This window comes from Aplidium turbinatum, chromosome 8 (assembly GCF_918807975.1).
Source record: "Aplidium turbinatum chromosome 8, kaAplTurb1.1, whole genome shotgun sequence".
Taxonomy (NCBI): Eukaryota; Metazoa; Chordata; class Ascidiacea; order Aplousobranchia; family Polyclinidae; genus Aplidium; species Aplidium turbinatum.
In genome coordinates this window covers 9016439-9068514 of record NC_137479.1, presented here as the reverse complement: position 1 = coordinate 9068514, position 52076 = coordinate 9016439, and the positions used below count along the sequence as shown (strand labels likewise).

The following is a 52076-nucleotide window of genomic DNA, read 5'->3' as shown; positions in this document are numbered from 1 at the left end:
AATGACATCAGCCTCTTGATATCAGGGTTCCAGTTTGGATAGGAGCAATTTTAAGTCTCCCCGGTCTAACTTTGTCAAGACGGTTTCTTTTGTTCTCCAGAAGCATTTTCATGGCACTGCAAGCACTCTCCACCAAGTATAGGCTGAGAAAGGCTATGATAAAAAGTTTGACCCGATTCCACACTTGAGGGTATTTCTCTTTGATTTAGTTCTGCAGCCATAACGATTGATGCGAGATATTGAACTTCGGTTTGAGTGTAAAATCGCTTTGCAATGTTATCAGTTCCTTCTCAAGAATTCCATGCTCGGAAATATCACAGAATAGGTCGATGATCCAGTCAGAGATTTCTAACTGGAATACATTCTGGAATCGAACTCCCATGTCTTTGTGTACTTCTTGAAGATGATTGCTTTACGTCTCTACATCAACATCAGGTATGGCCTTTGTCACTGGTATCAAGTTGATGCAAGCTTGAGATTTGAAAAAAGTCTCATCTATCTAAATTTCGCTGATACAACACGAGCTAATTACTGAAACCAGACAGTGCAGATTTCACTTTGATTAGATTTACTTTGTTACCCTACTTTTGTTACTTTGTTACCCGGATACATTTAATTCATTAAATTTGGAAAATATGTGGCACGAAACAGCTTAATCCGCTTTCAGGATTTTGCTCTACAGTCGTGGCCAAAAGTTTAAGACCAAACCGCAAATTTCGAGAAAATCAGTTCTCCCTCCCATTTCTTGTCGTTTTTTCACTTATTTCTTGCTAACTGTATAATGTATATAATGACAAAGTAATAAGCATTTATATTGTATTTTGCATCAAAATCTCAAATTTTTAATATTTGGTGTGTCTTCCTTTCACTTTGATGACAGCCTTGATTCGTCTGGGCATAGTTTCGATTAAATTTTTGCAAAGTTCTTCAGGAATTTTACGGATCCAAACTAATTTGATTACTTCAAGTAGGGAAGAATACTGGAGGGATGTTTTTCAGCAACATTATTTTTGAGAAAAGTCCAAAAGTTTTCGATAGGGTTAAGATTGGGAATGTTCCCCGGCCACTGCAGAAGAGTGATTTTCTTAGCCCTAAAAAACTCTGTTGCTGTCTTTAAACGATGACATAGGGCTCCATCTTGCACCAAAATTGTACACTCGTGCACCGACATGTGCATTACTGTGCAGTTGTAGCTTCTCTTTCATTAAGTTCAAGTATTTCTGGCCGTTCATCGTGGTTCCTGGTTTTAGAAAAAAGAGGCCGGCTGTACCTTTGGTCGAAATGGCTCCCCATATCATCACACCTGGTGGATGTTTCACCGTTTGCCGTGTATACTTTTCATCAAATTGTGTACCTGAGAGTCGACGGACATTTCTTTTTCTTACACCAAACTGTTGGACACTTGATTCGTCCGAAAATGAAACTTTAAACCATTGGGCAGAAGTCCAGTCTTTGTGCTGCAATGCACACAGGAGACCCTTCTTCTTCATCACTAGTGTAAGCCTCAATTTTCTTGCTAGTTTTCGTGATTTTAGACCAAATTCTACAACTAAACGGCGGCTAACAGTCCTCCTGCTGACTGGAATACCAGCTTCATTCAAATCGGCCCTGATTTGTTTGGCTGAACATGTTGGAGACTTCACCACTTGCCTTTTCATGAAGATGTCAGACTAGGAGTTGTTTTTCAAGGACAACCACTGCGTTTTGCATCAACATAAGTTGCTGATTTCTTAAATTTCACAATTGCCTGATGCACAAAAGTTTTTCTAAATCCAAGCTGCTCACCAATTTGATGTTCTGTGTAGCCTTCCCTGCGGAGAACAACAATTTGACATCGCTGAACCTCCAAAAGGGAGCACATTTTGCCCATTTTGGGCAGATAAGAAATACAGAAAAGTGATCTCTACTGGCTGATGTTCAATTGATATTTGCTAAATAATGACTGATTACATCAGATTTCGACCCAGAATAAAGATGATGCAACTTAAACAATATCTGATGCAGTATTATGGCGTAATACAAAAAACGTCATAAATCAAGCCTGGTCTTAAACTTTTGGCCACGACTGTATTTCGGTACCACAAACCTAAGTTGTTTCTGGTAGAACACAAGGGTCGACTTGCCTTCGCTCAGCAACCAAACATCTGGAGCTCCTACTCTCGCAACGTCGACAAGGGTGTGAGCCTGTGAGGACTAGTCACCCTACCCCGCACTGGCAACCCCCGATGTTCAGAACAACGCAAGGCACTCTACCTTTGCGTTTCTCGAGCAAACCCAGCCCTCAGACACTAATGAGGTGTTATGTGGCATGAAACAGCTTAATCCGCTTTCGGGATTTAGCTCTATTTCGGTACCACAAACCTAAGTCGTTTCTGGTAGAACACAAGGGTCGGCTTGCCTTCGCTGAGAAACCCAACATAGGGAGCTCCCATTCTCGCATGTAAGGCAACGTCGACTAAACGGCGTGAGGACTGGTCACCCTCCCCCGGAAATATGTCTGACAAGCAGGCGATATCATTTCTCACAACCAGAAGGTCATTAGCAAGATCAGGGTGGCAACTCTGTAGAAATTCCACAACAGTTTCAAACAGCGAATAAAGTCGTGCAAGGCAATTTCCCTTGAAAAGCCATCGTACTTCGGTGTGGCGTAGTAAGCACTCAAAAGATTGGATTTGCGTAATCACAGTGCTTCAAAGCAAGTCATGCGTTACGACCTCAACAAACTTGTAAGGTACTGCAAAGCGACGTTGCCAACATAATTGCATGATAACCAAATGCTTTGCAATCCTCTTGTAAATGTCCAGATTTACTCTCAGCGCCCCCCAATCGCCCACTTTATAGCCAGCGCCCCCTTCATAGTTGCAAACGCACCCAGGGGGGTGCTGGCGCCCACTTTGGGAACCACTGGATTAGGAGGATTGCCGAAAAAAACTTCTGTCGGAATAAGGGTGGTAGGTCCATTACTGGTGCATGGCCTATTACAGGCCAACCAACGGGCAGTGAAAAACTGGAGGCGTGTGTTTTATATCACGTATAACATGTAATTGAATACCTGAAAATGAGAATGGCCCAAGTCCAAGTGATACTAATTCGAGAAAATCAAAAAAAAACTTCACAATTTTTTTTTTGTTAAAGATATCAAAGCCTGGTTAATGTGGGTAGTTACTCATGGGAATAGACAATAAAAAAGTTGTATATTGTGTAGCAGTGCGTTATAGTTTATGCGGTGCGGATCGTCAAACTCACTGGATTTGGACCCTTCTTATATTCAGGACCTCACAAATTTGTAATGCACTGCGCTTTGCTTGGATATATTGATAGATAGCACCTTGCCCACTGGCGTAGTAATCCCCCTGCAATACCTGCAGTCGCAGAGGGCCCACACCTAAAGAGCCCCACGTTTAAGGGCCCCCTCCCGAGGTTGAAGACCTTTTTTGTTTTGTAAAACAACTTTTTTGGTACAAAAAAAACGGAGCGTTTCTAAGCTGAAGATGCAGTGACAAAAGCCACGCAGGGGGAGGGGAGCGCTCTCGCTAGGTACGCCACTGACCTTGCCCCATTGTCATATCAAAATACATTCATCATAAAAGAAATCTGAGACTTTTGTTATGTACAGTAAAAGCAGTTTTTCAGTTCATTGCCTAAGATAAAAGCAGTTTGTGTAAAAAGTAACTCTTTAGTTTTCATAGTCTGAGTTTTGTGCATCAAAGAATGCATCTTCCGTTGTAACGAGTTGGTCTATCATGTCTCTTGTTTCTTGGCGCAAATACTTTTTCAGTTTGATAACATCTTGCTTCTTCGCAGCCTTAATCGGTACTTGGCTAGTATAGCACTGACTAGCTTATGAGGTAGGAAGAGCGTTAGACTCAAGGATCCGAAATTTAGTTCGAACGAGTCCCATCATATTCTTTGAAACGTCAATTTATGAAAGAATGGCCTAAGAATAAGAATGTATATGGCCCAAGAATGTAAGATATAAAAAATTATTATGAAAGAATGGCCGAAGTCCTGGACTTGGGCCATTCTGCTAATCATACAAATTTATTTGCCTTCGATAACACGTTTCAAAGCGTGGATTTGGATCTTTCATTTGCTCATAAGGTAGCGCTAGGAGTTAGTATTACGATGGTGGATATAACTCATTTTGCCAAAAATGTGGACTTGGGCCCTTCTCATTTTCGGGTATTCAATTGGTAAAATCCATAGTTTTACCGTTTCACAATCATTTTTAGATTTCCACAGTCAAACTTGCTACTTCTACTGTTAATAAATGTTGCTAGATATTGAAATAACGTACAATAACTGATTTTGATAAAGGTTGTGTAATGCTCAGAAAGCAATTTTCACCCAGCTAGCACAATCAAAACAATAAAACATACGAGACCAACTGATGATGGAACATCTTTCGGCTCGGCCAATCACACGTTTTCTGACATTGAAACGTCACATTTCAAGCAAAAGTGACCACCAGCATTAGTATTTTTTACCAGGCTTGTGTCTGTGTTATAAGAAGAAGTTTGGTTTTGTAAATATCAACTTTTTCAAGCATTTGCTGTGCAGTAAAATATGCGCTATCTTGCCAATGGTAATAAAGTATTGTGCTAATTTGTCGACGCTAGGCTAATGTAGAATTTAATTATATGATGATGAAATTCGATGGTCGTAGCATATCACTGCATATCTATTTATGAATATTTTCATGTAGATAAACTAGTTCCTTTCATTGACATTGGTTCGGTTAAAAATCGCAATTTTGCATACTTTCTGAGCATTACACAACGTATGCCAAAATCAGCTATTTTACTGTTATTCAATATCTAGCAACATTTATTCAGTGTAGACATGTTAAGTTTGACTGTCAGAAATCTAAACATGGTTATAAATCGGAAAAGCGATTGATCTTTACCAATTACACTGTCACAATCAATGTGCAAAGCCTCGCGATGGCTTGCTTTGTATCTTCAACGAGCGTGTTGTTTTGGTTGTAGAATTCTGGTGCGATGTGTTTTTATCGGTTATGACCTGAAGTAACCTTTGAATGAGAAATCTGTATTATGTAACGTATTTCTAGAATCGTCTGTAAGTATGCAAATCTGGAAGGTTCTGTTGTTTTTCATGATTTCTGAGCGTTGTTTGTCATGACGTCATAAGGTTGTTTTATCAGTAGATGTCCGAATGCGAAATATTTATTATGTAAGAATCTTCTACACCACGTGATATTCTTTAAACTTCTTTGAGCTTCTGCTTGTTTACATTTAATTCAACTTGACAGAACAATGAGTGGTGTGACATTACGTAACCTTCTCGAAGTTACTATACCGAGAAACCTTCTATAAATAGTGGTGTAATTTGCGTAATGATGATTATGATGAAATTATTATGAGTTAATTATGAGAGTTGTGTTATGAGTTGTGGATTGGTAGTTGGTGCAGAAATTATTGTTGATTGAGAGTTGAAGTAATCGAATACAAGTAGATGAGAATTGGTGCTGATATAAATTGTGTTCGAAATTAGAGTTATTTGAGAAGCCGTTCGTTAAAGTCCTTCAAGAAGTCAGATTATCATTTCACTAGTAGAACCATTCGACATTTAATTGACTGCTTTTCGGTTTGACCCATTAAACTACGTCATTGAACCTTTCCAAGTCTTTTTCCTGGTAAGAGATAGAAAGAAATCGTGACATACACGTTAAGCGTGATTTGAAAACACTCACCTCCAGTTGTCAAGCGGCACTGCGAGCCTGGTAAGCTTGTAATTTGATTGATAAGCCATGCTGGTACATAACAACATGACACCATAATAGCCAATGTCTATCACTAGCAGGCCTCTGGGAGAAATTTTTACTAGGGGTACGAAGAGTCATTCCGGGCCCCCTTTGTCTTGGGCAAAATGTGTGATGTTTGCTTAGGCGTATTGCACACCATACAACATTTTACTGCAGAATTGGACATTTGTGCGCAATAATAGTATCAAGCTGAAATAAAACTATTCTTTAATTTAGGCTGTATGCACAATAATACTGAATATAAAAGAGGATAAATATGTCATTTCCCTCATATGATATAGGCCTACCCCGTAGCCGGTCGTTTGGTCGACAGGACATTTGGGTTAGGTTAGGGTTAAGGTTAGTTAACTAACCCTAAAATGAATCGTTCTGTCGACCTAACGTCCTGTCGACCAAATGTCTTGTCGAACAAACGTCCTGTTGACCAAATGACTGGGTACCGGCCTACCCTGCCCTGCTGCCAGATAAGATAAGACTGAGCATCATAAAATACAAGTTTATAACAACAGAGAATGGCATTGGCGGCCTACCCTAGATTAAATTCTATCACATGCATCTGAATAATGACATAATGTAAGGTTTAAGTCGCCCCGATAGCTCAGTTCGTTAGCGCGTGACTTCGTGAACGAAGAAGCTTCAAGATCAAGCGGTGCTGGTTCGACTTTCGGGGTGTGCGCTTGAGCAACGCATTCTAAGGACTGCTCTCCATTCAGTGGCACCTAATGGATGTAATAATTCCCAGGTAACAAGACTTCAACAATCGGAAATTTCACGCTGCCAATCTCCGTAACCGGCCCTGCTTCAAGAGCCTCTACAAATATGCCAAACAACCAGGAATAGCCTATCAAGGCTTTGTCAGTCCGAGGATGAAGATTCAAAACCAAGTTTTCCCTCTTTTTCAAATAGTTTTTAAAAAACACAAAAAATCCCAAAAACACCCGGGCATTAAAAAAAACTAGCGGTTTGGGATTTAAAAAAAAAAATCCTGGGTTTTTCTCAACCCTGCTTTTGCTACACTATGCCCCTCCTCCCCAGGACAGGAGAATAACCAACTTTTGTGATTTAACTTAGGGTGCTTTTAACAGAACATGTTTGCACGTAAGGCATTAAGTCACCACTTTAGACACCTAATTTCTTTCCGGGCCCTTTTGCTACATTACTGACCCCCCAAGGACTAACGAATAACAACATTTATGCTTGAATTTAGTCGTTTAGGATGGTTTTAACCAAACATTTTTGCGCGTAAACTATAAAATCACAATTTCGGGCACCCAACAACCAAAGGCCTGGGCCCTCAAGGGTACGCCGTACCCTCCGTACCCCCTCTCGTAGGCCCTGATCACCAGGGCCCACAAGAGGGGGGACAACCGGTGCATTGCACCGGGGCCCGGTGAGTTCAGGGGGGCCCGACAAAATGTTTAAATTCATGCGTTAAAAAGGTTGATTTCTACAATTTTGCATAAAACATTGTTGTGATATTAGTTCCGTGTTTTGATTGGGCCCCCTCATGGGTATGCCCTTTTTTAAAACAACAGAATTTTCAATTTTTTGAGTTCAGGAGGGCCCGACAAATGTTTAAATTTGCGTACTAAGGTCGATTTTTCATAAAATATTGTTTTTTATATTAGTTTCATATTTCGATTGGCCAATCATGGATATCCCTTTGTTTAAAACTACAGAATTTTCAATTTTTTGACTTCAGGGGGCCCGACAAAATGTTTAAATTTGCGTGCTAAGGTCGATGTTTTTTATATTAGTTTCGTATTTCGATTGGGCCATCATGGGCATTCCTTTTTTAGAAACTACAGAATTTTCAATTTTTGTAGTTCAGGGGGGCCCGACAAAATGTTTAAATTTAAGTGCTAAGGTCATGTTGATTTGGCCAGGCTGAGCATCGAATCAAAACTAGCCAAAACGATTGATTTTGACACAACCATCAGAAATTTTGCTGGTAGAAAGGCAAAAAAAGCTCCTCTAAAACGTATAGGCTTTATGTGAATCTTAGGCGTGTTTCAGAGTGTAGGTTTATGTCATATTTCATTGTGTGCAGGCTGCCTTGGATTTGCAGTTTTTGTGGTGATTAAACGTGTCCAACTGAACTTCCTCCTTTGGCTTGTTAAAAATGCAACACCGGGTCAAATTAAATCATTTGCAAATTTTTGTTGTCTATTGTAAACACTTCAGGGCTACTACTGGTAAACATGCAGTGTTAACGAGCAGGTCAGCACCATCTGCCAGAGAAACATCCAGAGACAACTTAAAAAATGGGTAATTGTGTATCTGTACTACTGTAGCCTACATTCTTACAGTACAATTACCAGTACAGTACTACTTAGATGTGCACTGTGCAGTCACTGGTTTGTAATCCTGTTGGAAGTCTAAGTTTAATCATGACAGAGACCAGCAAACAAGTCTTCCGGCAAGGCCTGCATAGCTGAATGTAGTGGAAATGTCTGCCAGGTATTTGGAGGGCTGTATGTTTGTTTTGTTGTGAATATTTCATTTGTTTTGTCATTGTTTATGTTTAACACAAATATTGCAGTGTGAGTGAATATTTCAGTTTATTTCACTGTTTTAATTTCAGTCTTAAGCCTGGTTTCTTTAATGTGAATATTTGGATGTGTAAGTTTTAATAACCAATTGATTGATCAGGTTAGGTCAGGGGTGTGCAACCTTTATTACAGGAGGGCCATAACTGGGTGAAACCGCGGGCCGCACGTTTATTTAACATATGCTTACTAGTAGTTGCAGGCACAAAAAAGTATTTTTTTGTTATTCATGTTATTCTTATGACATTATTAGAGGTTATCTCCTTGCAGAAATAATAAGTTAAGACGCATAAATTTTTGAAGAAAACTGCTATTCAAATTTATTGTCACACCGACTACGAGTTCAGTGAGAAATTTGCAGCTGGTTTCTTTTCCCGACGACTTTTTCCAAATTTACTTTAATGGCAGTGCTCGCAATTCGAAGTCCATGTTCCAAGTGTTCGTCAGTCAGAACCGATCGATAGGGAAATTTCCCTTCGCATATTTTAGGAAAAAATTGTTAGCACAAATACGTTGAGCCAAAAAGAGCTATTTTTACAGCCGTGAATTTTTTCAAATGTGGAAAGTCATCTTGGTTGAGATGTTTTCGGTAAAAATCAAAAAATTCACAACTTCTTTCCGCAGTTCGCAGAATTGTTGCAATATGCAGCCCTTGCTGAACCAACGCACCTCGGAAAAGTAAAGTAGATCTTTATGTGTCGTGTTGGGATCATCCAGAAACTTTTGAAACTGACGATGGTTGAGCCCTTAATGCTTAATGCTTTAATAACCGCGGGCTCAAGATGTGTTTGAACTTCAAGGACTTTGCGCACATGTTTGCTGGTGAATAATACAATGAAAAATTGCTATGTCATCATCGATTTTTCTCTCCCTCAAGGCAGACTTCAAGAGACCTATGAATCCAATGCTAGTTCCGGAGATGGATCGAGCACCATCAGTTGCGATTCCGCATAAGCTGGACAAGTCCAGTTCGAACTTGTCAAAAGCATCAATTACTTCACTGAAGATGTCAGCACCAGTTGTCGTGCCCTTCATTGACTGTAGTGACAGAAGCTCTGCCGTTTCGTTCAAGTCTTTGTCCACTTCTTTTACAAATATGGCCAACTGTGCTGTGTCCTTCTGGTCCGTAATTTCATCGAACGCAAAACTCCATAAAACAAAGTTCTTCACCTTATCCCTGAGTTTTTTTTTGTTTGTCGTATCCAGGCTTACACCCGGTGGTTGAAGATTTAGATTAAGTGGACGGGAAGGTAAGGAAGCCAATTTTCGTGTCCACCTTCAGGCATGCCTTTAAGTGTCCTGCCACAGACACAGTCGCATGCTCTTGAGCGGTGTCGAACCGGCGCCCTTTCGATTGCCGTTCCAGTGTTCTCACCACTCGGCTATGCAGCCGGGTTACTGAGTGTGTCACTAATATCACAAGCAAGATCATCGATACGCCTCGCTATCGTCCACCGTGACAGACCTATTTTTTTGCTCACTCTTCATTTTAGGACACATTTCTTGTGCGACATCGATAAGACACTGCTTCACAAAATTACCGTAAGAATACGGTTTCATAGTTCAGCTATTCTCTGTGCAATTCTGTGCCTCTGATCTACTGACGTTCCAAATAATTAGATACAATCGGATTAGCGGTGGCCGGTGGGAGATTTCTAAAATGGTTAACAGAAGGTGCGAAATCTATAATAATCCACTCCACAATGAATTGTTCACACGTACCAGACTAAATTAAATTATAAACACGTTTCGCGGGCCGCACACAATTCAAAATTGGCACATCTTCGCGGGCCGCACAATTTTTCTTCGCGGGCCGCATTTGGCCCGCGGGCCGCACGTTGCACACCCCTGGGTTAGGTTACAGTCATGGAACAGAAGGTATTCCATGCCTTTTTCTGACATCTTGTCAATTTATGACACTTAAGCAAGCAGTGACAGTTATGTGTTATCATATTGAACTGGTACTATTGTTTAGTGTGATATTTTATGAGTTCAGAAAATAGTAAAAAGTATTGAAATATTGTTAGAATTGCTGAGTAAGAGGTCATTAATTGTCACTTTTTCAGTACAAAAGTGTTCAAGTGTTTTTTTTTTGGAGTATCAGTATCGTGAAACTTCTCTGATATACAGTAGGGGAAGGGAAGGTAATTTGATACGGAAGGTAATTTGATACACCCCCCTACAGAAATGTACAAAAAATATTCGTCAAAAATATTGTCATTAGGTGGAAGATCTGTGAAAATAGTGCCTACAAAAATTGCACCATGCAGCTAACTCGTGTTTTTGTGGCATAAAATTGTAAAAGTGTGTATTTTGAGTATTTTCGTAATTTTTTTAACTCATGATTATTTCCGTCTGGAAAATTAAAAAAAAGTTCCTGAAAGGTGAAACCAAACTCATTTGACAGTTCATTGATAAGGCTTCAAGAGCATGTCACGTTTTTTCTGCAATGTGCATCCAAGCACACAAAAATCAGAATTTTATAACTTTTTTTGAAATAGGTAAATTGATACATGTGGAGAAGGTAAATTGATACAGTATTTTAAATTCTTTTTGTGACTGTAACAAATGTTGTCATTGATCTAGTTGATTTAAATAAGTTGTTCTTTTATTAACTAGACCTGCTACTTTGGGAAACAACTATTATATTGGCTTTCGTAGGCCTACACGCTATCTGCTGTCAAAAAATGAGAACAGCGCAAAGCAACCCCTTGAATAAGAACTCCAGCCAATCATCCTTCCCATGTCCATCCCGCCGCAGAAGCTTCACCACACACATAGGTCTCAACAGTCATCCTTGCACCCAAGCACGCCAACCACATATTAAATTTTCATTTATTGCTTTGCTGTCAAAGGGGATTTCTGTGTTAGTTTTACTGTATCAAATTACCTTCCGGGTGTATCAATTTACCTTCCACAGATTGATACATTTGATACATTTGAGTGACGTTTTTAAAATTTCTATTAAAAAAAAAGTAACTAAAATAGAAAAGTGAGAATGTTTTTAAAAAGTGTGTAAGGGATCAGACTTTCATTTCAGCTTAAAATCAATAGTTTGTGTCACGTAATTTCCAGTTAACAGGCAAAAATGTTAAAAGTGTATCAAATTACCTTCCCTTCCCCTACAGTATTTTTGAGTTTTTAGGATTTGTTGAATCATTTTGCTATACTGTACATATTGGGATGCAAGCAGGTTTCATGAAGGCAGTGCTGGAAAATAATTTTTGACCTTGTAGCAGGGCTAAATATCATAACAGACTAACAGAAATCGAAAAAAAGTGAAAAGATTAGTGAAAGTGTGATGTTTGAGTAAAAATTCATAGTTTTTTTTGTTGTTGAAGTACAGTTACTTTTAACTCTAGACAGAGTCAAAGTGTCCTAATTGCAGTGCAACTTACTTTTTCCAGCACTGCAGAAAGGTGCTGATTTTCAAAAATATGCTTAGTATATCAACAAATATTTTTTTTTATTTCTTAAGTTTTCGTTTGTTTTCGCTATTTATTTCTTCGCTATTCATAAAGGTAAAAACCCTACATCTTCTCTGGCCAGGCCATTCCAATTTTATTCTTGAATTTCAGGAACAGTGTCAATATTGACTCGAAACAGGCATTCTGTATGTATGCACTAAGCAGGATGTCTGTAAAGTCTTGATACATAATATAGCCTAGTGATAGATGTAGGTACATTCTGTAGGTAACATCTGGGTACTGATCACTTGCTGTGGAAATGAAGAGAAAGTGACTCTCAATCCTGCTTAAATGCTGTTTCACTCAGACAAGCAAAGAAAACCAAAGGAGTGAAAATAAGAAGCAACAGCCTATTGATCTTGAAAAGAACTTAGTATATATTTCTTAATGTCATGATAGTGTCATCATTTCTACTATTCATCCTAAGTTTTCTCCCCTAGTGTCTGCAGATTTCAAGGTCAGAAACAGTATTGTATATTAATGTAAAACTGTATGCACATTGCACACACAGGGGCACCGGAACGATTTTTGACTGGAGGGGGAAAGATTATGTAAAAGGGCACTTTTGTGGCTGAAAGGCCAATTTTTTTTTCAAGTTTTAAGATAAGATATAGCAATAATGTTCATCTATCTGCTCATTATCAAGTAAGTTAATAATACAAGAGTCCGGTATACAAAGAACAATCACATGGAAGGGCATCATGCTATGTTATAATGATGTAACCTACTGTGATACAGAATCTTGTGTCGTGGATATTATTTTGAGGCAAAAATGAAAGATTATAATTAGGCTAAAAGCGAATAGCAGAAATTGTTATATTGCAAAATGTGCAGTAGCTTACATGACCTTCAAAGGGCACCATTGCCTCCTATCCACAGAAAAATTGAGGGCAAGGGGGCATCCTTCCCCCACTTCTGGCGCCCCTGTGCACACATATGCAATGCTATGTCAGCCATGCCGGATAGTATTGCCATTTCTATCTCTGTGTGTAACTGGTAGGCTATAGCCTATATCTGTGAATTTAAAGTTGTAAACACCACTATAATACTGCATTCTTTGTGAATTAATGGAGTGTTAAACCTAATTATTCTTTGTATTATATTTTAAACAGATCTGATTTAAAAATAGAAACAATGTCCAGAACACCATGTGTGCATTGGCCTTGTGGATTAACGCGCACTGCAAATTTTGCTTGTGATTTGTGAGATATCATGCGACATATCGTTCTGGGGGGGCCCGGCAACAACATCTGCACCGGAGCCCGGCAGGGCTCTTGGAGGCACTGCTGATCACTAGTTGGAAAGCTACGCTATTTTCCAATCTGACTTGATCTCTCCTAAGAGTTTTAAACATCGATTGATAATGGTTTTTGTCCATCCCAGTTAAACTGATTCGATAGAGCTACTTTAGAGAGAAAAGTAACATTTTTTTATTGACACAGTTTCAGCAGCATGGCTGCATAGCCGAGTGGTGAAAGCATTGGTACGGCACTCGAAAGGGCACCGGTTCGACACCACTCAAGAGCATGCGGTTGTGTCTTTGGCAGCATGCCTGAAGACTTTAAGCAAGCTTGAAGGTGGATACAAAGATTGGCTTCCTTGCCTTCCTGTTCACTTAATCTAAATCTTCACCCACCAAACGAAAGCCTGGATACGACAAAATAGTAGCATCTGATAAACTCTCTCTGCTCTCAATAGCAACTCGATTTTAAACTAGCAAATGTTTTAAAAACTCCACAGTTCGGCTATTTTCCACGATCTCTACTGATGGTGAACCCACTCTGTCAGTGGCGTAGGAGTATATAGTGCCGCCCCTGGCTTTGGTTGAAAATGCCGCCCTAAGTAGACTGCAGCAAATTTTGAAATAGTTTCATGTTCAAGCAATCTTTCAATAAAAATAATTACAAATAATGTGCCGCGTCTCAGAAGTTCTATATTGCTTGAGAAAGAAGCCTTGAGAAAGAAAGAAGCCTGTCTCAGCGTTAAGGACAAAAATAAAAGACAAAACATGTACAACAAATGTAGCTTATTAGACAAATAAAAGATCAATAGCCGCCTTAAAATTTAACTTTTCGAGCTTTCGCCGAAGCAAAATCAGCGATAATATCTTTAAAATCAAGTTTTTGAACGTAGTCTCTTTCTATAGAAAGAATCGATAGAGCTGATAGCCGATCGTCATTCATGGTAGAACGTAAATACGACTTTATCATTTTGAGCTTTGAGAAACTCCTTTCACAGCTCGCAATTGAAACACCAATGGCAAGATAAAGTTTCAGACACAAGCATAAATATGGTGTCGAATCAAGTAGGTGTGATTTAGCTAACCACTGTAAAACATCAAACGCTTTGCATTACGATCGAACGTGGTTTCACTGCTTCGCACCAGCCTCTTAAATCTGTCAATTTCCACAGCTAACTCCAAAAAGTCCTCCTCGTCGTCTTTATTTTTTTTTGTATTATTTCATTTCTCATGCTGTGTGCACTGTGCAGCCTCATTTTGCCGCCTCCTTGCAGCCTGCTGCCCCTGGCGCAGAGCCAGAACCACCAAGTGGCTGCTACGCCACTGCACTCTGTTACTGAAGACATCCAGTTTTAGAGCAGCAAAATATCTTGTTCATTACCAACAGCCACTAAAACTATTTTTAAGATTTTTTTTTTCAAGATACTTTTTGAACGTTTTATCTTGGCAGTTATAAGAAGGGATCTGTTGGCATATCACAACTTACTCGTGGACCTTAAAAATAAGGCCTCATCTGTCAACATTCTTGTCAGCCGGCACCAGACTCCTACAATACGCAAGTTCATTGTCCTGTGGTTGCGACTCTTCTGCGATGGGCAGTTGCTCTTTCTCAATTACCACACAATGATATTTCAAAGAGCTTGACAAATCAGCGAGCTCAGCACTTGTCAAAGATACTTGCTGAGGATCTCAAAGTCAGCTGATATAATCTTAACCACGAGTCCATCAACACGAGACTAAAGAAAATTCGATCATCACTCGAGAACGTGACAGCCCTACGATCGGAAACTAATGAGCTTTCAGATAGGAGTAGTCAGACCCACTAATAGTACGCAATTTTGGTAAAGAGGTCACTTTCTTCAACCACAGACATATACAAACAAGAAACCACACGGCATTTAACATAATCCATTAAAATTGAACATAAACTATAAACTACAAACGTTTTTGGCCATACATACGTTAGCCCTTATCAAGTAACAAAAAATAACTGCGTATCATATCTACAATGAAAATGAATAACTGATCTAAACACTGAATTGAAAAACGAAATGCAAAATGAAACGGCAGAGCATAGGAGAAAGGCACATAACATGGCGTTTAAATTACACGAGGCAAAGACGCATCAAGAAAAGACGTTGAGTAAATAAGAAGCGCCTGAGGCAAATAACTGTGTATTGAGGCGAGGATTGCATGATTTTATTAGCAAAGCCTCGTGGATTTTAGTGTCGAATTCGGTGGAACATTTACGTATAATTCTAAACGACACTAATAGTATGTATTCGTAAAAGGGGTGATTGGTCACCAAAAAAAGATCCAAACCAGCGTATGTCAGTAGTTGAATATTGAGCCTCAAGTAAACGCAGCCTGATTGTTAAGGATGTACGTACTTACGCGATTGTGTACTACTTAAAAGTCAACGCACGAATTTAATAATAAATACAGGTATTTAATCCACGAAGCAAAGTTAACACTAGCACTGCGGTATACACTGCACGTCTCACATATCGGAGAAATTAAAAGAATAAAGATAGCCTACACTACACAGTATAAGAATAGTGCAACTATTCTAAGCATAGGAAAATGGTAATACAATTTGCTAAACATGATTCCACTGCAGACGTGAAAGCTTTAAAAATAATAACACCATTAGCCTACATGAAATACGATACAAATTCTATCTTTTAAGTTCACTCCTAAAAACACGTGTGCCCTACGCAAGCGATTGGATTAATGATACGCAACTGAGCGCGCAAAGCAAGCTAGGACTTTCTTCAAAAACAGAACCAAACTCCACGTTTTTTCGGTTTTAGCGAAAACAAAAGCTTGAAATACACTAGCTAGGCTATATCTTGCTTAAAAACATTTCTTAAAGGCATACTAAATGGAATTTTCAAACGGGAATTAAGCATTAACACTTTGAATGCCATCGTTTGGAGCAATTTGGAGAAATTTTCCTCTTTCTCTTGTTGCCATGGTAATGAAAAAACTTTTTTCCAAAGCGAATCCTAATGTTGCTAAGGGGGTTATAAAGTCAGCATATAACGAATTGATTAAGTGTGTTTGTGATTGTTGCTACAACGTGTTGAAGGGCAACGTCCCCATCTCTTCAAAGCAAAAGGCAAATCTGCTTAAATACAAGAAATTTTTGCGTGAGCTGGCAACAAAGAAGACCAGTCTTACTAAAAAACGACAGATTCTTCACCACGAAGGCTTTCTGGGAGCTCTCCTAGCCGCCGTTGCTATGTGTTGATCGGCACTCTGGCTTCGAAATAACAAGATGGAGAGTGTCAAAAAGATGAGCCTTGTGGAACCACGCTTTCTAGAATCGATGCGAGAAAAGAACATGCAAAAACCTCCTTTGCTGAACTCGATGAGTGAGTTGGACTCCAAAATGAATGACATTTTTTTTCGTTCTGATCTGACCACGAGTGAAAAAGTGAAACTCTACGATCAAATCTTGCAGCAGTACATTGCTTATCGTGAAAAATATGTCGATACTCCAATTTCTCCAACAAAGATTGTTCTTGAAGAGAAACGACATTTTACTGAGGATGACATATTGGTAGGAGTTGCAAAAACCTACCTCGGAAAAAGTCATGGTCTTGTGGACTTCGTCAAAAACAATCCTTCTCTCGGTTGGAACAAATCAGGCGAACTCACGATTCACGATCAGGCGATTCCTAACTCCAATATAAAACGTTTGATTTCGGCTGTCGTTCATAAATCGAAAAACTCTCAACCGATCGGTTTGAAAGAGTTTCAACAAAAGTTGGGTGAAACTCGCTCTTTTCCTAGTCTCAAAAAGAAGATAACATGGCGCCAACACGATTGATTTACTATGACGCCGGAAATCCTGGAAGTTTCGGTGGAGAGGAAAGACTACGTAGGGTGATCAAGAAACCTGTGAAACCATGGCTTAGCTCTCAAGACGCTTACACACTCTATAAACCAATTCACATACACTTTCCACGTCGTCGTGTGGTGGTCGGTGGCATCGCAGAGCAATTTCAAGCTGATTTAATCGACTTGATCGCTTTGAAAAAAGAAAATCGCAACTACAAATATCTCTTGACTTGTAGGGGAGATGCGGGAGAGTTGAACCAATTTTTGCTTTTGAGCCCATATTTCCGATTGTGTGGTTGCTGGTCCAAATGTTGTGTGCTGATGTTGAAGTAGAACCAATTGGCTTCCAATCACTCTGATTAAATGTTAGTCAATATCAAACGTATTTTCAGAATTTAACTTTAAAAAAGTTTTGCCAAATGGCTCAACTCTCCTGCACCTAAAGGAGAGTTGATCATAGTGTTAAGGAGAGTTGAACCGGATAAGGATAGTTGATCCATGTAATGTAGAAGTTCAAAGTTAGAGTAACAATGTTCTGCAAAAGCCTCATAAACCTTGTGAGTCATAATTTTTGCTTTCAACAAACAATCAGAGCAGTTAAAAATGACTTTTTCTGTTAAAAAGTAAGCTATCTGTAAGCCTAAAATACTGTACATTTATGCACCACAGAATTTTATGAGTTTAGACTTTTTTAAAAGAAAACATCAAGCTTGTAAGCAGTATGCCACAAAATGCACCCGGATTTCTACTCGTAGTAGCTCTGAATAAGATCTCCAGCGTGCTGCTGAAGCAAATGAACGTGGCACCTGGATTCGATCAGCTGCAAACGAATTTGGGGTCAACAACAGGTTCACTTTAGAGCGATATATTAAGAAGCGCAAAGAAAAACGTTATGACAATTTTGGATACAAGAAATGTAAAACAGCTAATATGATATTTACAATGGAAATGGAAACCGAGCTAGCCAATCACGTGAAAGACTTGGCTTCTACCTATTATGGCTGGTCAAAAGACAAATGTCACATGCTTTCCTACGAATTTGCTGTGAGAAGTAACGTTGTTATTCCCGATAGCTGGAAAGAGGACAAGAAAGCAGGACAAAGCTTCTGGTTGGGATTCAAAGATCGCCAAAAGTTGTCGATACATAGGCTACTCCTGAAGCGACATGATTAGCAAGGGCAACAGCATTTAATAGATACACTGTTGGTACCTTCTTCGATAAACTTGCAACTGTAATGGATCGCTATCATTTCCAGCCACAAGACATATAGACTACTGTATTTAGGAAAAACAAGTTTTACTCAATGTGTCCGCCATTTGCGTCGATAACAAGTCGGAGACGCTTCGAAAAGGACCTGCAAAAGTCACAAATAACTCTTTGAGGTATTTAGGTCCATTATTTTTTCAGATTAGCCTTCAGCGCTTCCAAACTTTGGTGGTGTTTAGTCGAAACCTTGTTCTCCGGGTAAGACCAGATACCAAAGTCTAGGGGGTTCAGGTCTGGGGATGAAGGAGGCCATTCTTCCGTGGAAATGAAGAACGGCACATTATAGCTGAAAGCCAGTTTTGCGTTCTCTTAGCTCCATGTGAAGGGACAGAATCTTGTTGGAATGACCAGTTACGTTGTTTTGAAGTGTTTCTTTGCCCAAGGCAACAATGAACCCTCAAGAGTATCATTTCGGTAGTTTTCTTGGTTCAATTTCACTCCTTAGTTCACAAAAATCAATGGACTCCTTCCTGCTGATTCTTTGACTGCGGCCCACACCATCAACTGCTGATGCCGCCCCTTGTCTCCGAGTGACTACCCGGGGTTCCATGTAACCATTTCTTGACCAAACACGATCATTTTGACTGTTAAAATGATGCTAGACATCAAATTTCTTCTCATCGCTGAACACAAGGTTTGGCAGCGTGCCTCCTTCAATGCGTGAGAGCAGAATTCTGACTCTTGGAGAGACGTTTCTCAATAGTATTGACATTTAGCAACTGTTTCTTCATGTATTTAAATGGGCTCATCTTCAAATCTTTCTTGAGAACTGTGAACATGGTTCCATAGGCCACGTTCGCCTTCTTTGCCAGTTTTTGAATTGGATCTCTTGTAACGTTAATTATTGATGACCCATGTAATAGATACGCCGTTAGGTTAGCTATTCAATCACAGTATAACAAATAATTCAGCAAAGATAGCTTGGGCTCTTTTATAGAACTCACCACAAAGCCTGAAACATTTGCATGATTGGCTAGACTGTTTTAACAAATAGATTGAAGCAAAAGTCCAGTTGCTTTGATATTTTTGCTTCAATAATTAACTGTTGCAAGCAAGTAGGCCTATAGGCCTATCGTTTTTAAGCATAAAACAACAATTTAAACGCTAGAATTGTAGATTTGAGAAAACAAAATTTTTCATTAAATAGAAGGGAGAGTTGAGCCATGTGGTTCAACTCTCCTTGACGTGATGGTTCAACTCTCCTAATCGTAGCCATTTTGAATTTAGCGTGGATTTTTTCAAAATGCTTTTAAGAAGCTGCGTGGTAATTGCTGCATACAATCACCTTTTCCAAAGGTACCCTGCACTATATTTGTAACTTAAATATCTTTTATAGATCTAGAGTTATTTAAGCAAATGCTGAAATTTGTCAAATCTACTTTTTGATACATTTTTTGCATTTTCAAAGATAACTTTCCGTGGCTATATCGTGAAGCCTTCTTGACAACAGTGAAGCTGTAACAATGTTTTTTCATACCACTAGTGACAGTAGAGTGCAATTATGTTAAACAGAATTTCTGCTAGAGGTGGTGGTTCAACTCTCCCTGTGCCTCAACTCTCCTGCATCTCCCCTATTGATGTTTTTTCAAAATTTGCTTGGGTTGAACCTTTGAAAGACAAAAGTGGAAAAAGCTTAGTTCAGGCCTTCTCAAAGATTGTTCAAAACTCTTCTCCTCGGACATTGCAAATGGATAAAGGTCGGCTACAGACTTTACAAATAAAACTTTTCAAAAATGGTTGAAAAACCACAGGATTCATTTCTTCACCACACACAACCAAGAAAGAAAAGCCAGCGTTGTGGAGCGGTTTAATCGCACTCTTAAAAATCGCATGTGGCGCTATTTCACCTGAAAGAATACCAGACGTTATATTGATGTTCTAACCGAGTTGGTGCATTCCTAAAATCATTCCTACCACAGAAGCATCAAGCGCACACCGGCCTCCGTTAACATTGAAAATCAGGAGATTGTTTGGCAAACTCTTTACGGTGACATCTCCTTGCCTAAACAACGGAAGCTTGAATTTGGTTCACTTGTTCGAGTCAGCAAAAGCAGGCGAAGCTTTCACAAAGGTTATTTGCCTAACTGGACAGAGGAATTGTTTCTCGTGGACAAGGTTTTGACCGGTGATCCTCCTGTTTATGTTTTAAAAGACTTAGACGGGGAAGCACTGCACGGTACGTTTTACGAACAAGAAATTCAAAAAGTTTCTAAAGAAAACGACATCTACAAGGTAGAAGCGATTCTAGGGAGGAGAAAAAAGAATCGAAAGAAACAGATCCTTGTAAAGTGGCTCGGTTACCCGGACAAGTTCAATTGCTGGATTGACGAAGCGAGTGTTGTACGTTATGGCTGTAAGAAACGATTTTTGCGATCCCTTTTTAATTTTTATGTATTGGTTTAATTGTCACGCTTCATTGACCTTCAGCCGCACGAGTTTTAATCTCTGTTGGTCATTTATCGGAATCGTCCTTTTTTGCGTTTTGACTCGAGCGGTGGACGGTCACATTTTCTAAATTTTCATACTGATGACGGTTGACTATTTGTTCGTGGATTGCAAGTAACTGTCTTCGTGTGTAAGCTACTTGAATAAACTTTTAGTCAGCTTGAATCAGTTTGTGATAATTAGAGGCCTATCCTTGGAGCCGTTCTTGTCAGGCGAGAAGCACAGTTGTTGGATGCAAGGTCAGTTTATGATCTTGCAGAATTCGACTGTTACAATGGCTGAGTGGAAAATGTGTGGAAAAAATGTTTCTAAAAGTGAAATAGTCTATTTTTTTTAAATGGTTGTCATTTTGATTGTTATATCGTTCAGTCTCGACAATCTGAGTTTAGAAGAGGACCCGCACAAACTTTGGATCGTGTTGTTTTCCAATTGTTTAGGTTTGGTTATGCCCCAATCCAAAATAAAATATCCAAAGAAAAATGTTTTACCTAACCCTGACGAGTAACAGTTCCATGAAATTTTTTCCTTCCAACACCTTGACAGATTATGTGGTCAGACTACCGAATGAGATCAACTTGGAAGGAGATTGGGAGGTTGGTATCGCCGAAATCCAATATTTACACTCCTGGAGGAACATCACCAACTTGGTCAATCATGATTGGTTGAGCTATGTAGACCAGGGGTGTGCAACCTTTATTACAGGAGGGCCATAACTGGGTGAAACCGCGGGCCGCACGTTTATTTAACATATGGTTTCTAGTAGTTGCAGGAACAAAAATGTATTTTTTTTGTTGTTCATGTTATTCTTATGGCATTATTAGGGGTTATCTCTTTGCAGATATAATAAGTCAAGACGCATAATTTTGTAAAGAAAACTGCTATTCAAATTTATTGTCACACCGACTTTATTTTCAGTTCAGTGAGAAATTTGCAGCTGGTTTTTTTTTCCGACTGCTTTTTCCCAATTTACTTTAATGGAAATGCTCGCAATTCGAAGTCCATTTTCCAAATGTTCGTCTGTCAGAACCGATCGATAGGGAAATTTTGTGACAACCATTTTAGAAAAAAATTGTTAGCACAAATACGTTGAGCCAAAAAGAGCCATTTTTGAAGCCATGAGTTTTTTCAAATGTGGAAAGTCACCTTGTTTAAGATGTTTTCGGTAAAAATCGCCAAGATTCATTGATGAATACTTTGCAGTCAAGTTGGATATCAGCTGGTGCTTTGTGAATGTCTGTCTTGAATGGCGAAGAGAATATACCAAACAAATGTTCATGAGGTTTGAAGTCCTTGAAACGAGCCAAAAATTCATACAACAATTTTTCAAGTTGGTCTGCAAATTCAGTTTTCTTCTCAGGATGCATTCCATAGTCTCTCAAAGTAGGCTAAGTTGGAAAATTTTTCAGTCTGTATGTGAGTTTTCCAAAGTCGTAATTTGTTCATAAAGCCTTTTATGTGACCATACATTTTTACGTTCCTAATGATTGAATACAATGGATTTGCGGTCACCGGTGGGACATTTCTAAAATGATTAACAGAAGGTGCAAAATCTACAGTAGGCTACAATAATCCACTCCACAATGAATTGTTCAAACGTAGGCCTATCAGACTAAACTAAATTATAAACACGTTTCGCGGGCCGCGCACAATTCAAAATTGGTACATCTTCGCGGGCCGCACAATTTTTCTTCGCGGGCCGCATTTGGCCCGCGGGCCGCACGTTGCACACCCCTGATGTAGACGTGTAACATGTACCATGTTTTTAAATAACAAATTTATATTTTAACATTTAACCGAAAATTATCAGTATTGCAAAATGCATTTCAATGCTGCAAATTCAAAACCTAACGTTCTCATAGAACATAAGTCAAGCTTCCTGTTAACAAACGCCACTCACACAGAATCTAGCTCAACACATCTGTATTTCTAAAGCGACATAACTATGAAACCGGTATAGCTTTTCCCTTGATTCTTACGATAGCTGTTATTGATGAAAAGGCTCTACCGGTATATTATGAAGTAGCCTAAGCGGGGAATTGAAAAAGACAGGCATTTCGAAATGTGACTAGCAAAACGAACGGACTGATTTTAGAACAAGAAGGTTAAATTCACGCCGGGAGAATGTCACTCATCCGACACCCGTCTCAATAAACAAGATTAGTTAGTCAATTTTCTCAACTCCCCGAATACTAAAACTTGTAATATTGATAAACAATAAAATGTATGATTCTATTTAATTCGTTTGCTTTTTGTAGGAAGTCATACCCCTAGACTAGACAGCCAGAAGCCTAAATTATCCTTTTTATTATCCTTTTTATTTTTATAAACAAATTACGACAGTAAGTTAGGCAAAACCTTACACTAAGGGGCTTCAGACACGTAAAAACCCTACAGACGTTGTAATTGACACTGTCGTGGCCTTGGATTCTGGTCACTACCCTAATCCTCAAGTCATCCTTCAATACTTGGAAATGAAATTAAAGCGTACAATTGGAACGCAATTGTCATTACACTTGTATTACAATCCTTTTACACAAGGCTTATCAATTTGTTGGTCAAAAGCGGCGCCCACATCACGATGGGTGAAGGACTTGCTGAATTGTTGGGGTTTCATAGAAAGCGTTTTAAAAGCGGTGAGTATGAAGCAAGACGTCACGTAGATTTACATCAAGGTTTTTATGCCATCTACTTGTATTGCGATGTGGTAGAACCCAGGGTGGTTGGCGACACCTTAGCTCCTTTGTTGGCTATAGTCTCTGTGGAAGGAAAAGATGGCGATTACAATTACCGAAGAAGTGAGAAAGTGCATTATCACCCCGTTCAACTGAAAAAATTCGAAACAGTACATATATTGCTGCGAGACGATCAGGGCAAGCCAGTTCGATTTGAGACGGGAAAAGTAGTGGTCACGCTTCACTTTCGGAAAAGACGTCTTCATCAATTATAATGCCTCACAAGCCTGCGTTCTGTTGCAACGCAAGAGCTTATGAAAACTACTACGTCTCCCAGGTTGGTCATGGTAGGCCTACACCAGGTTGTTTTTCAGGTGCCCAATATCAAAATGGTTATGGTTTGGAGAGTATATTTTCTATAGCCTCGGAAAAGCGATCTTGCCTTTGATCAAATCAGGAGCAAAGACGGTTGGAAAAGAAGTTTTCAGGTCAGGTGCACATTTTGCTTCGGATGTGTTATCTGGAAAAAAATACGAAAGAAGTGGCTTTACAAAGATCGAAGCAGGCTGGTGTCAATTTATTGAAACGTATCGCGGCCTCGGTCCATCGAACCCCACCACGCGAGACCTTTTTCTCATCTTCGCCTGTCAAAAGGCGACAGAAAATCAAAAAATCCAACAGTTTGAAAAAACGTAGACGGAAAGCAGTCGTATCAGAAGACATTTTCGATGGCTAGCTTGATTAATGAAAAGTCTTGTGAAGGGTTGAAAACCGAGCTGGATTTGTTTGCTGTTCCGCCTATACAAACCAGTTTGGAAAGTGGACATTATATGGAACATCGTCCGCAATCTTCTCTTACCGACAGCGGTCCTGTCGAGTTTTTGATTGTCAAAGAAGGTGACTACTAAGTACTAGGCTACATCGATTTGGCCAACACCTAAAGTGGTCAAAAACGACAGCACAAATTTAGCAGAAGACGATGCCGTTGCTCCGGTTTGCAGTTGGTTGCACAGTGTTCATCTAAAATCGGCTTTAACTTTGTTGTTTGCAGTCACCATTTCTCGTTTTTTTGTAATTATTGTTTGAAATTGGAAATGGTTTAGCCAGTGTTTTATTGGAAGTTTATATCCGAATGAGTTTAAAAGCATACTAAATGAAATTGTCAAACTAGAACTAAGCATTAAAATGCGTAAACTGAGCATTCAAGAATAGGCCTACATTTAAAAAAAATTGTTTTCAATGTCACTGGCAAGGTCCAAAGTCCAATGTTTCATTTATTTTTAATTTTTTCAAAATGACCAAAAAGTGGAAACAGTGCTCGAGAATACGTCACTATCGACAGCAATAACAAAAGCCACATCTGATGATTTAACATCAGATTTGATGTTTTGAGCAAACTGCCTGATGTTTGATGTTGAAATCTCATGTTTTGATGTACATAGGCTACATACATAGCCTACAGTTAAATCGACGGCAGTAACAACTATTGCTCGATCAGCTGATTGTTAGTTTATAGTGACGTAGACTGCACAATCGCACGCTTCGCTGCTCACGCCCATCCCGTTTTGAAAGCTCTGACAAAAGCACGCGCGGAATGCTGATCAGACCGCAATGGGGCAAAATTTTATTGAAAATCGTTTTATGGTAGCATGTTAAACACAAAGAACGTGTACAATCACCAAGTCAGGTTTTTCCTTTAGTATCCCTTTAAGCAACTGACAAAGCCAACGGAAACGATTAGATATATTCAAATATAGTACAAAAGATTGCAAGTTATACAAAATTGATTTCACTTATATAAAATGTCATTAGCAATGCTGGCCCCTTTAAATTACTCAGGTGATGTTTTCAGCATTACAAAAGTTAGGTTTATAATAAAGCACTAAAATGAAGCAGGTAATAATTTAATTGAAGACCTGACTTGTAGAACTATCCTAGTTAATGTCGCTATAACACACGCTGGTGCTTGCATAGAAATAATAGATTATAAGTTACAACGTTTAGAAAAACTTTAACTTAGGCTACTTTATCTTAACAGTCGTATTTTGGACTGATGTAGTTCTTCAACTAAGATCTCAACTGGCATTTGATCGACTTTTGATTTCTATACTTAAAGCCAAGCATCGGGGAAAAAGATAAATTTTTCAGTACAGGCCCACTAAGCCTTGATTCGTAACGACAGAAAAATATAATCAGATCTTATTTTTTAATTGATAGCATTAACTCTTTCGCGACCAGCGTCTTTTCGCAGTTTCAATTGAGCAAGCAATTGATAGATTGAAATTGTCCAATTGAAAAACCAAAGCGGTTTTGCAGTGCTTGATTTCTGATACAATTTATTAGAACAGGGGTATCTTATTTTTGGCCAGCAAACACACAGAAATCATACAAATTCAACTTGCATTTTTTTTTACTTAATGAAGAGAGTGTTTTCTTATGAGTAGTCTATTATGTCAAATACAAGTTGTAAATGTAGTGACGCTAACTAGTGACGCTAGATTGTGAGCACATTTTTCTGCCGATTTGCTAAGCATTGAGGGTTAACGCTATATCATCGTATTTTTCGGCCGATTTGAGCAGGCGGTTAATTTCAACCAGGAAGTTGCCTTGAATGTCGTGACGCTAGATTGTGAGCACATTTTCCGGCTGGTGATGCTATAACGCTATATCAAAGTGAGCGCATTTTTCTGCCGATTTGAGCAGGCAATAACGTTGATTTGAACCAGGAAGTTGCAATAAGCAAAAGGAAGCTTTACTAAATTGCACTTCAGATGATGCTCTGGTTAGACAAAAGTGTGAACGGCGTGACGTCACACCAACGCGTACGCTGTCAAGGAAGTAATTTATTTCAGGTTTACGTTCATTACATAGCCTACATAAGATTCACAGGTATCATCTTGCAGGTATTTCTTTGAAGGGATTTTTTTTTGTGTTATTAAAATATCAATACTGTTGGATCTTGACTATCACTCTGCCTTTTTTTTACTCTGATGTTTGCATATAAACGCGAAAGGAGTACTAATGTTCTAAATTATAAAACAAAAATGTCTTATCACGAGCTTAAAAGAATGTCTTATGAAGAGATTCAGCATGTGATGAGAGGGAATGATGATCTACAAAAGGGGTTCTTCCTTCAACACTTCAAACCGATGGATAGTGATGATGAGGATAGTGGATATGAATCCGACCGCCGAAGATGTGTTATCCCTGAGTCCCTCTAAATAGCTCAACCTCTAAAGGTGTTTTTGAAAGCTTCGACCTATCTGATCGCGAAGGATACATTCCGCCTCTACACACACTTTGTGATCCCCTCTTCGCCCTTTCTCCAATATTTGATGTGGAGGAAAGCGATGAAGAAGTGGATTCAATTCCGCCTCAAGGAGAAAAAAGCATCGAAACCTCCCCCTTCAAACTACTGATGAATGGGATCTTAGGAGATTTGAGCATCGAGGATGTGACACCCAATGCCTCTGCGAGATTTTTGACTCATTTGAGGAGGTTGAAACACCATCTCAATCCTCACCCGATTTGTTTCGTGATGAATTTTGGAGCGTTAATAAATCGTGTAAATAAATATTATACCGTCGGTGTTGTTTTTCTGTATTATCGAAATATACCACACACAAATTGTAAACAGTTTGTTTTATTGGACTGCACGAGCGAAGAAATTGTAAGCGGAGTTACACAGCAATTAAATCACAGCAAATTAGGCTATCAAAATTAATGCACAGCAATATCCTTCATATTTGATTTTCGTTTGGTAAGTAGGTATCATCTTGCAGGTATTTCTTTTGAAGAGATTTTTTTTTGTTAGGTTTTTAAAATATCAATACTGTTGGATCTTGACTTTTCTTGTTCAACCAACATAAAAATATCAATCTCACAAAATAACCAATGTAGTGTTGTTGAGTTAAACTGCAGATCTTTTGGTTCTAGGCATATGGAACATCACGATTTGAAATACCAACGCAAAATATATCAAAATCATGGACACAGTAATATTGCCAACATTAACACACAGAGCAGAAACATGGTCATTCACAAAACAACAAACAAGAAAACTGGCAGCACGCAAAGGAACATGGAAAGAATAATATTAAACATAAATAGAAAAGACAAGATTAGAAATGAAGTCATCAGAAACAAAACTTGTATCAAAGATGTTATAGAAACAGCAACAAACCTAAAGTGGCAATGGGCGGGACAGGTAGCAAGAATGACAGACAACAGATGAACCAAGATAACCACAGAATGGACACCAAGATACTGTATGCGTATGGACCTAAAAATTATAGCTCGGTTAATATGTAGGATTTAATTAAGATAATTTCATTAAAGTTTTGCTAACTTTTTATCATTTTCTCATGATGTTAGCGAGGGTTAGACGGCACGAAACACATTTCCTCTTTATTGAAATCTTAAGATAATTTCATAAAAGTTTTGTTAACTTTTTATCGATTTGGTTGTAGCCATGTTTTTTTTTTCGTAAAGCTGTTTATTGTAAGGCAAATGATCAAAGGGCTGGTTATAATTATTATAATATATGACTTGTCCAAAAAGCTTAATAAATATTGCATTTAATCATCTTGAACAGTAATAAATACTGCATTTTATCATCTCTTCGGTTAATCTTCGTTTCGGTTTAATTTGGTTTCGGTAAACCTTTATAGTAACGTTTGATAAATGTATCTATTCTGAAATAGTGACGTAGGCCTAAGTATAGGCTTATCATGTAGGAATAACATTTACGATTTTGTTTTATGATTCTTATTACAACTAAACCATTCTATGATAATAATAACATGACGATACAACTCAACACACAACCACTAAATTAAGACAAAGAACCTCCTGCTTTGGTATTGTTCAGTTTAGATCTGTGTAGCTTGTCAGGTTCATAATTTAGCTAAGCATTTGTTTGATAAAGATCATTGAAACAGTGGTTTTAGGTAATCATTGATAGTAATTTTGATGAATATAACTTACCTGGAAATTAAATTTTGGTTGTATGATGTCATTTAAAGCTTATAAGAATAATAAATTTTTCAAAACAACGTTACTCTATCATGCATAAAGGGAATGAAATTAACCGCCTGCATTCTTGGTTGAAATTAACCGCCTGCTCAAATCGGCCGAAAAATACGATGATATAGCGTTAACCCTCAATGCTTAGCAAATCGGCAGAAAAATGTGCTCACAATCTAGCGTCACTAGTTAGCGTCACTACATTTACAACTTGTATTTGACATAATAGACTACTCTTATGAACAACAGCCATGCGAGAAAAGTTAGAATCATCGTTGCATACAAGTAAACAACAAAATACTTAAATCTGCATATTGCTTGAAAATGACTGTAAATAATAGCCTACAATGTTGCTATACAGTATATGCCCATATGCATATTTTTTTAAGCAAAACAAGATTGTCAGAGACTGTTTCCCCGCGGGGACTTCAGCATTAGAAAAAGTTTGGACACCCCTACTCTAGAACATGAAAATTTTAGAATTCCAAATATTTATTCCCCAACAACTTTGATATCTCCTAGCCAGCAACACGTATGTAAAAACTAAAAAGGAATACATAAATTTATAGATATTTTGCTACAAGCAAAGCTTTTTGAAGAGCATCATTTTAAAATGGTGCTGGGCGTTTCGCTTGAAATCGCAAATCATTTATAAGTGATGCTATCGGCGAGCAGGCCCGGATTTAGGGGGGGGCAGAGGGGGCAGTTGCCCCGGGCCCCCCGACTTTTGAAGGGCCCCCCTATGTGGAAAAAATGTGATTTTGTGTTATTTTTTTCCTTTTGGCCTTTAAAGTTTCTTCAAAATGCTGTGCAGTACTGGACTGATGCTACTGTAGACGTAGAGATGGTTTTTCGCGAAAAATGTTTTTGCACGGGGGCCCCCCGATCTAAAAGTGCCCCGGGCCCCCCATCAGCTAAATCCGGCCCTGTCGGCGAGAGAGAGTTAAACATTGTAAATGTGTTACACTTTTACGATTGTGGTTCGTCAAGATCTAAACACATCAATTTACAAGAAGTATGTGGTAATGGAGGGTTTTTGAAAGGCATCTTTCCAGTAACTTTATCGACGTAGTCTTTGTACTTGACTTCTTTGAGTTCTTTGCACCCAAGCTTGAAGTTTATGCGTTGCGTATAGTTTGACGAAGCAAAGGTTATGATATACCGAATATTGGTCTCTTTTGTAATCAATGCAAGTCTGAAAGCATCATGGCTATTTTGTAAAATTCGAGACAACACATAACAGAGTAGCCTACCATACAGTACAGCATATCGTTCAATCACACAGTCAAAATAAAGGTCCTGTTGAAATAAATTATATTTTTAAAAACATGGAGTCAAAACAAATTATTATCTATAATCGGCATGGTTGGAGTAGACCATTGAAAACATTTTTGCCTGGTATTTTTGGTTATACACTGCTTCTGTGTCGTGTTCAAAGAAAGTAGGCTATTGCCCAAGTTACTAAAACGATGATTCTCTTTTGGCAACACTTGCCATTTGTGTTACGTATTCATCTTCCGACGGTTGCATTTTTAAACGAAAAGTGTTTCTAGATTTGTATAGCAATCTGCGTGCATGGTGATTAGCATCATGTTCCAACAGATTTACCTTCAAGTTTTACTGATTAAATTGGATAGCATCTTTAGTGAGCTATGTTACCCATAATCTAGCTTACCTGCTCAATCAAGGGAACAGGTCAAAGCGGTCAGTTTGTGGCCACAACAATACGCGAACATCGGCTTTAGTTGTCTTGCACGCAACAATAAGCATGCACTTTCACTTTATATTTAAATACGACAGCAGCTTTTTTACCTTTCTAATAAACGAGACATGATTCCCCTGTTAAGATAGCCATCCTCCACTACTACCATTTCGATCATTAGGCAGTCAGCTCCGCCAATGTGCCTGCACAGATCTTCGTCAAATATTTTTAGATACTGAAAAAAAAAAGATGAAATATTTATATTTATTTTTTCTACAATACAATTAAAACAAAAACAATATCGTGGTACCAGTGGCGTATTCTCCATGCATGCAAGGCACGCACTGCATGCCTTACTATTCTGATGAAATCAGAAATCTTTCAGAAGCAACGAATTTATGCGTAGAAGTTGAAGATGTTAATAGCAGAACTACCTCGCTCTTTTAATTTCAATATTCGAAACAATTGTTCGTTTTCTAAATTTGGAAACTTTGCTGACCCTGGCAACTCTGCATGCCGAAAAGAGCTCAGCATGCGTTGATGATACAATTTGCCTATTCGCCGCTCTTTTACAACAGCGTGGCGCAAATGGAACCAAGGCATGCAGATTTCAAATTGCATGCAAACCAAAAATCACGATCTCGAGACAGAGTTGCCAGATTGGTCTTTTTAAGGCCAAATCTCAGAAATTCGGGGTTTTTAGTGTTTGGCCGGACTATTTTTGTTTGGACGCTTAGTCTTTTTTTGTTTTCCGATTGGCATTTGTTTGGCCTTTTTTCTTTTGGTCCTCATAAGTCCTTGCGGTTTTCTACTGTAGATAGTATGATATACTTGAGACCTAAGCACAAAGATCATTAAGAAAACGGGTCGGGTGTATGCTGAAGGCCATACACCGCTGCATAGCGCTTCAAGTCCGCTTTCCTGTAGTGCAGGATACAGATATAAAATTAAGACATGGATTCATGGTGTGTTCCAAACCTCAGTTTTTGCAAAACAGCTCAAACAATTATCAGCTAAGTAAGGCTCAGATTGCAAGAAAAGCTATAAAACCTAAGGCAAATTTGCAAAATTTTCCTGGGGAGAGGGCATGCCCCCAGACCCCCCTACACTGGCTATGACCCTCCTTCCATTGCATGCCTACGAAAATCAACCAGAATACGCCACTGCGTGGTGCCCTGAAATCATTTTTGCCACAAAAATATTAAGTACAATTCCACAGTTGGTCCTGTCGTTTAACGAGAAACATACGTCACTATACAAAACGTATTGAGTTCGAATATTGTGATACAGAGATTGAAAATGTTTTGTTAAAATGTTGAAAATTTTTGTTTGAATGTAAGTTTTCAATCTTCATAAACAATAAAAATGATGTTTTAGCTGAACACAAAGAAGCAGGATTTTTGGCTATAGTGTTTTTCTAGCCATTTTACTTTTATGTTAGTGTAGGCTATAGAGGCCTGTAATAGCCTACTTTGGATAGATGCATGAAGGTAGGCATATAATTTCATATCTGTCGTTACAAACATTAGTAACCTAATATGAAGATGTAGGCTGTAAATCATAAACGAACATTCGCCTACTTTATCCGATCCCAGACAGCAAAATCCGTCATTTTTACATTGATTCACCGTCTGCAGGCAATAAATCAATGTAAAAATGACGGATTTTGCTGTCTGGGATTGGATTCATTTCATAACTGTATATCAGAACTCCTGTTGCCAGGTGGCCTAAAACAAAAAACGATAAATTGGCCTAATTTTATATACTCTGTCGACTGCTAGCAAGTTATACGGACGTTGTTTTTGTGCAAACGCTTAATTTTATTTTCCTGTGATGTCAGTGAAATGCTGGACCACAAATTAAGCATTTTGCATTATTTGTCCTAAAATGTCCAAATTTCAAACTAAAACTGTCCGAATTCCGCCAGGATTACCTAACAACTCTGATCAGTACAGGATCTAAAGTTGTATATGTGCAATGTTCTGCAAAATATGCGACGTACAATGGATAGATTAAATTGAAATAATTTATTACTTTTTGATTACCCAGAAGCCTAAATCAGGGATTTCCAATCCCGTAGTTATAGATATCCCTGGCCTAAATTGGCGACCTATCTTACATACCGAAGGGAAATTGCCTCCTCCCAATTCCTGACTCGTACGCCTATGCTAAGAACCGCGGCATAAAATTCTTATGCATAAAAGTTCTGTTGAGTATCACAAGAACTTTTATATTCATCTATATACCAGTGATTTTCAACCGGTGTTCAACGGAACACTATAATGTTCCGTGAAAGATCGCTAGGTGTTTCGCAAGAAATTTATTAGTTTTAACTAGTGCTGTATAGAACACTGGTCGAAAATCAAAACCACAAGAGCTTTGAGTTTGCAATTCCGGTCTGAATATAAACTTTGTCCTTATCCAAATAGCCCCAGATGTTGCACTGAGCAAAACTGAAAGATTGATTGATTAGATTTTCATTCCCCGACTAAGACAGCTTATTTGTAACCTTAGTCTTGGAAGTTTCGCATACTTGTAGAGGCTTTGAACCACTGACGCAAGCCCGGTCACTGAGATTGACAGAGTGAAGTTTTCGATTGTGTTGTAGTGTTGCTGTCGAGGAATAGTTCCACCCACTAGGTGCCGCTGAATGGAGAACAGTCCTAAAATGCCTTGCTCAAGCGCACACCCAGAGAGCCGAACTAGCGCCGCTTGATCTTGAGTAGGGCGTATAACCACTGAGCTAACGGGAAAGTAAATCAATTGTTGTTGTTCTGTTTATTTTATTCCATCATTTTTAAGCATAAAGTATTACGTGGCTCATACAATTTTAAAAATCATTGCTCTCTACCACACTTAAGTGTAACGTACCCGATACAATTGAGCAATAGCTGAGCCACCAACAGTTTTTCCCTCTTCTATGAACGTCGCATAATCGTGGGTTTCAGTTGAAGGCTGATGATGAGATACGATTACATATGCGCAAAGCTTGTCCTTGTGTTTAGCATCATATGCTCCGATGGAATAGTTTTGTTTCAATAAGGTCTGTACATCAATAGAATAGTTAGAAGGAAGTAACACATTAAATTGTAGTAGCTGTAGACTTTGTCGTTTAGGGCCTTATAGTCACAGATGAACTTGGAAAACAAGAATAGCGTACTGTTGTTGTCAAAATGTAGCAGGAGAACATCTTATGGACGGAAAGATTAAATGTCGAATAGCTCACAGCATAGTAACTTTTAAGTTTTAAGAATATTTGATTGTGACCACCATTGTGAAGCACTTCATACGCAAGCCTACTCCTTTTGCAGTTAGTGATCCTTTCTGCGCCATTACATACTCCTGCATTTTTTTTTCAAGCGCATAATGAAACCAAATTTCTGTGATTTGGAGATGAAAGAAGACAAATGAATTGACTCTCAAATCAACGAGGATAAAAAGATTCATTAAAATAACTTTTTGTTTAAATTAGTGACGTCTGCACTTCGCAAAACAGTAAATCTCAACTCCACTGATTTTGAACTTATTAGCTTCGCCTGATCATTACAGTAAAAGACAAAACTTTGATGTGACCGAAAGACGATAATGATTCATAAATGAGTTTGTAAATATTTCATGGGAAACAATGTTTAAAAAAAAATCAATTGTGACGTATTCTTGAAATGGCGCTGCTTTTTAATTAACTTGCATTCGAGTTTCCAAATTAAAAACGTTTAAAGGTCATAAATTGTGCAACTTAGGTGATCCGGATCCCCTAATCCCTACCCATCGCTAATAATACTATAAAGTGCAGAAAAAATTCAAGCCAATTGAAATATGAAAGACAATATTAAAACATTTTTCTTCAAATAACAAAGAAAGTTTTTACTACAACTTTAAAATTATTGGGGTCACGTTCCCCCGTCCAGTGGTGGCCTTAAGGTTTTGTGGACCCTGGCCAAGAAGTAATATGTGGGCTCCTACAGCTCGGTATCGACAAATTAAAGTACGCAAACTCAAATAACCATAAATCACAATAACACAAAAAGGAATTAACATGATACAACAACAACAAACAGCGATGGTAAGCGAGAAAGGTGTATTTCATGCTGTGACATCTTCACATCACTCTGATGCTGTTGTACCACCACACCCAGTGCCCTCCAAGCAGGGCCTCCGAGAGAAATCAGGACTGGTCGGGAAACAACACGAAAAATGGGCCCCAGAAAAACAATTTTCAGCAAAAATAAAAGCAACCAATTATTTGTATCATGCGTTGTGTCATATGCTTTAAGCTGAACTTGGCTTATTTTTCTCAGCGTACACAATTGAATTCCTCTGAAGTTTAAATATTTTAACTACGCATCGTTAAGAAAAAAAAATTCAATGTGAAAATCAACAAAAATCACTCGACTACACTTGCAGCAAAATTGCTATTGTTGCTCACCATTTTGTCTAGAAAAAGTTGTAGTAGGCTTAGCTTAGGGTCGCATGGTGTGCACCTCTCATTTACGGTGCCTTTGGCGCTTCAACCAGTGTTTAAAAATATTGTATGTGCTGCCACTCATTTGGTGGTTGAGCACTCCATCCAGTCCATCCCTGACCAAGTGATCGATTTCCTGAATGTTGGATTCGCAGTGTGAACATCTAGAGCCGCTGAGAGTACCCCACCTACAGTATCATATGTTTTGGCAGTGCGAGCGTGTTTGCTGATGACCTCGTTAGCTGTGACACATTCTTGTTTGTTGTGGGGAACCCTGGTAGAGCCGTTTTTGGGTCGGTGATAACGGCCTCCTCCTTTTGACAAGTACACGTGACAGGCCAGCATTGATTTAAGAGCAGCAGATTTTACGCCTTAAAGCAATTTAGCATAGCCTACCTCAATATGAAAACGATTTTTTCTTGATTGAAGCATCTACTGTACAATTGATCGAAAAATGCTTGAAACATTTCACTCAAAAATTTATTCATTTTTAAGCTGATACATTTTTATTTTAAGAGCAAAAATGGGCCCCCCTCAAAAGTGAAAAAAAAACGAAAAAGTATTTCTTTTTCCTTTACAATGTTATGCTAGGGGGGGAGTTGCCCGACTTCCCCCCCCTCTCGGAACCCCTGCCTCCGAGTACTACACCACCCGTCTGCAGCACTTACACAAAATGCACCTTTCTAGCTTTTATTGCGGCAAACTCTTTAATAAAAGAATCTTTGTCCAATGCTTTGCTAGTGCTTAATGTAAATTTTATTTGTGCATATTTTGGATAAGCGCAGGCCCCATAAATTTGCGGGACCTGGGCGCTCGCCCAGTTTTCCCACCCCAAAGGCCACCACTGCCCCCGTCCCCTTAGTTAGATTCTATGCTGCTGATTATATTTATTTATATATCAACCTATGACTTCAACATAATTATGCGACAAAGTATTTTGCAAACCCACTTCAAAAAATAGTTTTCTATGCGACCCTTTGGTGGGCAGTTTCAGGGGCGCCGGAACGATTATGACAAAAAAGGGCCCTTTGGTGGCTGAAAGGCCCTTTTTTTTAAGTTTTAAGATAAGATATAGCGATAATGTTCATCTATAAGCTCATGATCGAATAATGTTACAAGTGTCCGGTATACAAAAAAAAAAGGCACGCAAGGGCATCATGCTATGTTATAATGATGTAACGTACTGTGATACAGAATTTTGTGTCGTGAATATTATTCTGAGGCAAAAATGAAAGATTAGAATTAGCCTAAAAGCGAATAGCAGAAATTGTTATATTGTAAAACGTGCAGTAGCTTACATGACCTCAAAAGGGCACCATTGCCCCCTGCCCTCATCGACAGAAAAATTGAGAGCAGGGAGGCATCGTCCCCCCTGCCCCCCGCTTCCGGCACCCTTGTTCAGTTTCCAGTGTAAGCTATCCACTGTATTAGACCCATTTTTAATTTGTTTGGTCACCCTAAATTTAAGAATTGCGACCCCGATTAGCGTCGGGACCCATACTTTAGGAATGCCTGGTTTAGATCAGCAGATCTGCTGTAAATTAGGCCTACAACACCAACCAGAACCAGAGAACAATCAGATTTGATAATATCTTCTGCAGCAGTGTATGTCTTTGACAGCATTTGGCAAAGAGGTTCTCTCTTGAAATAGCATTCTTTATACAGCCTTTCAACTTCGTCTTGGTCAGAGTTAGACAGCTTTCTCCAATAAATACTTTCATCATTTCTTTCAAATATGGCTTCATCTGTTAAACCCATTGTGAATTTTCAAATTTGCAAAATATGTGACTTAATCTAAATGAAGCACAACAAAATATTGAAATAAGTTTGCAGCCCACGCTTCCGAAAAGTTGTGTGAGGATTTTTCTCTAGTTTCTCTTAGTCAAAGCACCCAGAAGCACTGCTGTGCGTAGGTCTAATAGTCTACTGCAGTACTTAAAAAACTTTTTCAGTTTTGTTCACCCCTACAGTTACCTGCTACAGCTTATTCACCAGAAAGCAATATCATTGTGACCTTACATTGGGGTGAGCCGTTTTCGACTTTTTTTCGAAATTCAAAAACGGCTAGTCATAAAAAGTGGCACATGCATACAAAAATTACGGGTGCAAAATTTCATCAGTTTGGGGGTACATCTTCTGCCCCTGCAGGGTGGTCAAACTTTTAATTTTTCAGAAAAAAAAGGGAAATTTCACTTTCCGTTTTAACATAATCTTTTTTTATAATTTTTCTTATTGCTAGTTATAAATTATAAGTGGGATGTACCCAGAACTTTCCTATGTAAGGCATGTTCGAAGCTTAAGGTTTAGGGGAAAGTAACCATAGTTGAGCCAAATTTTACATTTTTGGCGATAAATTCTAACCGGTAATGTTTTCACTCAAAACAAACTGAATACCGTAAACGAAACTCTTTAAACTAGCAATTTGTGTTTTTACATACCTCGTAAGTAACTTAGTTGTAGTATTTTTTTCACGTATAAGTAGGCTATTCATTTGGCTCAACTATAGAATCGCAGCGCCATAGTTGATCCACCCAGTGTCTTTAGTTGAGCCACTGTATTGTAGAAAAGGGAATTGATAAACTGATGAACCTGTGCGTTTTATAGCTTAAAACACACATTGAGAGTATAAGTGGTTTCATCAGTGGCGTACCTATGCAAAATGGCGCCCATGGCAAAGTTTAAATGTGCGCCCTTTTTAATAAAGTTAAATAGAAAATCACGAGGAAAATAAATATGTTACCGCCGTTTTATTATTTTCAAAGGCAGTCACGTGAGATTGTTTCGTCGTGCAAATTTTGTTCTCTCTGCGGAGCTAATCAATTTGATAGAATGCTGCGGTTTGTGCCTTCTTTCCAAGTTATTTCCCACATAAAAACTAGCTAACGCGGCTTCCCCTTTCTTTTTCATCTGACGCTATGTATAGTGTAGCCTACCACCAAGTGGACATAGATTATTGGACATAATCGGACCATGACCTACTAGAACACGGCCAAATATTTTGCTATTTGAGGAAATTTCTAAGAGTCTGAATAGTTACAATCATAGCTATGACAAACCTGTCATCTTCCCATTTCCAGAAGTAAGTAAAATAAGCAGTATTTGCACCTAGACATATGTTTAGCTAGTTTAACCGGAGATTAGGCATGTAGCTTGAGCACAGTTTACACAATAATAATGTAATATGTAAGACTTTTCAACTGCACCCTGGAGGTAGTATCGTTTGGTGCAATTGCATGTTCTATTTAAAATATCAAGATTTTTTTTGTGGTTTCTATGTTGTAAGCTGTTCATTTGATGTGTCAATTTAAATTTTGGTTTGTTTTGTTTTTCGCCAAGTTTAATTTTGCAAGTAAAATATGTCTTTTGGCGAAAGATCCTGCTATACAAAAAACCTAACGACTGTATGATGTGACTACCTCCAGGATGCAGTTGGAAAGTCTTACATATTTTACATTTTTATTGCATAAATTGTGCTTAACATACATATCTAATATCCGGCAAAACAAGCCAAAAATGTGTCTACATGCAAATATTGCTTATTTTACATACTTCTGTAAGTGGGAAAATGGCAGGTTTGTCATGGCTATGATTGTAACAATTAAGACTCTTAGAAATTTTCTTAAATAGCAACATATTTGGCCGTGTTCTAATAGGCCGTGATCGGACATAGGTTTGTTATGACCTTCTAGTTACTACTGTTTGCTGATATCGTTGGTTTGTCGTATCTAGGCCTATAGTTAATGTCAATTGTTTGCAATAGTGTCTCATTCTGGTCTTGTTTTAAATACAGATTAGCCCCTACCGCTACAAACTAACTAAAGCGCGTCAATCTACTTGTCCCCAAACGAAGGGTCGAAGCCTATTGTGCTTTAACCCTCGATTGACCGTGGCCGCAATAAAATGTATTCCTCCTAAACAACAATATAAGCAAAACTTCTCAGCAAATGAAATCATTGTATAAAACATTCATAAAGACCATAACATCTACAAATAGGTTAATAGGCACATTACCATACGGTAGTATTGGCTAACCAAATTGACAATCTTACAACAACAACAAAAAATCATATAGCATATTGAACCGGCAAACGACAATATTCTTTGTAAATGAAACACATTTAGTTTGGAAGGTATGTTACATTAAGTTATTTGTTGCATGTGGTATATTACGATAGTTACTGGCGCTCGAAAAACACTATTCCATTGAATTTTGTAAACATCATTAAATCCAGCCATTGTTTAAAAGACACAACATGCATGCTAATTAATTAATTTAATGCTTTCGCCCTTCAGCCCCACTTTCCTTTTTTTCTTTGTATTGGTTTGTTTCATGGACTGCTTTTATAATTATTTGGAATTAAAAAGGGCAAGTAAAAGTTAAATCAAAAAAATAGGCTTTGTCTATAATTATAATACAGTAACTTATATAGACCTACATGGACAAAATGTTTTCATAGTCTTTTACGCATAGGTCTACTTAAAATTCATCTCAATAGAGCTGTGTTGATGAAACTAGCGGTGACCGACCTATAGATAGGCCTACGGGTATTTTTGTCGGATAACTGTGGTAGATAAAAATAAAACGCCCTAAGTCCGGCAGATTTTTTCAAAAACTAATATTGATTAATTTGATTTGTCGCCGACATTTGTTGGCATGTCGGCGGGTTTTGTGACCGTTGGTTTGTATGCTAGAGATTGAAGAAACTGTTAGCGAATCATTCCCAATCCCAGCATTGGTGTGTTCTACTACGAATTGCGTTCATTTTATCAGTTTGATAACTTGAGGCATGGCTACCTAAAGATACGGCCTGATTTGTCACATTTTGCAGAAATTTCCAGATTTGTCTAACTTTGGGCAAATGTTTAAACAAATTTTTCTAAAAATTATATTTTCACGCTTTCCTTACTGTTTTCTCCAGATGACACAAGAGGTTTTAATATCCTCAGATGTTGAAAAACGAAGAAATTTTGATTTCGAAGATTTAGTTAGACTGTTAATTTTTAAATAACAGTCTGATCGGGCGTTTTTCAACTTTTTTTTCTCATTTTTTACTGCTTCCCCAAGGCAACAAAAAGCTTTTATATTATTAGGAGACAGCAAAAAGACCAGCAGTAGCTGTAATCAAAATCTGCAAAATGTGACAAATCAGGCCGCATCTCGAGGTGGCCATGCTTGAGGAAATTAGCTAAATGTACGGTAGAGTATATTCATAAAGCACAGCTTGTGAAGTTGTAGGAGATGCACAATGTTGCTATTGTAACGCCACAATTCCATTGTTTAACAATGGCTACAGTAAAAGAGAGACTCCTTCTTGATCTTTGTATTGTAATGGGCGCAAATTAGATTTTGAAGAAAGTGTAAGTCACAAATTTTAACTTTCAACAACCGATTTTTGCGCCCCTATCAATGTGGCGCCCATGGCTCGAGCCATGGCTGCCATACCCTAGGTACGCTACTGGGTTTCATTAAAGGTGTATTGACAATGAGCAATATGAAAGAAAGAACGAATACAAATAGTCAGAGAGTGTCATTAAAACTTATTTCAGTTATTCAAAAAAAAGCAGTTTTTCAAATGCTTTAGTCAGTTATTGGCAATACTGGCATATGAAAATAGCTGTAGGCCTATCCTCAGTACAAGCTTCATGTGCCCAGCTCTTACATGGACCATGGAGCTAATGGATTGCAATGAACACAGCTCAACGCCTAACAGCACAGAAACTCAACAGCCGGCAGCCTCAAGCTAAACCAAAGAGCCACTTTAAAAAATCACTCACTGACTTCAACACCATTCGTCATAGCACATGACTAGGGAACAGTGTTCCGAAAGCTAGTGTAATTTGATATTGCCAAAAAGAACCCGCAGTATCAGGCTATAACAGATCGTTTGAATCTACACTGTGAAGTAAGCAACGATCATGCTGCTAAAAGCGAAACTCATTCAACTATATTTTTTAGTTGACGGAAGTGATAGCGCCGTCAACTATTTTGCCGATTTTAAGCGTCAAGCGCTATGCGTCATTTTTCGTTTTCATGGAAAATCTCGTTTCACTATGAGAGTTAAAGTTTGTTTGACGTTTTGACTTTCAGATTGTTAGCAATGAACAATCTTTTTTTGGCAGCTGTTCGTCTATCCAATTATGCAGTTTCAAGTTTGTTTATCGTATCCTGGGTTAATCTGAGGCGAGAAAAGACGAAATCGTCTTTCGCAGCTCGAAACAATCTCAAAAACCAAATTCGTTTGAAGTCGAATACTTCCGTTTTGTGAAACCCTGGCTAAAATAGCGCTGACGCTGACGCCGTCAATTTCTTTAAGAGCTTACGCAGTACTTTACGCCGTAAAGTTTTTGGGCAATTCTTGCTGACGCTGACGCCGTCAATTTATTTCATTGACGCGTGCAACACTGCTGAGGGATCAGCACAATGTATAGTTTCTTCAATGAGCTGCTGTTCTGTAGCAGCACGGTTGGGTCTATCAGTAAGATCTGATGGCAAGAAATCGTCGTCTGTGTAGATATTTCTGTTAAGTGGAAAAACTCCAGTTGCTTTGAAAGCAGATTCAATGTTGTTTTTGCTAAATGAAACGTTGTATGCTTCCTTAGCAATGCAAGCAACATCGTAAATGGTACAAGGGATTCCAGGGTGCGATTTCATCCAGCTATCCAGAAACTTGTTGTAATATTGTTTCAAGGGTCCAAAAACGGCTTTATCTAGCGGTTGAAGTTTATGCGAAGTGTGTGGATGAAGCGTGAGCATAACAATCCCATGCTCTCTGGCTCTTTCTACGGCTGTTAAGGAGACATGTGATACATGATTGTCAAGAATAAGCAGCACGGGGTTTTTCATCGAACATTTAGTATGTTTTATACAATGATCTAAGTAATGGACAAATAATTCTGTGGTCATGCATCCGGATGGGTTTGCGACACCCAAGGAACCGACTGGAGCATTTTTGAGCATGTACGGTTTGTATCGTTTACGAGGAAAGACAAACATCGGTGGAATATCGTTATTCAGTAGGTAAAGTGGCTCAACTATGGGTCGGTGAAGTGGCTCAACTATGGAGCAGCGCTCAGTTTGAACACAACACGAAAATTTTGCCAGTTTCTTTTGATCCAGCAGTTTAAATTCTACGCAAATTAAAACTTTAAGCTTTGGTATACACAGTATACATACAAAAACTTTCGCCTTTCCAAGTGCTATACTTCCTGAATGAGCTAAGCTGACTTTTTCTCAAGAAAAAACGGTTTTGATTCATGGTTTACAAAACATTCGTTACAAATTTGAGTGTGCTAAAACCACGTTTTCAACACGCAACCGTTGGAGATACCGGCTTAAAGTGCCTCTGACAGGTAAATAAATTCGCTAAATTTACCTAAGATACCAAAAAGATGACACTAACAAACTTCCCTGACCAGCAAATCGTAAAAAATATCAACAAGCTACTAAGTTACACGCTTGCAAACTTTGGTTGACATCGGCGAGTCTGGCAATCATTCAATTGAGAAAATAAAAACGGCAACAACGCTGTGACGTCACAGTAAGTGGGAAGGATACATTCTTTCTCTGTGATGACTTGGTAAAGTATGGTACGGCTACTGCAAAACGTGAATGTGTGGGGCTCTGTTGGTCTAAAGCATGTGCAAATTAAGAATTACTGAAATGAAAAAGTGAACTTATTATTACTATCAGGTTTCGATCAAATAGGTTGAGTTTACGTTTATCAAACAGCATCTCAATTCGATTGAAATTGCAGTTTCATAGGGCTACAATTTTCATACTTTTTTATTTGTCCTAATCTGGCTATAGCCATTTGCAGTGTAACAACAGTATCTCACAAGCAGTACCTTTAATTTATGGTTGAGGCAATGCCTACAAATTGCTGTTCATGTGACATTGTCAGTGACAAAGACCGTGTGCTTTCTTTTCCCACTTTCCCACAAAACAAGGTAGGCTACTGAGAAGAAAATGATCAAAGCTTTCTTCAAGTGTTCGAAAGTGGGATGGGCCATACAAAACTAGTCGTATATGTTCACTTCACTGAAGATGATTTTGTTAATAGCCTACCACTAAAGTAAAAATGCCTACAGGCATGTGTAGGAGTGTATAGCCTACTACAAGGTGATGCTCTCGGAAGCAACAATCGGATTGTGATGCCGTCATGCATTGTTTGGCGAATCCGAAACAATTTTCCAGATCCAGATGGCCATTACACAAGATTTCAATGGCCAACTGAAGGCACATTATGAGAGAGAGAGAGAACTTTTATTTATTTTTGAATAGTGATAATGAATTAAATATGAATGATGATTCGTACGATTTATTCATTTTTCACTTAAAGTATATTTTAGGTTTTGTAGGAACGTATCCAGTACAGTTTTATTAAACTGCAAAAAACAATAAATCTTCGAAAAAAGCAACCGCTTGTACCAACTCCGACCAAACTGTGATCCACCTATTACATCTAAGAAGAGTTTGTTTCATCCGTTGCTAACGACGTCCACTTAGGATGACGTAATACCACCAAAGTCGTCCCAGAGCAGTGAAATATGGAGTTTCGCCTGTGGTGGCGCTGCGGAGCAGTCGTTTGATTAAATTACGCCCTAACCAGTAGGGTGGGCCGTTTTTGACTTTTTTTTGAAATTCAAAAACGGCTAGTCATAAAAAGTGGCACATGCATGAAAAAATTACGTGTGCAAAATTTTGTCAGTTTGGGGGTGCATCTTCTGCCCCCGCATGGGGGTCAAACTTTCAATTTTTTGAAAAAAAAAGGGAAATTTTACTTTCCGTTTTAACATAATTTTTTTTATAATTTTTCTACTGGCTAGTTATAAATTGTAAGTGGGATGTACCCAGAACTTTCCTATGTAAAGGCATGCTCGAAGCTTAAGGTTTACTGCCCCCGCATCGACGACCAAAATGCTGAATTTTCACCAATTTGAAGTGCTATTTTTGTCATTGCTCAATAAACAAACTTGTCGCAAAAGGGCGAGATGGTGTTAACGCTGTGCGCTCATTTATGTTCTGTTCATTAACTTTGCAGGATGATACGAACTGACAAACTCTAAGACGCAGTCTTGCTTAAACTAAAAGCAATAGTAGCCTACGTTTGATGAGTTGCAGCTATAAAACGCAACCTATAATTTAGGCTACTTCAGAATAAAAGCAATATGATCTGCAGATTCCGTAAATGGAATGTACTGTACAGTTCCACTTGAATTGTTATCATGATTTTGTTTACACAAATTTGTCATTTACAAATGTTTTCAGGATGGGCATAAAACGCATTGCTCTATATTACTTTGTTGAGGATATTGGAAGTTTATTCGATAGCTTCTGAGCAGAGTGTAGAATTTTAAAGAAATGTTTTTGGCCATTAGTGAAACTGCTTTCCTTTATCATGGCAAACCATACTGGAATATAAACATTCATAATATCGTCCACACGTTCCACCAATACAGCTGACGCGTTAGATGCAACACATAAACGTAGAATTCTATTTTGGCTGTGTTCAACCATCTTGAGTGGTTCATCATACCTGGACTCCTACCTATATGCGAAATGAATTGATATATCTCCAACTTTCACTGCTCTGTGCATGTGTAGAAGATATTTTTGGTCAGTGCTGAGGTCATTTTCATCAATTTCAATCTCTGGTGCAGGAACTGCTTTATATTTTACAACATCTAGTTGTGTGACAGTGGCTAGCTGCTTTATAATGGGCCCAGTGAAGCTATCAGGTCTGCTAATATTGCCATATCTTTTATAAGATGCCTAAGAGGCAATTCATTACTATGGAGTAGGCATATTAACCATTGAAGTGGCTTTTGGAAATGATCTTCCAGGAGCTTTATCACACCGCCTTTTTGACCTGTGTTTATTGCGGTTCCATCGCATCCAATTGCCATTACATTATCGTAGCTAATTTTATTGGATCCAAGATATTCAAGAATACCGGTAGCTATTGACACATTGGATCAGTTGGCTGCAGTAAAATGACCAATGAAATGATAACTTGGCTCCTCAAGTAAAGTAATGTGTTCTTCAACTTCAAAATGTTTTCGAAGTCGCCAAGCAATTTCATTTTGTTTGATGGTTTAATCTTTTCGGCCATCAAAATATATGCTTTGCAAATTTATGCACATGATAGGCCTACTTTCCATTTGAGTTGTAAACTTCATTTTTTTTCTCGCTCTTCTCACTTTGCTTTTATACTATGACTGATTGAGATTCGCTATCCGTTACAACTCCCGCATCTTGTAGAAATGATGAAGCAATAAGTGCTGCAGACCTATCTGAAATACCAGTACGATCGCATGATTCAGCAAATACTACTAAACTGGAAGCAACCTTGCTTTTTCTGGGGTTTTTCGAGGCAAAACTGGGTTGATAATCAAAATCTTCGCAGCGTTCTTCATTGGATCACAAAGTTTCTGAGCTTGAGTAAATTAAAGGTGTTTTAACTAAAGCACTACTTGTGCCTGCTCTTGGGTCCTCACGTAAAGAACGGAATTGTTCTGATCTTGCGACTCTCCTCTGCAAACGTTTAAAATTAGATTTTGTGGCCGATTTATCATGTTTATCAATCACCATTATGCGAGTTGTTCTTTGATCAAGAAGGAACTGTTGTTCTGTAACAGGGACACGATTTTTCTGCGGGCAAGTAGCCTACATTGCGGAAAATTGGAACAAGTTAATGGACAGAACATAAATGAGCGTACAGCGTTAACACCATCTCGCCCTTTTGCGACAAGTTTGTTTATTGATCAATGACAAAATAGCATCTCAAATTGGTGAAAATTCAGCATTTTGGTCGTCGATGCGGGGGCAGTAAACCTTAAGCTTCAAACATGCCTTTACATAGGAAAGTTCTGGGTACATCCCACTTACAATTTATAACTAGCCAGTAGAAAAATTATAAAAATAATTATGTTAAAACGGAAAGTGAAATTCCCCCTTTTTTTTCAAAAAATTGAAAGTTTGACCCCCCTGCGGGGGCAGAAGATGCACCCCCAAACTGACAAAATTTTGCACACGTAATTTTTTCATGCATGTGCCACTTTTTATGACTAGCCGTTTTTGAATTTCGAAAAAAAGTCAAAAACGGCCCACCCTACTAACCAGTCGAGCTACGAGGTTAAGATTAAAAAGTTTGCTAAGTGTAATTCTGCGCTAGGAAATGCTTTAAAAAGTTAGTATACTTGGATCCAACCAGTCAGGGGCACTTTAAGTAAAAGATTTTCAAAGCAACAAAAATATATGGAAAAGTGTTTCGAAAGTTGCGATTAATGATTTACTTGAGTAAAGATCATGGGTGATGAGTTCCGGTTTGCAGCTTAAGCAGGGCCGGATTAACCAGGGATGGGAGAACCATTTAAAAAGTAGGTGGGCCCAGAGGTGCAGCAGTCAAAGTCAGTCCAACTTATGGGGGGCTTCGTCCCCCAGACCCCCCTCAGCATTACTACATTCCGAATACTTTGTATCATTTATACATTGAGTTTTCATGATTGCCTTTCGTACCGACAAGCAAAAAGTTTCTATTTTTGGGCCCAATTTGGCCAAAACATTTACAAAATTGCTTTATAGTGATAAAGCTTTGGTAGAGAGTTTGCTTTGTTGAACCATTGAGAAACATGTAGGCTACGTGTCGAAAATGTTTAAGTTTATTTTAATTATGTTATATTTTTTGCGTGTAATAAAGTATGTTAAACCAGCTAAGGTTACTAAGTTTTATTTCTCTTTGCTTTATAGTGCTGTACAAAATATGGCGATGAACACACAAACAAAAAATAAAGAATACACACACAGTTATAATACCACCTGGGATAAATAATCTGCAGCATTATACAGTATACAGTAGGCTGTGCGCATATGTAACAGCCGCAGCACCAATATGCAAATATAGGCCTAATACTGGCATCGACAATGCACAGCTAATTACCACAAAGTTTCAATACCAGGAGTAGGCTACTGGTACATACACATATTTAACAGTTAGCAAAGTTATCCGGGAGTAACATCCTGCAGTATTATATGCATACACAACAGCTGCACCACCAATATACAAATATAGAGAGGTGGGCAGTAGCGCGCTACTAGCGGCGCTACTTGTTTGGTAAAAGTAGCGGTAGCGGCGCTACTTTTTAGTTGGAGTAACGGCTGCAGTAGCGGCGCTATTTTTATTTCAAAGTAGCGGTAGCGGGAGAGGCGCTACTTTTTTCAGTCGCACTCCCGCTACCCGCTACTTTTTCATCTAAATTGAAAAAGATGCTTGTTTTTTTTTGCAATACTGGCGTGGTCAAACAGCTATATAATCGGCTTGGTTGCAAAGTTTCGGTCTTTTCTAGCTGACGTCAACCTCTTCGGCGAATATCTCCGTGTGATGAAGCCTATCTGCCAGGCTTTAGACATTCTCCAGGGCGAGTCCAAGGCATATTACGGAGTCTTGCTTCCAACCATCACAATTTACGGGAAGAAGTTGACCGAAATCAGTGATCTTATGACCTGTGAGGAGTTGAAAGTGAAAGTCCTTGAAGGGGTGAAGAAACGATTCAACAAGTGCTTCAACAACATGAAATGTGTTATGGCATCATATTAGTGTAGTCATCTAAGCTCAAAAAAAGGGCCAACCCGGAAAAAATTCGTAACTTAACAAATTTGGTACCAAAAGAAGCGCAATTTTATGTAGATTAACATATCCAAAATCCTCTTTAATCGGCTTTGAGCAAAAAATTTGATAGCAAATTTAGTAAAGGTAGGTATTTCTATCTAATTTTGTCAAAACTCACTTTTTCGATTTTCAAATAAAGTGAATACTGAGAAGTTTGGATATTTACCAGAAATATTACGTATCTTTTCTAGCAATAATTGCAGCGTTCATCTGATGAATGCGAAAGGAAAAGCAGAAACAGATACGTTGTTTATTGCTTCACTGACGTTTCGCGCATCATGGCAATGCGCATCTTCAGAGCGAATGATGTAGAAAAACAAAATTTCGGATTTATACAGCCTACTGTAGTGACAACAGAAAAAAATAAAATTAATAAACAACAACTTGTATGTGTAATGCAATGCAAAGTCTTCTTATATAATTGTAAGGACCAGAAATCTCTTTTCTATGTAAAACTGGGTTACTTTAGCATTGTCGGCTTGTCATATGTGATCTGGGTGATAAAAGCATGCAATTTCAACGTAATTCACAGGCTCTTTGTTGTGCGTAGACTGACTTGAACTTCAAACAGGATGAAACCATGATCACCTAGTTCACAATCACAGTTGTAGACTACCGTTTCAGTACGAGGAGCAGTTGATATCTGAAGGCGAACTGCTTTAGGGTGTCAGACACGTGCATTCCTGTTGGTATGGTCGGTAGGCTACTACATTGATTCTATTTCGAATCGATGTAAACCGGATTGTTTATAGTTAGGCTATACAGCATATGGGATTTCTAACGATTAATATCTTTGTTTGTATTTGAATAAGGGTAAATGAAGGTGCTGGGCGCAACTTCACAAAATGTATCCCTATTCAACTCCTATCATTAAACGTAGGCTATCCTAAAATATCTACATGTACATGTTTTGGCTACTTCGGTTTGTCACAAATATTGGCTCACTCGGCTAGCGTGTCACACTGGTAAACCGAGGGTTTTAGGTTCGAAACTCAATAAATAATAGTACTTTTTTATTATTAGGTTCTATAGATTATTATATCAGGGTATTAGGCCTATACATTATAGTCTTCAGGCAATGGACGAGGAGAGCAGATCAGAGAAGTGCATCATTTGCTTGGATGGATTCACCAATCAAAATCCAAAGATTTGTGTCGGAGAGAAGGGCATTCAATCATTATTAAATTTTTGCAAACTTCGGCAAAACGAAAGCATCGAAGAGAGGCTAGAAAGAGATGTTGAAGCAGCAGCACAAATCTTGGTTCATAAATTGTGTCGAAGAGATTTTACGAATAAAAGAAGAACTTTCAAAATAAATGAAGCGACCGCCAGCGATGAGCCTAGAACAAAACGGCTGCGTTCAAGCATTGGATCTTGTGATTTTAAACGTCAATGTTTCTTATGCGGAAGAATCTCCACAGAAGATAAAAAAAACCCCGAAAGAAATACAATCCATGTAGTAACACTTTTAGATTTTCACAGGAATTTGCTGGAAAAGTGTCGAAGGAGAAATGACACTTGGGGTGAGGAGGTATACAATCGATTGAATTGCTGTAACGATCTGGTTGCACATGAAGGCAGATACCACAAAACATGTCTTCAAAGATTTATGGCGGACAAGAAATCATCAGATCCAGACTGTGGAGAAAGAGGCCGCCCAAGAGACGAAGACAAGTTTCACTGGTTTGAAATGCTCTGTATATGGCTGGAAGTTGATTCAGACGCAGAACTTCACACTTTGAAAGAGTTGTATGACAAAATGTCCAGCTTTGCAGGCGAAGAGAGTGTTTATTCCACAAAGAGATTAAAATAGAAACTTCAGGAGAGGTATGGAAATAAATTGCATTTTGCTGAAGTTGATGGAAAACGAAATGTTGCATGTTTTCAAGGCATGGCAGATTATTACCTTAATGAAATGTTGAAACATAAAGAAACGGATGCTGAAGGGATAGTAACAACTGCTGCTAAACTTATTATGGCCGAAATTCGAGAAACAAAGTATGATACCTCAAACTATCCAAAATCTTTGAATATATCGGATGCATCATCCTATATGCCACATCCTCCACCTACATATGGGATCAATCATTACATATACTGGATGGAGGTGCTCTGCTGCATAAAGTAAAGTGGCTCAAAAATCGTCCATATCGGTCAATTTTGGATCAATACACAAATCATGTAAACAAGAAATATGGACGATCGTGTATAGTTTTTGATGGATATGATAATGGTCCCTACGTAAAAGATCATGAACACAAACGAAGAACAGGGAAAATGAGTGCCTTTGTAAGTTTGGATAACTTAGAAATGATCCCAACATTCAACCAAGAAGTATTTTTGAAGAACGAGCAGAATAAATCACAGTTCATATCTTTCCTATCAGACGAGCTGCGAAGAGAAGGTCATGATGTTCGAAACAGTTTGGGAGATGCGGACACTCAAATCGTTTCAGCAGCATTGGAGTATGCAGAAGATAACAACAAAGATGTGGTTGTAGTAGCGGCTGACACTGATATTCTAGTGTTGTTGATGTTTCACTGGAAAAATGGTATGCATCTCTACATGCTTTCTGATGCTAGCAACAAAGGTGACAAAGAAATCTGGAAAATTGAAGATTTGGTCAGATCAACTGGAGATGTCATTACAAGTCATATTTTGTTCATCCATGCTTGGTCGGGTTGCGATACTACGTGTGCATTGTTTGGACAAGGTAACCTACAACTTGTTTTTGGCAACTAGGAACTTTCATGATAAACTTGGTTTTACTTGCTTGAATGATGTAAATGTTACTTTACAAAATATTGTATTTAGATAAGCCTTATCGTATTCTTTTTAATATAATTGATTAATTGTACACGATGAACATATTCGGAATTGCCTTCGTTCTTTACTAATTTTTCGGTTAAGCTATGCACAGGCTACTTATATCTATAATCTTTTATGTCAGGAAAAACTAGTACCCTGAAAAAGTTTGGGACAAGGGAGGTGTTCCAAGAAACTGCTAAAGTATTCGAAGACGAAACAGCCACTGCAGAGGAAGTAGAACAAAAAGGACTTAAATTGTTAATGTTTAGGTAACTTAAAAAGTTACATTAGTATTATAACGATAATGTCAAGTTCCTACCACCAAATCATCAATAAAAGTTTAAGAAGTGTGTTCAGTTTTAATATACAATTTTTATCTTTTTAGCTATGGTGGGAAAGAAACTTGGGCGATGGAAGATTTGCGCTACCATCAGTTTATGAAGGCAGCAGCAACATCTAAAACGACAATCAAGCCACAGTCTCTCGCTCCAACCAAAAATGCTGCAAAGTATCATTTTCTTCGAATCCATCTGCAGGTGATTGAATGGAAAACACTGATGAGCGTTGAACTGAATCCGCTCGATTGGGGCTGGAAATTATCCAATGGGAGTTACGATCCTATTCTGACAGATTTGAGTGCGGCTCCTGATAACATTCTTCGGTTTGTACGATGTAACTGTAACGTCACTAAAAAAAGTCCTTGCAGTACCAACGTTTGCAGCTGCAGGCGGCACGGGCTACCATGTGTTTCTGCGTGTGGTAATTGCAATGGAGTGGATTGTGAAAATTATGACAAAGACGAAGTTTCATCAGACGAAGACAGCTTTGGAAGTGACGAGGAAGCGGATAGAAACATATTTGATGTTGAAAAATAAATATCAGATTCAAATTTGGTCAAAATTATTCAAAATCTAGCTTTTTTGAAGTGTTGGTTGCAAAAAAAAAGCGATTTACAAGTCAGGAAAAGAAATCATGAAAACAAAACTTTTGAAACAATCTTAATTAATTTCAAACGCCTTCTACTGATATAATATGTTTGGTTTGACATGTAGATTATTGTTCATAAGTATTTGCAAAGATTGATATTGAATTTTACTATTTATCTTATAACAGTGATATTCGTGATCGTCCATAAAACATTCCTTTTAACCAGTGCATTATGACGCCATTGCTACTGCAAGTATTACAAGTTTTCATTGATTTTCTAAATGCTTTGAAAGGTTTACTCAAGTAAGTGAACACAAAACAATATGCACAAACCAACGATTGCATTCACTGGAAATTCTCGATTGTCAACATTTACATGTTCTGCACTAGATGGCGCAACATGTGTTTTAAGTAGCCCATCACTCCCCATTAAACTTATTGTATTCAACAAAGTAAAAAACGAAAAGAAAAAGTGGCTTTACTGGGAGTATTCTTGCATTCCATTCATCCCCTAGTATTGAAGAGTAATTACGATATTCCAATTATTCTTGTGACGTCATGATGACGTCACATCCAGAATTTTTTACCAAAATGTCGTCACAAAGCTACAGATTGCGATATTTGAAAAAACAAATCAGAAATCAGTATGGAAGTATTAGAAAAGATGATTATAGTTAATTTCCGTTAGGAAGCGCTAGACGCAAATTTCAAATGCCCCCCATTACATTTGCTCAAAGCCGATTGAAGAGGATTTTGGATATGATGATCTACATAAAATTGCGCTTCTTTTGGTACCAAATTTGTTAAGTTACGAATTTTTTCCGGGTCAAACCCTAATATGACTACACTATATCTTCATCCCTCCTTCAAGACATCGTGGCTACAATTTCTGCACTACGTATCCACGGATGATGCTGACGCACTGCGAGAAAAAGTCAAGACAGATGTAATTCGACTGTTGCGGGAGACATCAAGTCAGGTTGATACCGAGAAGAGTGACACCAACACCAGTCATGACTCCGAGGATGTATTTTTGGAGTGTTTGCGCCATCCCGTGAAACGTCGGTGCAGAAGGAAGCAACAATTGTGGACGCCTTTTTTTCGGACAAGAGCAAGTCCTTGAGCTTTTCGAATACTGAGTTAAAACATCTTTTCATTAAATACAACACCCCCATTCCTTCCAGTGCTGCGGTGGAGAGACTCTTCTCTGTTG

General features: G+C 38.4%; 3 protein-coding genes across 3 annotated transcripts; 1 reads left to right on the top strand and 2 right to left on the bottom strand.

Annotated features, from left to right (window-relative positions):
- The first annotated feature begins 17817 nt into the window (after nt 1–17817).
- LOC145776031 (uncharacterized) lies at nt 17818–21265 on the top strand. The gene is made up of 3 exons (XM_082587439.1): nt 17818–18020; nt 20074–20494; nt 21143–21265. Exons 1-3 carry the CDS (start codon nt 17818–17820, stop codon nt 21263–21265), a joined length of 747 nt encoding a protein of 248 aa, XP_082443565.1.
- Nucleotides 21266–28842: 7577 nt separating this feature from the next.
- LOC145776030 (uncharacterized) lies at nt 28843–36218 on the bottom strand. The gene is made up of 4 exons (XM_082587438.1): nt 36021–36218; nt 32870–33043; nt 30109–30233; nt 28843–29491 (listed from the first exon to the last, which is right to left on the bottom strand). Exons 1-4 carry the CDS (start codon nt 36216–36218, stop codon nt 29266–29268), a joined length of 723 nt encoding a protein of 240 aa, XP_082443564.1. The 3' UTR covers nt 28843–29265.
- Nucleotides 36219–40839: 4621 nt separating this feature from the next.
- Nucleotides 40840–41304, bottom strand: LOC145776029 (uncharacterized). Its single transcript, XM_082587437.1, has one exon. The coding sequence runs from the start codon at nt 41302–41304 to the stop codon at nt 40840–40842; it is 465 nt and encodes a 154-aa protein (XP_082443563.1).
- Nucleotides 41305–52076: the final 10772 nt, after the last annotated feature.

Excerpts from the sequence above, each read along its gene's own strand:
- LOC145776029 (XM_082587437.1), bottom strand. The coding sequence starts at position 41,304 with ATGAAAAACCCCGTGCTGCTTATTCTTGACAATCATGTATCACATGTC.
- LOC145776031 (XM_082587439.1), top strand. The coding sequence starts at position 17,818 with ATGATATTTACAATGGAAATGGAAACCGAGCTAGCCAATCACGTGAAA. Across the intron at positions 18,021-20,073 it reads GGATTCAAAGATCGCCAAAA|AAGCATCAAGCGCACACCGG; the intron begins GTTGTCGATACA and ends TTCCTACCACAG. Across the intron at positions 20,495-21,142 it reads GGATTGACGAAGCGAGTGTT|ATTATGTGGTCAGACTACCG; the intron begins GTACGTTATGGC and ends ACACCTTGACAG.
- LOC145776030 (XM_082587438.1), bottom strand. The coding sequence starts at position 36,218 with ATGGGTTTAACAGATGAAGCCATATTTGAAAGAAATGATGAAAGTATT. Across the intron at positions 30,234-32,869 it reads CTATTGCTCAATTGTATCGG|TATCTAAAAATATTTGACGA; the intron begins GTACGTTACACT and ends TTTTTTTTTCAG. Across the intron at positions 29,492-30,108 it reads ATGTCTCGTTTATTAGAAAG|ACTTGCATTGATTACAAAAG; the intron begins GTAAAAAAGCTG and ends TGATGCTTTCAG.